Source organism: Rosa chinensis, chromosome 2 (genome assembly GCF_002994745.2).
Source record: "Rosa chinensis cultivar Old Blush chromosome 2, RchiOBHm-V2, whole genome shotgun sequence".
In the NCBI taxonomy this organism is placed as follows: domain Eukaryota; kingdom Viridiplantae; phylum Streptophyta; class Magnoliopsida; order Rosales; family Rosaceae; genus Rosa; species Rosa chinensis.
The window spans coordinates 61,254,190-61,310,951 of NC_037089.1; the positions used below are offsets into that span (position 1 = coordinate 61,254,190).

General features: G+C 38.2%; 6 protein-coding genes and 1 long non-coding RNA gene across 17 annotated transcripts; 2 read left to right on the top strand and 5 right to left on the bottom strand.

The window, feature by feature from the left end:
- Positions 1–6,847: 6,847 nt before the first annotated feature.
- LOC112189540 (transcription elongation factor SPT6) lies at positions 6,848–8,817 on the bottom strand. The gene is made up of 2 exons (XM_024328885.2): positions 8,276–8,817; positions 6,848–7,566 (listed from the first exon to the last, which is right to left on the bottom strand). Exons 1-2 carry the CDS (start codon positions 8,709–8,711, stop codon positions 7,043–7,045), a joined length of 960 nt encoding a protein of 319 aa, XP_024184653.1. The 5' UTR covers positions 8,712–8,817; the 3' UTR covers positions 6,848–7,042.
- Positions 8,818–11,568: 2,751 nt separating this feature from the next.
- LOC112185962 (protein MAIN-LIKE 2) lies at positions 11,569–14,960 on the top strand. 3 transcript variants are annotated; one of them, XM_040513761.1, is made up of 6 exons: positions 11,569–11,816; positions 12,745–12,842; positions 12,947–13,585; positions 13,696–13,863; positions 13,959–14,372; positions 14,452–14,960. In XM_040513761.1, exons 2-6 carry the CDS (start codon positions 12,753–12,755, stop codon positions 14,635–14,637), a joined length of 1,497 nt encoding a protein of 498 aa, XP_040369695.1. In that variant the 5' UTR covers positions 11,569–11,816; positions 12,745–12,752; the 3' UTR covers positions 14,638–14,960. The 3 variants fall into 3 exon arrangements, with proteins under 3 accessions (XP_040369695.1, XP_024180070.1, XP_024180069.1); XM_024324302.2 differs by having other exon boundaries at positions 11,570–11,816; positions 12,690–12,842; XM_024324301.2 differs by having other exon boundaries at positions 11,570–11,816; positions 12,730–12,842.
- Positions 14,961–15,125: 165 nt separating this feature from the next.
- Positions 15,126–20,452, bottom strand: LOC112185961 (serine/threonine-protein phosphatase 7). 2 transcript variants are annotated; one of them, XM_024324299.2, is made up of 11 exons: positions 20,358–20,452; positions 20,064–20,272; positions 19,832–19,990; positions 18,950–19,726; positions 18,130–18,591; positions 17,452–17,592; positions 17,251–17,355; positions 16,834–16,893; positions 16,081–16,266; positions 15,941–16,012; positions 15,126–15,873 (listed from the first exon to the last, which is right to left on the bottom strand). In XM_024324299.2, the coding sequence occupies exons 1-11, from the start codon at positions 20,368–20,370 to the stop codon at positions 15,820–15,822; spliced, it is 2,238 nt and encodes a 745-aa protein (XP_024180067.1). In that variant the 5' UTR covers positions 20,371–20,452; the 3' UTR covers positions 15,126–15,819. The 2 variants fall into 2 exon arrangements, with proteins under 2 accessions (XP_024180067.1, XP_024180068.1); XM_024324300.2 differs by lacking the exon at positions 16,081–16,266.
- A 12,237-nt stretch (positions 20,453–32,689) lies between these two features.
- On the top strand, positions 32,690–36,831 carry LOC112190676 (5'-nucleotidase SurE). The gene is made up of 10 exons (XM_024330148.2): positions 32,690–33,219; positions 33,442–33,536; positions 33,741–33,808; positions 33,894–33,937; positions 34,145–34,222; positions 34,314–34,467; positions 34,997–35,146; positions 35,257–35,364; positions 35,832–35,897; positions 36,409–36,831. Exons 1-10 carry the CDS (start codon positions 32,960–32,962, stop codon positions 36,502–36,504), a joined length of 1,119 nt encoding a protein of 372 aa, XP_024185916.1. The 5' UTR covers positions 32,690–32,959; the 3' UTR covers positions 36,505–36,831.
- Positions 36,832–37,449: 618 nt separating this feature from the next.
- Positions 37,450–39,286, bottom strand: LOC112183649 (F-box/kelch-repeat protein At3g06240). Its single transcript, XM_024322012.2, has 2 exons — positions 39,155–39,286; positions 37,450–38,823 (listed from the first exon to the last, which is right to left on the bottom strand). Exon 2 carries the CDS (start codon positions 38,820–38,822, stop codon positions 37,653–37,655), a length of 1,170 nt encoding a protein of 389 aa, XP_024177780.1. The 5' UTR covers position 38,823; positions 39,155–39,286; the 3' UTR covers positions 37,450–37,652.
- A 4,178-nt stretch (positions 39,287–43,464) lies between these two features.
- On the bottom strand, positions 43,465–47,546 carry LOC121051795. 7 transcript variants are annotated; one of them, XR_005806998.1, is made up of 7 exons: positions 47,343–47,546; positions 46,698–47,234; positions 46,203–46,306; positions 45,975–46,117; positions 45,557–45,672; positions 44,299–44,504; positions 43,465–43,573 (listed from the first exon to the last, which is right to left on the bottom strand). It is a non-coding gene; the product is annotated as an uncharacterized LOC121051795 (long non-coding RNA). The 7 variants fall into 7 exon arrangements; XR_005806994.1 differs by lacking the exon at positions 45,975–46,117 and having other exon boundaries at positions 47,343–47,545; XR_005806995.1 differs by lacking the exon at positions 45,975–46,117 and having other exon boundaries at positions 46,203–46,284; positions 47,343–47,544.
- A 7,275-nt stretch (positions 47,547–54,821) lies between these two features.
- On the bottom strand, positions 54,822–56,439 carry LOC112188995 (F-box/kelch-repeat protein At3g06240). Of its 2 annotated transcripts, XM_040514045.1 has the most exons (3): positions 56,296–56,439; positions 55,569–56,209; positions 54,822–55,430 (listed from the first exon to the last, which is right to left on the bottom strand). In XM_040514045.1, exons 2-3 carry the CDS (start codon positions 56,206–56,208, stop codon positions 54,949–54,951), a joined length of 1,122 nt encoding a protein of 373 aa, XP_040369979.1. In that variant the 5' UTR covers position 56,209; positions 56,296–56,439; the 3' UTR covers positions 54,822–54,948. The 2 variants fall into 2 exon arrangements, with proteins under 2 accessions (XP_040369979.1, XP_024184018.1); XM_024328250.2 differs by lacking the exon at positions 56,296–56,439 and having other exon boundaries at positions 55,569–56,223.
- Between the last annotated feature and the right edge of the window lie 323 nt (positions 56,440–56,762).

Below are 56,762 nucleotides of genomic sequence, written 5' to 3' on the forward strand. Positions count from 1 at the left end.
TCGACCGTTAGATGGTCGTATAATTTTGTGAGATGATTCTAAAGGCGATCTGGGACAATCCAACTGTTGGATCTTCATATAATTTTGAGAGGATGATTCTAAGGGCGATCCGTGAGGATCCGACCCACAAATCCGACAGTTGGATCTTTGTATAATTGTGAAAAGATGATTCAAAAGGTGATCCGTGAGGATCCGACCGTTGGATCGTCATATGATTTTTTGAGGATGATTCTAAGGGCAATCCGGGATGATCCAACCGTTGGATCTTCACATAATTTTGAGAGGATGAACCTAAGGGCAATCCGTGAGGATCTGACTGTTGGATCATGGTATAAATCGGTAAAGATGATCCTCTAGGTGATCCGTGAGGATCTGACCGTTGGATCTTCGTATAATTTTGAAAGGATGAACTTAAGGGCGATCCGTGAGGATCCGACCGTTGGATCATCGTATAAATCCGTAAAGATGATCCTCTAGGTGATCTGTGAGGATCCTACCGTTGGATTGTCGTATAATTGTGATTTGTGAATTATTTTTTGTCAAAAAAAGAAAGGAAAAAAAATTTAAAAAAATAGAAAATAAAAAAATTTTAAATAGAAAACCAAAAAAGTTCATATAGAGAAAATGACAAATGCGGGGGCGGGGCGGGGAATCCCCCAGATGGGGAACAGGGGCGCGGGGGAAACTTGAGGCGGGGGCGGGGGCGGGGGAATCCCCCGTTTGCTCATTCTTAAATAGGAGTTGTGTTGAGGCTCTTCTCCAACCAATATGTATATCAGTGTGGTCATGGATGGCAATGGGTTCATGCGGCTTAGTTATGGCGAACAGTACTGACAGCTCTTAGCTGTGTGGTTTTGTGGCTGCTTAATAGGTTTTTTGGTTCTTTCGCAAACTATAAATTTAGTTTCCTTTGCCATGGCATGGGGAATGGGTTGCAGGAACAAAAGTTTGTTCTAAGTTTCCGACTCAATTTAGTGGTCTGTTGGCCAACTTGGTAGTCAGTTAATGCCGGCATATGGTGATATGTGGAGTGGTGATAAAAAAACAGACAATTCGTTGAGGCGGCGTATTGGATGGTCTTGGGTCTTGGTCCAAATCCTGTATTTTTTTATGGGTCAAGCCTAACTCTGTTGTTGGTCAAGTGTTTGAGTTGGGACTAAATTTGTGTGACACCGGATTATTCGTATTTGTTTCACATAATAATGTACGCATGATCAGTGGAAAGGTATATTTTTAAATTGATTTGTTTTGTTTTTCATCTTTCTTGGATGTAAATCTAAATATAATTTAGCATATATGATTTTCTTCATCCGTTATTAATCAAGTGAAAACCACTGTTGTTTCTTGCCGCAAGCTTAACCAAGGTCTATTTTCAAAATTAAAAACTTGTCGTTTTGTATCCTCCAACTTTCATACATGCAGTTCAAATAGCTTTCCCAATTCCTAGTGAGAGAAAGACCCCATTTTCTCTAGAAAACTCATCGAAACACATCCTCCTCTTCCCGCCTCTCTCGCCAAATCTCGATCATTTTTTATGTGGATCTTCGGCCTGAGAGTCAGGGGAGCCTTTGATTTTAGTTTTAACTCCGTTTGAAGCTTTATGTATCTATTATCGTTTTTCTCCTTTCCGTTTTCTCCCTACCCACCGTTTTGGCCAGTTTTGTCTAGAGTTCCTCTCCGATCTGGCCTTATTTGGTTCTTCTTCTTCTTGATTTCTCTTTTTTCAAATCATTCTGTCTTCATCCTCCCTACTAGGTTGTTCAACTACTCTGTCATGTTTGGCTTCTATCTCCTCGAAGCCTCGTTCAAAGTGGGATTTGCCCACTATTGCACTTTTTGCCCCGTTTAGTTGGCAAGAGTGTCAAAATAGAGAAAGGACTTATTTCCTTTCCAAACCAATATGGAATGGAATAGGTTTTGGTATTTTCATGTGGGTGTTTGGAACATTACTAAAAAATTAAATTCTGAAATTAGTTTTCCATTCCTAATTTTTTTAATTTTTTTTAAGGTAACAAAATCAGGTTCCATTAATAATAATGACCTCACTCGCTCAAGCTAGAGGGATTCAAAAATCCCTCATATTACATCTCAAAATACAAATCGGCCTGCATAGCGCCGAGCAACCAAACTAACAAAAAGAAAATGCAGAAAGTAAAAACCTACAACTATCCAATCCTAAATCAAAGCAACCAACATGACAAGCAAAGACGCCTAAGACCTACAATGGTGTACATCATTACTCATCAGTCAGTACACAACAGCTATCCAAAGCAGAATAGAGTAACGGCCGACCCCAGCTCAGTTATTCAAAACTAAAACAAAATTAGAGAACTATCACTCCCCCAAAAGCCCACAAACAGGCCCAATCCAACCAAGGAAAGAAGAAAGATAGTGGGCTAGCCCAGCCAAGCCACAAGTGGCAGCCCAAGCAGACGAAGGCCCATAGCCATAGCCCATCTACTTCCCCTCTCCTCCCCATACCCGCCTGCAGTAACCTGTCGAGCGACCAACCTCTGATCACCAGTCTGGTGGCCAGCTACGGTCCTCTACCATTGTCGAATTTAGAGAGGAATCTCCTAGACCTCTACAGAACCAAGAAACGACCGCCCCAACGCACGGAACACCTCCGCCGCCACTGTCGCAAAAGACCTCTGACTACTCAAAGTCAGATACGAGAAGGATCTCTCCGCCCCCCCCAGTCTGCACCCTCAATTGCTGCAACACAAATCGAACGCCTTAGCGTCTCAAACTTTCCATCGAAAAACCAATCTGAAAACAACTCCGCCGACGTATCCAGAGGATTGCATTGCCGCTCCGTGCCCTCGCTGTCCCACTACCTGGTCTAGGGACTATGAGATCACCGCCGCCAGCCATCGAAACTCTAGGTTTCACTATCGAGGTCGCTCCGAATTCCCTGAAGGCCTCCGTTTTTAGTTGTGTGATCTTATTTTCCATTCTTAATTGATAAGTCATAAGAATGAAATATAAAATTATAATTTTAAATAACACCCTTTTACTAATTAAAGTACAAATATGGCCTCAACTTATAAGTAATATTGGCGGGGGAATAAAAAAAATTTAGAGGGATAATTAAAGTAATTTTTCCTTTGACTATGGAAAATAGAATTAGAATATCATCTCATTTTTTATTTCCTTTTTAATCTCTAATTAGAACCAAACGGCATCTCTAAATGGAAAATGAAATTAATTCTTATTCCATATGATGATTTCCTGCCATCCAAACGGAGCCTTGGTGATGCAACAAGATAATGTGTTTCCTGTCAGTGCCTCTCTTTGGTCCTTTGCTGGATCTCACAAGTTCTTTTCAACTTGCCTCCTCAGAGGCAGTTGTTCTCTTAGTCTCGTTGGTTCTCTTTTTACAGACTCCCAAACTTCTCCATGTTAAAATAGTCCACAACATACATTTTAAAAATAATGTTAAATCAAGTCATTTTTATATATTTGTCAAAATTTTCATTCCAATTTTACCCTTTTTCAAATCAATCCCTCTTTTTTTTTTCGTGGCTTCTTATCCCGCAACCAAAACCACCTATACTCTCCTTCACCTTCGCCACAGCCCAACCATGTCCACCGTCATCACTCTCAAATCCATTCCTTACCTCCAATCAAGAAAACGAATCCATGCCCAAGTCTTTCTCTTCGAGTTCCATCACGGAATCCATGCCCAAACACTTGCCTTGTTTCATTCGATCATAGAATGAAAGCTTTGCTTTCTTTATTGAAGTTGACATATGGGGCTTCGAAAAGTGACATGGTCAACGATATTCTGTGACATGACATACATGTACTATGACATGAACTGTGACATGTACTATATGACATGAACTGTGAATTCATATTGTGTAATTTGAAGTGACAGTTGATGTCATAGTGCATGTCACAGTACATGTCATAGTTAAAGTCATTGACTTTGAAAGCTAAGGGAAGACAAACTCAGTTCGAAAGAAGAGAAAAGACAATCACATGCTGAACTAGAGAGAAATGAGGAAGCCCTTGGAGAATTAAGAGAAGATAAAATGAATTTGTGACTGTATGAACTATCAATCTATGAAGCTAGATCATAGACTCAAACCCATCTCATAGATCCAAAATTCAACATTCCTTTACCAAGAGAAAGAAGAGAGAGACTGATACTAAAAGGAATCAGAGACAAGGACAAATGGCTGGCAAAAGAAATCTTCAGCATTCAACACCACGCCTTCTACATGCATCTGAGCTTTGGTACTCCCATTTCCTAATCTTATTTCTATTAGATTCATACAATTCACAATCTCCGAAACCTAATTCGATATCATTTTTTTATCAAGATTCGAACAATCTCATAGACGCTCTCTAATACTCGGCTCAAATGCTCTTCGACCTCCAAACCTCAAGGCTTTCGCCTCACAAATAATACGAACTCTGTAATGTCTCGTAGCAGGGTAGAACACCTACAAGGTCAGGGGCAGTGAGATCAGGTAGAACACCCACATCTTTAAAGCGCTCGCTCCAAGACGACGCCAGAGGAAAATAAGTTAAGCGGATCCGGCGACCCGATCACTGCTAATGGGAGGAGGTATGGCGAGCAACCTAGGTTTGGTTCTAGTGATGCTTCTGCATCTGATTGAGTTGATCCACTCCTCCTTCTCCTTCTCGGTATCGGTGATGAAGGACATGGTGTCGAGCGAGGTGGTCTTAAAGAGAGAGAGATTTTGGTGTCAAATTGGAGAGAAACAATGGCATAATGTAATATCTGTTATTTTTTATGTCATGTTGCTAAGAGATGGACTGAATTAACATAAATTATAGGGGAAATGATCATTTACACAATTTTATGATAAAAATTGCCCACTTACCCAAACACTCTAAGAGATTGCTCATTTACCCAAACACTCTAAGAGTGTGTTTGGATGAGGGAAAAAATGATGGAATTTAATTGAAAGTGAGGATTTCATAATTCCTAAAAGTCAATTCTCTCATTTGGCATTATCAGATTGGAAATTTTAAATTTCTTTGTGGAAAAAAATGAAAGAATTCGTTATTTAAATTTCTCACTTCAATTTCCACCAAAATAGGTGTCATTTACAAATTCATTTGCAGTATTCAATTTTTATTTCCAAAACAAGAATTTTTTCTGTTTTATCTTTTTATTTGTTTTAAACTTTCTTAATTTATTACACATTTCAAATCCTAAATTCCTACAACCAAATAATAGAAATTGCAATTAATGGAATTTTAAATTGATGGAGTTAAAATTCCATCATTTATAAATTCCTACGGATTTTATAATTTTCTCATCCAAACGCACCGTAAGAGATCATTTCCCTAATACCCAATTAATTAATTATTTTTATTCCTTTTTATTTATTTTTGGGACATTTATGCCCTCTCCTTCTTTGTCACTTACAGAGAAGTCATCGGAGACCTTGAGGTACTCCAGGGACCAGTGACCGACCGCCGACTCCGGCGACCGGTGACCAGACTCCGGCGATCGGTGACCGGAAACCGGCAACCAGTCACCGAATTCCGAATTCAACCACCGGACTTGTAACCGGATTCCGGCATCTGATTTTATTGCCCCCTAATAATGCCCAGTAATCATATTATTGCCCCCCAATAAACATATTATTGCCCCCCAATAAACATAATAACATATTATTGCCCCCAGTAACAAGTTTATTAGGGATCAATATTAATGAAAAATGAAAATGTTTATAATTTTGAAAGTTTTTATAGGTTTATCCAAATAAATAATCTTATTATTGCGCCGTAATAATCTTATTATTGCCCCCCAATAATCATATTATTATCCCGCAATAATGATATTATTGACCCACAATAGACATGTATAACTCCTCATTTGAAACTTTTTTCATTCTTCTTTCTTCTTTCCTTATAAGCCTTCTGCCAAATTTACCCAAAAAAATGACGCAGCTTCATGAAGCCACGCCACTGGCCGCCGCAGCTTCGACCTAGAGCTTCTGCCCCTCAAGAGCTCTGGGTTATACAAGGACCTCCTCCCTTCCTCCTCCTTCGCTGTCGTCCATCCCGACGCCCAACTCCGCTACCAACTCCGGCTACAAGATCACCATCCCCAATCGCCTAGTCAATCGTCGTCCGGCGGAGATGGTAGTGAACTCGGGATCTGGAGTCCATGATCAGAATCCCTTGGCTGCGGTCCAAAACCTCGATCGACTCCAAGGATTCGAGGATGGTTTCGTTCACCGAAGCCTTGTCCCAGATCTGGGACTTGATGGTTCGAAGACTAGATCGACGATGGAGTAGGCGGCGGTGATGGCGGAGAAACGCCCATTGGTAGCCTGCAGTGATAGAAGCTACGAGGCCTAGGGCTCGACGACAATGGGCCTGGGTGAGGAGGCGGACATGTGAGGAGGCGGGGAGAGAGAGAAAGAGAGAGAGAGAGAGAGAGAGAGAGAAGGTAATTTATTAATTGAAATAAGGTTAAAATTGTCAGTAAATGTTAGATTGGGTAAATGAGACTAAAAATCTCTTAGTGGAGCAAGTAGACAATTTTTAAGTTCAAATTGGGTAAGTAGTCACGGCCTCTAAATTCTATTGTTTGACCTAAGTATAGCTACTAACCTTGATATTAAGGGTTTTGCTTAATACTTAGCCCAAAAAAGATATTGCTTAATACAACACTAACTATGTTGTTTGACCTGAGTTTAGCTACTAACCTTGATATTAAGGGTTTTGCTTAACACTTCGCCAAAAAAAGATTTTGCTTAATACAACACTAACTAGTCTCCGCTTAACATAGTGTGCGACACTAACCCAACAGAACACAAATAAAATAAAAGTTAACAGCTAGAAAACATAAGGTACATGATGCTATATTTTCATATTTTGACTACAGAAAGCAAAAGCAGATTTACTGTACTACACAGACACAGCTACTAATTACAAGAAGTTGGAAGTTAAAATAAGTTTTCACCAAAAAGTGTCAGCAGCTACACATCTTATGCAACATTCAGAAATCAAAACTGTTTTGCTGCATGCATCAATCATCTACTTCATTCATTCATTCATCATCATCATCATCTTCTTCTTCTTCTTCTTCTTCAACAAATTCCTCCTCTTCTTCATATTCATCAGTTCCTTCAGGGTCTTCTTCTTCCAAGTCGTCCTCGCCGACAATGAAGCCTCCAAGTGTTTCATCATCTTCGTCTTCATCTTTGTCATCGTCTTTTATGCCCTCTTCATCCACAGCAGCCGTCTTCTTTTGATCAGAATGTTTACTACCTTTTGCTTTTTTCTGAGGTTCACTATGGGCCTTCGATCTTGTAGAATATTTAGGCTTATTTACCTTTCTAAGTTTTGCAACAAGCTCTTCATCAGCTTCACTATCCCCTGTCCACTCTTCATTATCGTTTTCTTCACCTTTTTTCCTCTTTCTCCTCCGACCCCTCCTTTCCTTTCCCTCATATTCATCATCGTCGCTTTCTTTTCTAGGTTCCTCAAGAAACCAGTTCCAGTTCTTTACATCGCAAATCATTTGCTTGGGATACCGATCAAACTCATTCCCCATTACAACGAAACCAAACTCTGCATCCCTTAAAGCATACGATATCGTCATAAGCATAATTGGGAATTCTCAATATCATGAGCAATAAAGAAGAAAAGCACAACAACTGAAATCCAAGTCTTAGCTACAATCAATTTATCAAGGAAAAAACAAACAGCTAAAGTACTCATTATAGTCTACAGCAGTCTGTAGAAGTGTGGATCTTTGTCACAGTGACATTAACAAAGATAGTACAGGAGATTGAAAACCTTAATCCAGGCTTCATTTCCTAGACAATAATGCACATTTCATGTCTCCAAAAGCTAAACTGAACACAATTCTTCAATACTTGATAAACTAACTAAGTAAGCGCTTCCAAATGCCAGAGTGCTCAAAATAAATGCATGAAATTATGCAAGAATTCTGTTCCGTAATCCATCAGATTTCATTACAAATCAGCAGTGCCTTACTGCTTCATAACTAATTAAACACAGAACAACAAGAATCTTGTAGAGATATATATAAACACCAAAAGTTCCCAAAACAGTGACAGTTCACAAATTCAAGATTTCATCTTTCCACCAGTCTCCCACCTAAAACAGTCCCTCAAAGTAATTGCACATTTGCACAATTCTTTAATCATTATATAAACAAAGAATCCAAAGAAACAAAGCTATCTAAAACATTCATCTGATTCATTATATCATTTCTCTCAAACAAGCAAGACCATGAAGCAATTTAGAGCCAAACCTTTAACAGGGTCAATGCCTGAAACATCAACACCTCCCCATTCAGACCCATTTAGCAAACCCTCAGCCATTTCACTCTCACTCTCCAAAACCCTCTTAACTTCCGCTTCAACCCCAACATTTCTCACTTTAAACCAAATGGGTCTCTTCCCAGACACGCAGAGCCAATCACCGGCCGCCAGCTCACCCTTCTCCGACCTTCTGAAAACCCTGACTTCCCCATCTTTCTGGCTCCGGACCCAGACGGGGTTCCTCCCCAGAACCTCGAATGAGATTCTGGGCTCTGTTTGGGTCGCGTTTTTGTGCTCGAGTTCGAACAAAACATGACGGCGAGAGACTGTTCGGTCTGTGGTGTTGAACCCATTTCCTCTTCCAAACACGGCCTTTTGACCTTTCTCCACTACAAGTTTTGAGCGGTCTTCAACTTCGATTTCCATAGCCTAGCTAGGCTCTCAGAGTGGGAAATTGAAATTCCAAGGCAACTTCGAGGCTTTGAGCTTTGCCTTGCCTGTTTAGTTCCAACCCACGTGTTAGGCATGTGGCACCAAACCACCCTACTTCAATTTTGTATTCAAAATCACCGCTCTTTTTTTTTTAATAAGGACAGGTGCGGTTGTGCTTAGACCTGAAGTCTTGATTAATGAAATCGTAGAATACATGAAAGGAGGAGAGGGGGGACGAATTGAAAAACAAACATATATGCCTTACAATCTTCTAGAACTTGACCAACTTAAGAGAGATCCTCAAATCTTTTATTAAGGACAGCAAGTAACAGGATAGAGTCATTTTTAATTTTAATTTCCGACCAACCTTGATGTCATTTTTAATTTTAATTTCCGACCAACCTTGATGCATTAGTCACCCCTTATCTCCAAACTTGATGACACTTCTTCTTTCTAGTTTTTTAATTCGAGATATCTCAAGAAATTTCAATAGATATGGTTTTGTTTAGTTTGTTTTTGAAATTTTGAAAGGACAAGAGGAGATCCAACAGAGAAAAAAAATCTATATTATTGCATATTTCAAGCAGCCATTTTCCTCCTTTCTGGTCACAGTTGTAAGAAAAACTTTTGCGACTTATCATGAATTTTTTAATCCTTCCATTCCATTTGTGTTTGTGCTGATGACTAATCACATGTTTTTTTTTATTTCAAAGGTAAAATCATGTTTATAGAATAAATCAACCACGAATCAAATTGACTGCGGTAGCATTTTAATGATATTATCACAAAAGATATGTATTATTTAAAGATGATTTGCCCCATTAGAAAATGCACAAAAGATACGCAGTAGAAAGAATCAGTTAAAGAATTTTTGAAACTTTTTAACAACGAAAAAATTCAGCGTTATACATAATTCCATCTTCAAAACATCCATTAGAAAATGCATTTCTTTGGGTAGGTCAAACCAGGAATCCTCAGCAGCAAAAGTCCTATATGTCAAACCTAATTCTTACCCCAGTGTACGTGGAACAAGCACAGGTACAGAACACCTCTATGCCAAACCTAATGCTTACACCAATGTACGTGAAACAGGCACAGCTACAGCATTTCTAATTAGCTAGAGGACATGACTTTTAAACCTCAACAATGATAAAACTATGAAGAATTTCTAACCATTCAGTCACAACTAAATTTAGCTTTTATAATTTCACATATTAATTTACTTCAATATCTTCATAACAAAATAGTGCGTATGTATTAGTGTGATGACAATCAACTGTAACCATAAGGAACTATAATGATGCCTAATACCTACATACAAAATCTCGATACAGAACTGTCATTTACATCTATATATGTCTTGGATGACCTTACTTAAATTACAAAGTCATGAAATACTCTCAAAAGAAATGTCATGCGAAATATATAATGGTCAGCATCATGCTAACTTTGAGCATCAACTTCATTCATATACCATTTAACAGTTTTTTTTTTCCAATGCTATACACATCATATAAGTGTAGACGATGGATAATAACTTCTTCAAATTTATGAAACGTCAACTCTAGATCCATCCTATATATGTAGTCTAAAATACAAAATAACGCCCCACATAAAAGACTTGCTAACACGTATTGCCACCCTAAAATGAAATGTGGATGTGTGTGCTTACCATCATAAATATTTATTTCCTATGTTGTTTGCCCATGGTTATGGCAAAAAATTTAGCTCATATTGCAAATTCTTAACTAGTTTGTTTCGAATACCAAACCCCCCTGGGATGTGCATGCACTTCCAGTCTGCTTCCAATTGGCATCCTCATATTCCGAAAGGATGTAAATTACGTTCAATTAATCTGGCTCTCGTCACAATTTGTAATCCTAATCCATTGGATATATAATTATTGCCGTAGGCCTTTATGAATGTCTCTTTCTCTGCAACGATGTACGCCAAGAGCCGATTTTAGGGAGAGTTTCAAAAGCATTTCTGGTTCTTTGTCTCTGTGATGGAGCACGAGAAGTTATCTATTGCCGTTTCCGGGAAAACAAGCCTCTTTTATCTTTTATAAAAAAAGGTTATCCCTAATTTCTATTTGTGTTTATTAAGAATTCATGATATGTTGTATTAGTCTATTGGATAGTTCAGTAGATGAATTATATTTTGTTGAACCATGTCTAAAGTCTAAACCACATCATATGAGAACTGATGTACCTGTCATATATGGTTAAATAGTGATGTATGATTTGCTCTTTTCACCATTTCAATGTCAAACTAGCACATAAAATGCTACGTCAAGTGGTTTTAGTGGCTTCAATATGGTACACCCAATGTGGTGCACTTTTTCTCTCCACCACATAGTCGAATCATCAAAGAAATTGAAAAACTTAATTAATTACTTTGATTTGAACTCGTTTAACTACTTGTTCCTTTTGTGTTAATAAAAACCACGAAAGTCAAACATAAAAGTCATTTCTTTTATATTTGTACGTGTAAATACCTAAATGGTGATTGAGGTTATTAATTACCCTCAGTTTTAGAGCTCAAATTCAATTTTCAACAAGGTGCAAAATGCTATTGGTGTGTTTTGCTTACCTTCAGGGGAAAATGTTTGTTTGTTTTTTTTTGGAAACATGTTTATTTTCTCTTTTACTGTTCAAAAGTAATTCCTAAAATTTTCTCAATGAAAAGTTGCAAAATATAACTATCACCGCCTATAAACTTACTTTTACTAATAAGGTAAATTCAACTTAATTAGTCCCATAAATTTCTCATTCATATAAAATAAAAATAAAAAAAAACCGGAATTTCAGTTGTCGTTTATTATAACCTAACATAAATGACACACACGACTCCTTAATTATCGCCGTCGGATGGTTTTGAGCAGACTACGACACCCATCGCCGTGAAGCCTCACAAACATTACGAAAACGACTCTACTCTGGTCGATACGATACATCCCCCCATCTCCAAGCTTCTTTGAACCTGGACGACACCTTCACCGTCGTCGTTTTCTGGGTTTCTTCATCTTCTTCTTCTTCTTCTTCCTATGATTTCTGTTCCTATCACAAAACCCTAATTTCGCCACACAATCAATCTCAGGTCAGGAAATTTTCGCTCTAATTTCTGTTTACAATTTCCCACTGTTTCTGTTTATTTCCTGAAGTTTTCATTTTTATTATTTTTTCATGAAGAGCAAGAAGTTCTCTCTATTTTGGCTGAAAAAAATTCTGGGTTTGTAGAATTTAGAGTGACTGATAACATGGGTTCATGTTTATGTTGATGATGGCTTAAGCTTTCAATTTTCCAATTTTTTATTTTTTATTTTTAAATTTTAGAATTCTCTAAAGTCATGAGCTTTGGAGTTTGAAAGTAATTGCCCTGCACTATTTGTTTGAAGAGAAAAGACTTATTCTTTTCATTTTGCAATAAAAAAAAATCACATTGGTGTCCCCAAGCAACAATATTTATCAAAAAGCTTTTGTTCCCAGTAATTATAGTTTAAACAGAAGAAAAGGAGAGTGAAGGCTTTCAATATCAATGAACCTTCAACTTTTGGTGACATTATCCATTTTGATCAATCTTTTCCCTTTGTTGACATAGTACTTTTGTTTTTGTCGTTTTGTGTCCAAATAGCCTTATTTATGATATAGTTGAATCTTACAATTGGCTCCACTTGAGTCAGATGATGCAAGCAGCCACTTTTTTCCTTGTTTTTTGGCAAGCAGCCTCTCATTTTATGTAAGCAGCAGCCCTTTCAAAAGGCTTTGCCCAGCAATTTTAAGTAGTAGAGTATAAAGTTTGAAATGGAGAACAGAGGGCTAAAGAACCCTAGGCAAATGACCTGAGTTCAAGGCTTCAAGCCACAAAGCCAGACTTTGAACTCATTTGTAGTAATTTAGTTGCAACCCTTTCCATTGCAATTGTATTTTCTACATCCCACAAAATTTATTGCTGTTAAACACTTGTTTATTGGTACAATTTAAGGGACTATAGTCTGAAATCCTGAATTTAGGGTTGTTTGTAGTAGTGACCCAAATGGAGTCACATGTGGATCCTGGACCAATTGATAAGTCTTTACTTTACGATCAAGACAATCACATCAGTTCAGCAATTTGGGATGGACAGGTTAGATGAGTACTTCTGTCATTGATGTTTCTGAAACTTGTCTTTTTTTCTTGGGTACTTGTATGATCATCATGTATGCTGATAAATCAATTGAAACTTTATAGGAGCGTGGTGTGCTTAGATGTCATGAACACACTTCAATGCTTGAGCACTGGAAACTCACGCCTAAACAAATTGAGTTGGTGGAGAAGGCTGGATTTGGGTACTTCAGATCAATTCCGACAATTATTCTTGACAATTCACTTATCTCGGCCCTTGTTGAGAGGTGGAGGAGGGAAACAAATACGTTTCATTTACCTGTTGGAGAAATGAGTATAACACTTGAAGATGTTGCACTTATATTGGGGCTACCAGTTGACGGAAACCCTGTTATAGGCCCTACAGTGAGGACACCCAGCATAGTGTGTGAACAGTTACTGGGGAAAGTACCAAAGGACCTAAATGGGGGAATGTTGAAGCTAAATTGGTTGAGAGAATTCTTTTCCAAATGTCCTGACGATGCATCAGTTGAAGAGACGGCGCGCCATACACGGGCTTACCTCCTATATCTTGTGGGATGTACAATATTTTCCACAACTACTGGGAATAAAGTCTCTGTTTCATTTCTCACACTATTTGAGAATTTTGATGAAGCTGGAAGATTTGCATGGGGTGCAGCAGCATTGGCGTTCCTCTATAGAGCTCTTGGTAACGCCTCCCTTAAATCTCAAGGCACAATCAGTGGCTCTTTGACACTACTGCAGGTAACATATATAAAATGCTTTTTTCTCCTAGGGAGATATGGACAGCTCTCTCTGCCACAATGACTTTCAGATAAAGTATTGGATCAACTGATTACAAATTTCCATTGCAGTGTTGGAGTTATTATCATCTGAATGTTGGCCAACCAAAGTTCAATGAAGAGCCAAACCAGGGTTGTTTTCCATTTGCTCTTAGGTGGAAAGAACGATCTAGTGGAACAAGATCGAAAACTAACATAATTGCCTACCGCAAGGCCTTGGATTCCCTTCAACATTATGATGTAAGTCCATATACATGTTTGTCTGTTGTACTTTTGTAGGAAGTATTATTTTCTTGGATAGTGATGATGGAAACTGATATGATGTTGACATACAGGTTAAGTGGTATCCATACAAAGATTTGGATTCTACAGTTATACCCGAAGATATAAACAGTAATCTAATTTTACGGACATCAAAAACTATGTTGATATGCTTTGGTAAGGCAGAAAGGCACCTCCCTGATCGTTGCCTTAGGCAGTTTGGCATGCTTCAACCTATCCCAGAGCATCCTCAGAAATGGGAGAGGAAGATTCCTGCTCTTGATCAGGGATTAGACTTTTCAAAGGAGATGGAGGTGGAACTGAAAGGGAAAATACGATCAGAAATTAGGGAATGGTTAGAGCGTGGTTTCTATATTCTGGAAGACGAGGAAGGTGTGGATGAAAGCGAGTACATGGAGTGGTATGAGAATATTACTCGTAAATATGTTGGAAGGCCTGAATCTTTAGAATCCGAGTTTCAGAGAATGGTAAGCGTAGTGTTCTTATCCAATAATGTTTAATAATCATTAAAATCATACTCATGTTTCACCATTAATTATTTTACAGGTTAGTGCTATGAGAGACATAGAAAATATAGCTGATTCATTGCCAATGGCAGAGATGGTTTCCCAAGATAGGAAGTTGCTTGGTGAAGTCAAAAGCACATTGCAAACATGTTTTAATGATGTCGTTGGAAATTCAAAAAAGGGTAGGTGTAAGAATGCTGTAAAGCGTAAGAGGGAGGGAGGATAATCTAACCTGAGTGGGCGGCCAAAGTAAGTGACAAAACATGTAGCAGCTTTGGCAATCAGATGAAACATGCTCTTCGGGATCTCTGGCAAATGCATTTGGTTGCAAGGAAGTGCTCTCATTAATGTTAGATAGATGGACTATAACGGTATTGATTTGGTTGTCATTAGGTTTTCTCAAGTTATATCTATGTTCATATTCATATTCATATGAGTAGATCTTTGAACATTGTGATTGGTAAATTTTGGGTGTTGCTAGAGAATTATTGATGGATGTTAGAACTGTTGAATGCTAAATGTTTTTTGGAAGAAGGAAAATATTGAACATATTGAACACAGATCAAAGGTCTAACCGATGGGGTTACTTCCAGTTTTCTTTGATTTTGCCTTCTCTTTTTTTTCAGTGCATTTAGTTGTGAAGTTCAATGATCCTGGGAACATTGACCAAAACATTGAGAGAAAAAAATTGGAGAGAGAGAGAGAGAGAACGGATTCAAGAAACTGCGTGATGACATTTTGAGACTGAATTTAACTTTAAACAATCACAATTGTTCGCATCAATCTGGTAAGCAATTGTTTGGATAAGCACATTTGACCATGCCAAGAAAGGTAGTCAACCTGTATTCAACATCTTACATCCTCCAAGAGGAACCAAGTTAACTTAGATTTGAAGAGTTTAAAACGAGTTCCGTTTTGTTGTTGCAGGAGACTTCAATAGGCGTGGAAGATTTCCAATTCGATGAGATCTTCACGAACAATGGTGGGTGCAACTGCTTGGATACCAATACCATATGACACCAGTGCACCAGTAAAGGCAAACTTCAATCCCTCGACCTGCCTCACAACGTCTAGTAGCTTCTTGATTCACCCACTAGAAGATGGTGAACCTTTGAACCAGCATGGCTTGCTTGATCTCTCATCCATAATTGCACTTTTAGTAACTGTAACTGGTAGCCAGAACCTGCTTAAGGACCTCTTTTTTAAAGCTAGGAAATCTAAATACAATTCCCAAGTGTCAGCAGCCAATATGTTAATCATATCTCCTTACTGTGCACTTCTCTTTCTGAAATAATATTGGATATGATATATACAAGCTCTTGTTCATAGTGACTGTTCTCTTTAGTCATTCATCGCATGTCATGTCTACTTCCTGGCTTCAAGTTGACCTCAACCCGTTACATCCCCTCTAGATGTCGAGCTCACTTTTGCATGGCTCATTCATGGGCCGGGTCTGAACCTCCTGCTTGATAAAATAATGTCAGTTTCTAAGTGAAAGAAGCACAAAGGGTGAATTGCAGCTTACTCACCCTTGTTGAAACCATATGCTTCAGGCCAGCAATAAGCTCCAAGAAGTACTTGTACGCAGCCTTGTGAGGCTCCTGCGTGAGAACCATTAATTTAGACCTCTGCTAATAAAGGAAGAATCGCAACCTGAAACATCCACCACCTGCAACTCCGAAGGCAGAGGCAATCCTTCTACCACAGGAGCCTTCGGAACTTGGACAAGTTCAGTGCCGCCTGCACCATCCCCCATCATAACACTTGAAGAAGGGGGGTTAGAAATGCCTAACGTCTTGAAGTCAACCTCAGAACTAACAGAAGCTAGAGACAAAGAAGCGGCACCAGTTGCAGGCTGCCGATGCAATACAATAAAAACCAAATAGACATTGTATATGTTAGACGTTATTTTGAGCTATGAAACCTATTAATGGCTATCAAAATCTCACTCGAGCACATGAACATAGCTGATATTTATAGAAGTGCTTAATCAGATGAACCAGGAGAGGGACGCACACAATGTTTTATTGAAGGGCCTTTCTAAGGTCTTGGTCAATTTGAAACTGACTATTACAACCAGGGGCACAAAAAACCTTTACTTCTAGGTGGATTCTCCACTGAAAATATGTTCTGGACAAAGTAACACGGTGGATATTTCTATGTTATAAGATGCATATCACTAAAACTGTTCTCTATATCAGTTGATATGCTCTAGAAAAGATAAAAGAAGGAATGAGAATGTAAGATAGTATTTGACCGTACACATCCCTTCATTGTCTATTTCTACCAATAACAAGTGCAATTGAAATAAGATTATTTGAACACGCAGCAGCAAACTCATAGTGATCACAATGACATATTAATGTGGAAAAAGAAAAAGAAAGAAAAATTTCCACTAGCTATAAATTTATAAACAACTTACCGCTGTTACTGAGCCTGGTTTATCAACAATGACCAGATCGCTATCGCCATCAGCATCAGCCTGAGAACAAATTCCACCAAATCAATTGTAGAAGAGATATAAATGAAAGTAATAAACATTTTTGGGTTTTAGAAAAACTTATTGGTCCTCACCCAGGCCTGTGCCCAATGAACATGTTCTAAGCAAGCTAGGTCAAGCACTTGTAAACAGCTCAAGTAGCCTCTTAAATCCTAAGTGACACAAATGTCCTAGTATGATATAGCACTTCACTTCTAAGATCCCATGTTTTATGATGTGTCACTGAAAACCAGAGTTATATAGTATTTACTGTTCTCTAATATTAATCTCTTCTCCCTCCTTTTCTCTCTCAGAAAACAAAGAAAACTAATAAATATTAAAAAATAGTCTAACCCATACCTGTGGCCTTCCTACATCCTTGAATGAGTGGAATGAAGGACTTTCAAAATTAGGAGGTTTCAATACAGCATAGACTCCTTTGTTGTTATATCTCTTTTCACCACACTGCATATTAGAAAATTTAATGACTTAGGTCCACAACTTCTTAAGCTTATTAGAGAAGAGAAGAAAATTAATAGTCTAACGGCAAGGAACCGTAACCTGTGGGTAATCTGGAGCACTAAACAAAGTGTATAGCTTCCCTGAATCTCCTACATGATCCACACTATAACCACTTAGCATGTCACCAAAGTCATCTTGATCTTCCCTTACATCTGGACCTTCATGTGATCGTATGATCAACTGTAGCAACAAAGCCAGAATATCAAATCTTAGAATGAAGACCTTATATTCATCTTTAAACCTTCTGAAAGTAGCAAGTGATCCTTTTCCCAAAATGAAGCGAAGATAGTAAAAAATAAAAAATAAAAAATTTGCCTACATGCAGGCGTTATCCCCGAAAATAAACAAAAAGATATATTAAAAGGTGCTAATTCAAGTAAAATATTGACTTACTTCCATATTAATAATGTATGCATAGTACTAGCTGATAATTGATCTATAAGTGCATATAAGTTACAAAAGTACAACTAACTGATCATAATAACCAGAAAATAAGCATGGCAAAAGAATGTCTTAATCGTAGAGGATGGCATTCGGTTATGATACTTTGTATCATGATATATCATTAAGTTTCCAATTCTGAATCTGCAGTATTAATTGGTGAATAGATAACATCTAGTATGAAACAATGATGACAAAATGAGAAATGCCAATTGCAGACTGGCAAGTAACAAAATAAGTAGGCTGAACTCACAAGCAAGTAAATGAAAATATTACCTTCAAGTTGGATTGTTTTAGAAAAGCCTCAGTGCAGTCAGGACCCCACCAAAGACCTCGTTCTCGAAATGTCTTTTCAACTAGACCATCTTCCTTTGATGGATCTGACCATAGTAAGTCAGTGAGTAATACATTCGGACCTACATCAGGCGCATCTATAAGAGATCTTTTAACTTTAGATAAATCTTCTAGAGAACCCAGTTCAAGGCTTTCCTCCCTCTTTCTTTTTGACTTTCTTGAAGAGGTACTACTCCGGAAAAGACCTCCATGTGTGGTATATACAGAATTGGCTATGACTGAAGCCAGAGGAAGCTCTTTAAAGCAGTCGAGGCATTTATTATAGACATATTCACCATGATCACCGAATTTAGTCTTGACCTCCTCCTCAAAACCATACAGTAATGTACAATATCTAGATTCATGGTTTCCACGGAGTAGATATACTCTACTGGGCATCAAGACCTAATATAAAACAAAAGAAAATGAGTCATTTGAACATAAACTCAACTATGCTATTAAAGTCATGCTCCTGATATTCATAAGAAACCAATCTTTTGCGTAACTGTTTTCCAAGAGTAAGTGCAGTAAGATGCTTCAAAAATCTCAAATAAAGATCGCATGCAACTCTCTCAAGATCACCATATAGCAAAGAAAAAGTAAAAGAAATGAAAATACAATGAAACTAAGCCATCATAGCAGGCCCATGAGCATATGACAAGTCATACATGAATTCTTCTAAATCGAAGATTAACTAACAGCATCCTTTAAAAGTATGATAAAAGAAACCAATAAGTTACAAATATCACTATCTTCATATTACCTTCCAAGCCAGCAAGACGAGAAAGACATCCAAGCCCCGTGCTCCTCTGTCAACATAATTTCCATTAAAAACATACAACTGGTTGTCAGAGGGCAACCCGGCATGTTCAAAGAGATGCAGTAAATCATGGAACTGTCCATAAATGTCGCCAACTACAACAACTCTTGAATCCTCTCCTTGGCAATCAACTTGCACACAATTTGGCTCCTTGCAAAGGATACTTGTAGCTGTGTCGATTAATTTATCCACCAAAGAAACTGGAATTAAATCACAAAATCTCATTGGTGACTCACCACCATACGAAGACTGCTCAATATTAAACATCATGTGCTGCACCCACTCTAAGTTTATCACGTCATCTGAAGGCCATGGAATAGGGATCTGAGGGGTTTCCCGTGACCAAGATTTTTGCACCTCACTTTTGACATCTTGAGTTTCAAACTCCGATACCACCACAAGGCAGTCATCTTCAAACATCAACCCTTCTACCCTCCTACTCTGCTCCTGATGGCCAGCATCCCTCATCCCCTCAACCACACTTCCCCGCCCCACATTCCAAGCATCTTCATCTCTCGAAACCACTTCATGATAATCCTCCACCATCTTCCTCTCTTCTCCCGCCCCTTCAATAATCGGTACATACCCATTCCACGTGTGTGTCTCCCCATCCACAACGCCCTGCCGCACCTCATTCTGATCATCTTCACTCCTCGACTCAAGTTCCACTCCCCCACTGTACATATCCTTCTCACTTCCAAATTCATCGCCTCCATCAGCCTGCGAAACTCATCAAATAAGCAACCAAACAACAACAACAACCACGAAAACCAACAAATTCCAAATGCGAAACTCACATTATAGCTCAATGGCATACACTCATACCTGTTGTTCACCACCCAAGGCGGCCACGGCCGTGGATCGTTTCAACACAATCCCCATTGCAATCTCCTTCATCCTCACGAGCTTCTGAAACTCCTCCTCGCCTAATCCCTCACACGAAATCCTGCCCAATATGTTCACCACATCCCTACACGACTCCACCTGCACCACACTTGCAATTCAACACAAATCACTTCAAATCCTAAGAACAACTCTCGAAATCAAAAGCACTCACCATCTTCTCAATGCTGGAAGACAGAGCCTTCTTGACGTCGCTGTTGGAGACCTTCCCGAGTCGATTCTCCACAACTCCGCGCGCGATTTCCCTCATCATCACGAGCGAGTGCACCTGCTCGTCGTTTAGGTTTTCGAAGCACATTGCGTTTATGCTGTCCATGATCTTCTTGCAGTCGCTCTTCATTCTCTCTTTGCGGTGGTCCATGTCTGCAACCCCCCGAGTTGGCTTCGCAAATCAGATTGGAGAAAGCTGAGACTGATTTTGTTCAAGTAATAAAGCGGAAGCACTAACCTTCGCCGGGCATATTCAGGCTGACAATTCCGAGCTCCGCTTGGGATTTTGGGCTCCGAGTTTGAATCCGGGAAATCGAAATGCAGATATCAAACGACTTTGCCCTAAAATCGTTTCGATTAGAAAGATAAAAATACGACGCGATCCTTCAGGTTGGGCTTTGGGCCTAATTCAATTGGTTTTCTCAACTCTGAGGCCCAAGTTTACTTTGGGTCCTAAGGCCCGTCGTCCGAGTTTATGCGACTCTTTTAAGTAATGCCTAATTGCCTATGAGGACGATGTTTTGAGGGTCTTGCTCTTCATGCAAGATTGCAAGTCCAATTATGATGTCTCTAAATTGTGCTACTTTCGTACCATAGGTGGCGTTACAAGTTTTCATGCGGATTTTGTGGCTGCCTCGACAAAACTATTATTGAGAAGCAAGCGTGGTTGCAACGAGTTTTATTTGAAACAGTGGCGGATTTATGTAGCGGGCTGAATTTGGTCAAAAAAAATTATGTAAAGTACAGAACCTATTACTATATTACTCACCACATTAAAAAATATATTAAGCATCTAAACTGTGGGTATATCTTTGAGTCTTTGACAACTTCAAACATATAAAAGAAAAATATTTTTCAGTAGCTCAATTTTTGCTTCTCCCACCTTCAATCTAACTCTCGTTGACCTTCCATTTCTCTATATCAATCCCTATTTTTCTCATTCCCCAAATGGCTTACAACTTAATTATCGAAAGATTTTAACAAAAAATAATTTAACTTATCCCATATTTTGATTGTAAATCCGTCCCTCACTTGAATAATAATTAATAATTGCTTGCTAGATTTTTTAGGCATCCGATTCTATCATATTACTCGTTGTACCATGGTTTATATTATTATTATTGATGAAATTGTCATATTTCTAATAATATATATATGAGGGCCTTTCCTTTTTTTGTCATTTCAAATGATCATTTATGGACTCACTTTTAGATCACATATCCACATTTCGACTGTTCACTTCTTAGAACTCCATGAATAGGTCACTTCTATAAATTTTTAGCAAATTAGTGATTGTTAAGGTATCAAACTAGATTAAATCAATTAATGAACTAAATCTGTCAAACATGAACCGTTATATAAATATATATATATATATACACACACACACACACACACACACAGATTATATACATAGTGAGGCCTCACTCTGAAATTAAAGTGTGAGGTTGGAGTTTAAGGTCACTTTTCGGTCTTATATCCACATCTCAACCGTTCAGTTTTTAAGTACTAATTTATAGATCATCTCAGCAAAATTTTTGCCAAATTGATGGTCGTTAAAGTATTGATAACTGTCTTAAAGTTAGTATGGTTCAGGGTAGACAAATTTAATTCGTCAATTGGTTTAAGCGAGTTAGATACCTTAAAAATCATCAATTTGGCTGAAACTTTGCAGAGATAAGATATACATTAAATCATTAATTAGTATTTAAAAACTGAATAGTCGAGATGTGGATATGAGACCGAAAAGTGACCTTAAACTCCAACCTCACACGTTAATTTCAGAGTGAGACCTCATTCTAGATAAGATCTGTATATATATATATATATATATATATATATTAGAGTGAAAAATTAAAAATAGAACATCACATGTATCTACTATTGACACAATTAAAACGTTTAGTACGTGTATAGGTGCAGCATGCCAAGAACGTAAATACAATATTGGCCGTGCCTTCACCAGTAGAACTTATAGCTTGTTATGATAGACCCATAAAGAACTGTCAATGCATTTCTTATCGATAATGAATTCAGCTTGACACCAAAACTTATGTTAGTTAGTACTTATTCTGCAATTTAAATGTTCAACTAATTTAGCAAATGTAGTTGACATCTCAATATTCTATACTGAATATGAATCTCAAATTCAAATAATGTAGCAACTGCGCGAAATGAGTACTATTTTTCTTCTATTGGAAATCATCTCAATGAGTTTTACTAGTGGACCGGACATGCCATTTTCATGAAGAACAATCATATAAGATCGAATATGCAAATTAAACAAGACATTAATAGCAATTGAAAATAAACAAATATACGAACATCAATATCCGTCGGACCACATGATGCTTGCATTTTACAAGTCTATAATGTTCTGTCACCAAAAGGGGTATTCGATGCGATCATTTCCCGGGAGCTATGTATGCTTTGGTTTATAAGGTGAATATTGGGGACAATGGGATTGCGACTCTTTGCAACGTGACAGGCGCACACCTTTTAGTCTGTCCATCTGTGTTCATGAATTATGCAAAGGAATATTCAATCTGGTGTAGAAGATATATCTTAAAAAAAAAAAACCCGCAATTAATGGATTTTCCTTTTCAATCATTGTGATGATCGAGTTGGGTAAAATGAAACCTAGAACGCCAATCTATGCTTTTCCAGTCAAGAAGACGTTGTCACCAACAAGGCAACAAATTAATAAAAGATTCCATGGCCACATCTTTAAACTTCGAGGATGGAGTGTCAATCATAGACTACCGTTTCCTGATTTCGTTCTGTATCTTTGGGATTCTTGATCTCTCTCACTTGTATGTGCCTTCTCATAGTCAAAATCGTTTATAATCTAGGTTGCGATTCAATGTGAGAATTGGTTGTCTGACACGTAGGCATAACAATACTCATATGCAAGAGGATTATGTGTTGGACTGAAAAAAGTATCGCATAAGAAAAGTGGTTGTTCAACACATAATCCTCTTGCATATAAGTATTGTTATGCGTGGCATGGACAACCAATTCTCACATTGAATCACAACTTAGATTATAAGTATTGTTTGCACACCGGTACTATATTTACAGTGAACAACCACATTTTTTATGCGCGTAACCAGTTTACAGTGAGTCAAACCAAGGTTTCAAATATCGGTATCTTTGTATATATCGGTACTTTGAAAAAATGAGATATCTAAAATATCGGGGATACAAGGTAACAAAATGTCGTTTTTGAAAAAAGTCAATTTATTAGAAATTTAGAACTACATATAAATACATATGAATGTCAGCTTCATTTACATCCAAAAAGAGACTCTAGGAGGTTGAAAAGTCACTCGCTGGTCTACGAAAATGTAATAATTAGACCAAAACATATGACCCATATAGTGCGAATTGTAGTGATGAACATGATAGTTATAGATCTCTTTAGAGCTGCCGACTGTTTCCCCTATAAGGGGATAATAAGGATGAACCCAACTGCATGACTGATCATATACTTCTCCATATTGATTATATCCATAAGCATCATAACCAAATTGATTGCTGCCTTCATGAGATTCATTTGAGATCACACTGCGCTCTATGCCTAAACTGATAGAGTCAAAACTTAAGGCAATTCAAGAAACATCAGATGGGGTACTTTGATCATCAGTTGCACCTCTAGTCCTCCTCCCATATCGGGTCTTCTCTTGAGCACCATGACCAGCTGTTCTCACTCCGCGGTCTTCATCTTGGGTGGTATGATCAAAATTACCTTCACAGGTAAATTGAAATCCTCCATCCACAAAAGATTGTCCATAGTCATATCTTTCACCTCCACTAACTGTTCCGCTTCCACCCTCTCCACTATCATCAGAACTATTTGGAGTTGTCGTACCATCTCACGCATCATCACTATCTGAATTATCTTCTAGGTTTTTAACAACTTCTTCATATAAAACTCTCTCTACATTGATTCCAGCATTAGTTGCAGTTTCTACAACTTGTGGAAGAGGTCTTCCAGCTTCATCATCGAGGTGTGCAGGCATAATTCAATCATGAAGTGGATCAATGCCATTATCAAGCGGCTCGCTTGCAACATGAAGTAGATCTATATAGTTGTGTTCATTGACCACATTATTCTTTGCCTGTTTATCTTGCAGCCGCAGCTTCATGTTGTAGTAGCAGTATACAAGCTTTTCCAACTTCTGATATGACAAACGGTTCCTTTGCTTGGTATGAATAATAGCAAATGTACTCCAATTTCTCTCACATGCAAAAGAAGAAGCCGTTTGTGCCAAAATACGCATTGTAATTTTCTGCATTTTTGGTGCAGAATACCCACATTGTGCCAATCAGCTGTAAAGCTACTACAATGAGTTATTGCTATAGTAGATCAACATTTTCTATTAAAGAAATTATATGTGTGTGTGTGTGTGTGTCTGTGTTTTAATGTATACATGTTACGTCCCGAACCAAGAATTTGCAATTTACTTTCGTGTCGGATGGAAATTGTTAAATATTTTCAATTTTGAACCTTTTTGGATGTTTTAGTGGCCCTAAAAGTTGACTTTTTGTTCGGGTCAAAATTTGAGAAAATGTTCTTCACGAAAGTTGTAGGGGACGTTAAACCGAGCGCGTGCATATGTGGTTCGTAAAAATCAGACTTCGTATGCAAGAGTTATGACCGAAATAGTAAAGTTACTGTTCACGATAATTTTTGATTAAAATAGAAAGTTACCTAGGGTAGGTTTCCATTTCCGGAAACCCACCCTTCCCCTTTTCTCTCTCCTCCCCCCCCCCCCTCGAGCTCTCTCTTCTCCGGTTCGGCGATTTTCCTTCCTCCTCCGACTGCCGGCGATTCCGGCCACCCCAAGGCGTGCCACCGGTCATCCCAGGATCGCCTCCTCCCTCCGAGCACCCCTGCATCCTTGGTTTTCCACGATTTGGCCGGAAAACCACGGATCGAAGCCAAAACCACTCCGGATGCAGTTTGAGGATTTTGACGATTTCCGGCGATTCCGGCCACCTCCGGTCCCCATCTTTCTGTCGAAGGTTTGGTTTTCATCACTGATTATTTCCCCTATGGTCTTGTAACACGATTTGAAGTGTAGAGGCCGGATCGAATTAGGGTTCTTGAATTTTCTGGGTTTGTGTTCTTGGTTTGATTTCGACTGTTTCTAGTTGTTATTTGTAAATGTTGTAGTTATGAAGTGGAATCAGTGTGTTGAGTAGGTGTTGTAGCTGGAATTTGGTGGCCGGAGGTGGAGGTTGGCCACCGGCGCGTGAAACAGGGTTTTGGCCGGAAATTGTGACTGTTGAACATGTATTCGATCCATTTTACATCTAGTTAATTAATCGAAGCTTGGAAATCGATTTGGAAGTGATTTGAATATAATTTTGATGGTTGATCAAGAAAATTGGTGAAATTGTAAATCGAATTACGAGGAATCCATCGATCGGATTTCCTCGGTTTGGCCTTTGAGCCTATTTATTAAGGAGATAATATTTTTGAAGAAGATTGGGAGAAATTGGGCAATGAAAGTTGATATTAGGGTTGATTTTAATTAATTCAATTTAATTTTCCCAACCCGAAATTAAAGTTACGAACGTTCTATTGTACAGGACGTGAGGAGGATTTCCTCGAGGAGGGTTTGGATCGACGGCAAGCTTAGCCGTACTTTGTGAGTGGACTTTTGTTTTCAAACAAGTGATGCATGCGTTTATTTATTAAAGCTTGTTTTATTTTATTAACGTATTTTCCGAGCATATAAAGATAATTATGATTTATCTTATGGAATTACTTCTAAATATTATTTTCCATGAAGTATTTATGATTTATATCGGTTGAGAATTTGGTTATAAAGTTGTTATGCTCGGATTCGAAATTATATTTGAGACTTTATTTTTAAATGGAGTTGGTTGAAATAAATCTCCATGATTATTTACTGATTACGATTTTAGGCATTGAGAATGCCTCGTTAATTTATACGGCTTTTTACGAAAATCATTGTACGGTTGGGAATCGTACCCGTATTGTTCCTTATACATGGGACTTGGGGAAGCTTTAAGGATTTAACGGTTTTTAAACCGCCATACCTAGGGTCGTTATTTGTATATTATATTACTGGCTAGCCTATTAGTACTCCTCCCTACTTACTATGTGTTTGTGGGTGAGTAAGAGCAGAGCATTGGATGCTCCAGAGTGTGGGACACTCCGACCCGAGCCTAAGAGGCTCCCTTATTTAGTATGGTGAAATTTCTTCCCCATCTTTTATCGTTATTTGACTAGCCTCGCTAGTCCGATGTATTTTCCCAGCGGGGCTGATATGGTTTGCGAGTTTTGAATTTAAAGAAATATGTTTTATAAACGTTGCATGCATCGAGACTTTATATTGTAAACTTGTGGGAAAGTATAAATTTATCTTCATTATACTTATTTATTTTGTCCACTCACTCTAACGTTTTTATGTACTTTCCCCCTGGGCCCTTTGGTTTAAATTGCCCAGATCACAGTGTTGCGGACCGGCATAGGAGCGGAGGCTAGTACCACCTTTATCATCCATTCTCAGTAGGATATTGATTAACCTACTTATTGTATTATATTCCGAGTCTATTCCTTAGATTGCTCTGAATACTTGTTGAGAGTGGATTTATACTTTTGTATAATTATGTGTATAAGAGTGGTTTATTTTGGGAGATTGTTGAACGATTGAGTTGCTGGGTTGTATTTGTTTAAGATGTTAAGACTGTGGAGTTTGATGTTTATACTTGGAAAATTATGGAATGTTGCTAGGAAGCAGGGTGGCTTCAAGCATAGCATTTAGAGTATTTGAGGAGTGTTTTCAGCAGGTTTAGGGTTGCCCATTTTTAGGGGAGGTTCTGTAGAATTTTCTCGAAAAGTGGGTCCCGCAGGTCCACCTAGGAGTTAGGAGGGTAATTCCGGGGTGGGTCCTGACAATACATATACCACAAACCTGTTTTTCTGGTTTCTCTTGTTTTTCTTGCTATGGTTGAGCCAAATGATTCCTTTGCATCTCTAAAGCATACAATATGCATTAACCATTTGAAAATTGGTCATTTATAATCCCAAACTTTTTTAAGGTTGTCATCAATAAGAAGTTACCTCATCCACAAACGTATTCGCAATTTCTCCATTTATGTTAAATTGTTCGACAATTGTTGCCAGAGAGTTTGTCAAACGTGTGCTATGACCAACATCAGGTCGATAATGAAAATTTGGGTTTGAAAAATGTGCTACAAACAAGAAACCAAAAAGTTATATAGTATAGATCTTCATCTAACTAAGTAATTATCAAGATACAAACGTATTTCGAGATAGAGAAATAATACCTGCTGCATGCAATGGTTGACTTAATGTGTTATCCCATCGATTATTGATGATTTTAAGCACCCATTTCTTTCCTCTCATATGTAATATTTGTTGTTTCACTCTTTCAAACATATCATATAATATGGGCATGGTTGGCTGAATTTCTGTGTCAACAATTCGAAGAATCTCATACAATGGCTTATAAATTTTAATAATTGAACCTTTATGGCTTTATCTTCTTTCTATTATTCAACTATAAAGTTACAAACTACATACAAAGTTACAGACATAGTCACAGACTGCACAATACCAAATCTCTCCTCACACAGATTTGCATTTAGACTTTTAGAGAATTACTTCTCACCCAAAATCTCCTTGAGGGTATTTCTCCAATTCTCCTCACCTAGATTCGCCTTGAGGAGATTTTTTTCCTCACTTAGATTCGCCTTGAGGGGATTTTCTACTCACCTAGATTTACCTTGAGGGGATTTCTCCTCACTCAGATTTGCCTTTAGGAGATCTCTCTTCACACAGATTTTCATTTATTAGATAATTACTGAGTTTTTTTTTTTATCTCAAATTTTACAGATATTTCTTCACTTTATCGAGGATATATTGCAAATATCTAATATATCGGTGATATTTGATGATGTCAGAGAAATTTAGCAGAAATGGTAAAAGATAAGATATTTACCCATAGATATATCGGTCCTTCGAAAAAAGGAGATATCAGATATATCGCAGATATTTAAAACCTTACGTCAAACTAGCGCGATTCTTGACACTGTACTCTAGCACTAGCTACCACACAACACGAGCATATATATATATATCCACCACAACGGAAAACTGCCGGGAGGAAAAGGTAGGGACTAGGGAGGCAAACTGGGGTTTCAGACAACTAGCTAGCTAGGGTTAAATCTACGGTTTGAAGACTGCTGAGATAGATAGAGGGAACAGATCGAGTTTATGATTGTTACGGAGGCTAGAGTACTTTCCATTAGGGTTTCTCCAAGTCCCAATTGCGAGTACGTACTGCTAATGAGAACTAAACTATTGTACATAATGCTTGCATTCTAATTCTTGGTATTTTCTTATTTTGAGGTGGTTAATTTCTAGGGTTTGCTCCACAAAGTGTAAGGGAAGAATTTCTCTAGCTAGGGTTAATAAGGAGCTAGCAGCCAATGAAGCTTTTCATGTGAGAGAAATTAAGATTGGCAACATATATCAGATCATAAACAACGAACCATGTATGAAGATCTTGGCCCTAATATATAAATATTTAATCTAAATGATCGATCCACAAATTTCAAAGACACGTACATACAGCTCATAGAATATGTGATAGATACATATAGTATAGCTTAATTGTTGGGCAAAACAAAACCTGTTGAACAAGACAGAATATTCAAATATGATCAGACAAGTTTGATAACATCGTTAGAGACACGAGCACGATGAGCAAAGCTAGGGATACCCTATACGACATGCTCAGCACTCGTCAGTCCGCTCTTGAAATAGTTTGAATAGATATATTCGTTTGAATCGTTTCAATTTTCTTTGTTTAATTGCAACTATTTATGAGGTATGTATTCTTTTATATTTTCTTATTTATATGCAATCGATTAAAATAATACATATTATGAATCAATGATCATTACAACGTTAGAATTATAACTTATTAACATGTCACAACTCATCGACATGATAAACATTCTTTTTCTATTAATTACTTATTCAACCACTCATGCTCATGGTATTAAGCTTTCTTAACTCCTCCTTCTTTTCAGAATAAGATTATCTAGAAGGAAATCTATAATACAACCACGTATTAGTGAATAAACTCCATCATTACATAAATGAACGTCATAATAGTCCTCAAGTATGAAACAATCGAACTCGCCGCGCACTTCAAATACAAAAAGCAGTGCACAATCGCTAGTATATATCTTGACGAGCAACAAAGCATGACTTTTCTTTTGTGCTTGATGAAGAGTGAAACCTTAAATTAGATTTCAGAAAAACTTTTAAAATTAACTGTTTTTGTATAATTATCACTAATAATTATCATTGATTATTCCACTCCAACTGGGCCATCATAACTGTTTTTTTCCCCTTCTATTACATGTATGAGTCGCTTACTAGTTATGGTTAATCTTACTTAATCTTATTCTTATGGTTTCAAAACTTATAACATGATCTACGTATCTTGAAAATAAGTAAGGTTAGGCGAACCACAGTTGTGAGTTATTTTACTTTATGTAAAGATTTAAATTTCGATTTCGGTACTTCAAATTTAAGGAAATTTGGGAGATAATTTTCGATTTCATTGGAAATTTCCGTTAAAAATGAAGAAATCACGTTAATTGTATTTATAAAATTATATTTTTGAATAAAACTTTTACATAAACTAAACTAACCTATAATAAACCTACTTACAATATAACCTTTCTAAAATTGTACATGCATAATAGAATTATGATATGTTGAGCCAAGACTCGAAGAACAAAAAGCAGATTCGAAGAACAGAGAACATTTAAAAAGAAATTTTATTAATGTAACCTATAATAAACCTATTAGAGGTTACATTAACATATAACAAAGAACATATCGCAAAGAACAAAGGTTAACTTTATTGTAGGAACTCAACATAACCTCGTCTTTTTTGCTATTAATTAACAAAAAATATATTTATGCAATTAACAAAAGAAAAGAAAAAAAAAGATCTCATTGTCGGTAACATACAAAATTTCATGAAAATTTTGTGAAAATTTCTAACAAATTTTCGGTGTGAATTTTTAAATATATTTTTTGTATGTAAATATTTCAAAAATTAAGAATTTTGCCGAAATAAATGAAAAATTTTGGAACATTTCAGGTAACTTTTGATGGAAATGATATAGCACATGAATTTCGTTTCGGTACTTCAAAATTACAAAAGTTTCGACGGAAATTTTGGCACTTTCAGAAAAATTTCAATCCTCAACGTTATATGACAGCTAATGTAATACAAAATTCAACAAATCAGAAAAATTTATTATATGACGTGACTGTGTCACTTCAATTATCAAATAAAGTGAAATACAGGTAATACCAAAAACATGGTTTACCTAGCATTATTCTTTAAAATTAGTTAATCTTAGTCCAAATTACACAAATTCCTTATTTTTTTTACACGAATGAATTCACATATATTATCACCAACAATGCCAATAACTTTAAGTATCTCATTAATTTCACTTTGGCCAATGATAGTTCAATATTTTGGAAACAAATAATGAAGAATTTGTGGATCAAGAGACTAATTTTCAAACCATAATTAAATATTTTTATACCACACAAGCAACACTAAATATCACCAATATTGCCCCAATACTATTTGGTTTAGGACATAAGTACTCTCTTATTCATAAGTGCGTGGTCGTGTATTCGACTCATGAAAAACTAGTTATTGTAATCTTAGTTGTTGATGTAATGGAAAAAAAAAATTCACTAATGGAAAATTAATAACTTCTACCAAAATTTTAATTTATAATCATTTAAAGAACCAAATAACACTATGGAAATGCTCTAAAAGATCTAAGAGCATTTCAATGCACTTTCTAAGGAGCTTCTAAGTTCAAATTTATGAAAACATAAAAATGCTTTCTTTGACTCTCGCAAGAGAGAACTTGCGGCAGCGGCAAATCTCGGAAGGCGGCGGCGCTGTACCTTGGACCTGGAAGGGTGTTTCATCTCTCTCTCGTTTATACATCGGAGATGACGGCGGTTTTGATCGTCGGGATCTCTTAGTTTTGGACCAGAAGCTTTTGGATGGTAGCCAGGCTGTGAAAGGCGGAGTGACGGCCTAGGTGACAGTGTTAGGCTCTCAGGCTTGGAAATTCGAAGGGGTCTCAATCGATGAAGCGGTAGAGGCGACAGAGTAAGGCTTCTCGCTTTCCTTCTTGCCAGCTTCGGGTGGGACTAAGCAAGGCGAAAGCTTCACCTTCAACTTTGCTATCGCGTAGCTTGTCAGCGTTACCAGAGTTGAGGCTGTGGGCTTGACTCGTTTTGATAAAGTAGGTACAGGCGGAGGCAAGCCTATTGATGACCTTGATCTGGAGGCTGAGGTGGATGTCAGCGGAGGTAAGGATGATGTCGACAGAGGCAAGATTGCTGTCGGCGGTGGATGCAGCAAGAAGGTTGACGACGGCTATGCTATGTTGGTTCTGCTAGGGTTTCTCCCATTTGGGCTTTCAAATGGGTTGCTGTGGATGTGGGCCTCTCTTTTGGTTTTTGGATTGGTCTGTTTCGAATCCAAAAGACCAATAGGGCTTTTTTGGTAGGCAGAGATGCTGAAACTGATCAGATGGAGGAGTTACCAAAAGACGGTAGAGCTATGGGAGATGCAGGACCATCTTCCTCTACTAGCAATATTTAAATTTCATTTCGGTCGCAAAATCTAGTTGCTCGGTTGTTATATTTATTTAAACTGCTTTTGAGGTTTTTAGGTTTTGTTAGAATAAAGGTGTGTGAACTTCCTTAAAAGGTACCCGTACCCGAGAGTGCGAGGTTTTGTTATTTCTAAAATAAGTCATTTGTATGTCCTAAATGATGACTCTTTATGTCGGCCCCTCAGGAGTGTATTGTTTCTGGTACTGCTTACTGAATATTATAAAATTGGATGACTTATTTCGATTCAAAAAGATCAAATTTATGAAAAAGTCCCATATATATGCTCTGCATAGCAAAACTTCTATATGTTGGATGATAATTGCCAAATGTACCAAGTAGTTGGTCCAAATCTATCTTTAATAATTTAACATACCACACCAAACAAAGTTATTGGGTATGAGATTCTCATAAAAAAAAAGTTATTGGTATGAGTATTTTTATTTATTTTTGGTTACAATTGGGTATGGGTATGATAATTTTGGTCCATGTATTCAGGATATCCTTCATAGAATTTCTCCATATAACTTATTACAAAATTTCCTTAGATGTAGCTCATGTAGTAGGTTGCCAACCTTTCCCCTATTAGGTTATAGATTCCCACCAAATTAAATTGAAAGCCTTTGCTTACAAATCAAATTCTACCTTCCTTAATCTTTTTCTTGTTTTTGGTTATGTAATAATCTTGTCCTTGCCACTGAAAGAAGTAAATCAAAAGTAGAAAAAATTTGAAAAATAATAGCTTAAATGTAAAAAAGCAGTTACCAATTCTTATCCAAGAAAAACCAAAAACCAAAAACTAAAAACCAAAAAACCCAGTCCCATTTACACCATCACTGTTCTTCTTCTTCTCCCTCTCTTAAATTCTTGTGGGAATCAATACCAGTAACAAGTAAAGTCTCTCTCTCCCTCTAAAAATAACTCCGTTTGAACCGGTCCATCTATATCATCTATCTCTCTCTTTCTCTCTCAATCAACCTCTTTATTATTACCCTCCTTTTGCTTCCTCTCTCTCTCTCTAGGGTTTTGATTCTGATTTCTGTAGCACAGACCCAGAATCATCATCATCCTCATCTATCCAAAGTTCCCATCTTTTTTGTGTAATGAGTTCAACATCTGTGAAACCCAACATGCTGCCTGCGGGCCTGGTCTCCAATCTCCAAGACGTGTTGAGCAAAAGAGGTGGAGGTGACCAACCCACTGAGCCTTCAACTTCTGAAGCTGCAGAGGACCCTGTTGATAGTTCCAAGCCCATCGTTTTGGTCACCAATGGTGATGGGATTGACTCCCCTGGTCTTACTTACCTTGTTGAAGCTCTCGTCCGCCAAGGCCTTTACAATGTCCATGTCTGCGCTCCTCAATCGTGGGTTCTCTGTAAATTTTGCTTCTTTTGCTTTGGTTTCTCTGTGTTCTAATTTGGGCATGTGGGGGGTTCTTAAGTTTCCTCATTTGGGTGGGTGGGTTCTGTTTGGTTATTGGTTGCTTTTGCGTTTTGTTCATCTGGGTATGTGGTATTCTTTCAATGTAGTATTGGGATTGTGCCTGTGTGATTCTGTAGTTTCTGAAAGTTGGTTGCTTGCTTTAGGGACAAATCAGTATCCGGTCATTCCGTGACTCTCCGAGAAACGGTTTCTGTTAATTCTGCTGAGATAAATGGTGCCACAGCTTATGAAGTTGCAGGTACAGCTATATTTTTATTTACAAGTCGTTGCAAATCGGATTTCAAGATTAGGATTGATATTCATGCCTTTTTTTTTTTCCGGTGAATTGAGAAGATCATTTCTTGTGTGTGTGTGTGTGTTACTGCAGTCATATGCCCCGCAGGGCTGTGTATTGATCTTGTCATTTGATAGTAATATGCTTTGCAATGATTCTTTTACTCAGGTACTCCCGTAGATTGTGTCTCATTAGCGTTATCTGGCGCACTGTTTTCTTGGTCAAAACCTCTGCTGGTTAGCATGAACATGATGTCTTTTTTAGTTCATATCTAGATTTTGTGGTTCAGCATACTGAGTGTTGAGAATAATATGGTTTCAGGTAATCAGTGGAATCAACCGGGGATCAAACTGTGGCCATCACATGTAAGTTGTAATTTATAAGCCTCTGTAATGTTCGTAATGTCTTCAATTTTGCTTATACTCAGTATTTAAAGTTTCTATTAATAGACACTTGTAATGATATCCAGTAAACGTGAGTAATGGCTCTGTTTTTTTTTTTGGTTACCTTGCTAGCAATGAATAGCCTGTATTTGGAGGCTAATGTTTGCTTTGTATGTTAATTTTTACCAGGTTGTACTCGGGTGTTGTTGCTGGAGCTAGGGAGGCACTAATAAGTGGAGTGCCCTCTTTATCAATATCACTAAATTGGTGAGTTTTCAATCCCTTGCAATTTGATGCTCAGTTGCTCTTTGCATATAAATATTGATAAGTTAATCTTTGGTGTTATAATCTAATTTAGGAGGAAGGATGAAAGTCAAGAAAATGATTTCAAAGATGCAGTTGCTGTTTGTTTACCTCTAATAAATGCAGCAATCGGGGATATTGAGAAGGGGGAATTCCCCAAGAGTTGCTTTCTGAATATAGAGATTCCTTCATCTCCTTTATCAAACAAGGTTTGTGTTTCTGAACAATTGTTGAATTGTCTGGCCTGGAATAACGTTATTGATTTGCATATGACCTGGTTCTGGTTCTGTTTTTTTATTTTTTTATTTAGTTTTGTTTCTTTACTTACCTTCTTGATGACTTGAAGATTTAAGTAATTTCAGTTTGAATCCCAGTCCCTTGGATCTTTCATCTTTCAACTTGTATGGAGTGAAAAGTGCTGATCTTTGACTAGTGTGTGCTGTATTTTTAGCAGTTAATAGTTACTTGTATTATATTCATGTGTTAAATTTTAACTACTACAACTGTAAAACATCATAAGACAAATCACCAAACTCGAAGGAGAAGGCACATTATTATCCTACATTACCATGGTAGTTTTAGCAATGCAGTTGAATTATTTGACATTGCCTAAGAAGAGAGGCAATTTTGCAGTATATAATTTGTTGCTCAATGTGTTTACATAAGTTTTAGTTGTGAAAGAGTTCTTTTCGTGTATCTTGTCTTCTACTTATTGAAGGTAATTCCTTTTCTCAATAGGGTTTTAAAATAACCAAGCAAAGCACATGGAGATCTACTCCCAGCTGGCAAGCTGTTTCAGCTAATCGTTATCCTCCTGGACATTTCATGAACAGTCAACAAAGCCTTGGGATTCAGCTTGCACAACTTGGCCGAGATGCATCTGCTGCCGTAAGTTGCTTTCGCTAAAAAGATGGCTTTTTTGTTCAGTTGAAATGAAAGATGGCCCTACCTCATTTGGTTTTCATTCTTGGATTGTTATATATTTTCTCTTTTCTTAGGGTGCAGCTCGTCGTGTGACAACACAGAAGAAGAATGTGGAGATTGAATCAATTGGAGCTGCAGGAAAATCTGATTTTGAACGGGTGAAAAAGTACTTCCGACTAGAGGTAAAGGCATGTGAGGTTACATCTGGAAGCAACCATATGGACAGGTTTAATTTGTAGTTTGGATGATACATGATGGACAATAAGAGTGAGGAAATGCAAATGTGAAATTATAGCTCATTATCAGGCTATTCTAAATTTCAACCACCAAAGTGGTCTTCTTAGATTAGTTAAACCTCTGTGGAAGCAGGTGGTGCTTGATTACTGTAGAACTTCTTCAAAATTGAAGTCCTGTACAGTTCTAATCTACAAACAAATACTAAAGGCCTTTTTTAGGATAGCATATATTTCCATGAGTTGCTTCTAGCAATTACATTATTCTACTTTTCAGCACAGATAAAGTTTTCATTACTTTTAAGTTCCACTTCTCATTTTGTATGCTTTATATTTTTCTCTCAGTTTTTTGTTCTGCTTTTTAGTATTTTTCTTGTTGTAAATACTAACCCATGAGTATATATTGATGTGGACAGTTTGTGGATAAAGAGCAGGAAAATACGGATGAGGATCTGGATTTCAGAGCACTCGAAAGCGGATTTGTAAGTTGAAAGTTTCATATCCCCTCTCTATGTCTAATTTTAAAGGTTTTGACTGTTGAATGGTTAAGGACGGTTTCTGACAAATTTCATCTTTGATTTATACTTCTCTGATTCACTTAGACATAAGATGATCCTGTTGGTGATTGTTTGAGCAATAATAGAATTAGTTGTAGGAGGAGGATTGTGCCAATAAATAGGTTCATCTTGGTTTGGTTAACATTTCCTAGTAGGATCCACATCATTTTATAGGGTCCCGACTTTGAACTAATTACAGATAAGCTCTTAAATGATCAACTTAATATGTTTTGCGCACGTAACTTTTAAATGCTTATTGATTTTCTGTAAGTTGGCACTCACCTCTCTTCAGAGCGTATTCATAGAGATCATGAATAGATAAGTTTACATCAACTTCTTTTAGATGGTAGGTGTATTGGGTGAATTTCTTATGTCTAGGTTGGTCTTAGAAACATTTATGATTGATCACAAGAGTGGTTGATTCTCTCTCTAACAGGTATCGGTAACTCCTCTTTCCCTTTCACCACATCTCGAGTCCGATACTCAAACAGCTGCCTCCAATTGGATCTCGTCTGCACTTCAAGAGCAATAAGGCATTCCAACTTGACTTTGTGTTCATCTGGAGTTCCGATATTATTTTTTGGGGGTCTGCAGTTTATTTATTACCAATTTAACAGTCGATCACGATTTTTAGTGTCCATTTCTATAATTTATTTTCTGTAGTTTCCACTTTAGTTGTTTTGGTTTATTTGGTCATGGAGCAAATGCTTCTGGTAATCCTATGGCATGTTTTAGAAATGCCAGTTTGTTGTTTCTTTTTCATTTTTCTTTACCAGCATAACATTGCCGGTTGTATTGTAATTGGATGTGGTTATATTCTCATTGTTATGTTACAGGATGACTACTTTGTTTGTGGAAATTATAGTAGTTTCAGTTCCAAATCTCACCCTTGTGTCATTGCATTTTTTAAAGGAGTTATTGCTTTGCGCCGCAGAAGAAATTCCCGCTTACATGATATATGATAACGTAATTCAAGTTTCCTTTACTTATCCAAACTTCAAAGTAACAAATCCAGATTGTTACTCAACAAGTTCTTCTAACAGTTCCATTGCAACAAGCAAAGTAGTGATTCATTATACCCTTTACATTTAGATTGAGCATCTAGAGGATACATTCTTCAAGTATCACGTTGCCCGAATGGAAAGACAAGTACATACTGCGTATGCATGATAAATATGTATGTATGTATCTTCCATGAAAAAGTTGAAGAAGTTTTTCGATCCTTAAGGGCTATCCAGTCTCCAAGCACTGTTCTGAAATTGATCTTCCGGTATCATCCAACCAATAAACCGTGCTCTTAATATAGATTACCCAAAATGCGAAGGATGAATACAGGGATGCAACTTTTTCCACGACTATTATTATAAATTTTTCTCCATGCCTGCTCCTCACTCGTAAACGTGATTATCAAAACATTTCTATATAACTGGCCATGATAGTTACCGTACTTGAAAGTTAACTATTGAAAACAGATATCTGAAACAACTAATGGTTAGAAAAGCTGGGAAGTTTGTTATATTCCACAAGGAGATAAACTTATTTGAAATTGAAAGCTAATCAAAACAGTAAAGGAGTTCATTATTGATTGAGCATTGGTACATTTCTAAATGCAACTGGTCATGAATACACATACTAAAGGAGATCAGCTATACATAGTAGCTTTAAACTCTTTCAAGTTCTCTAACGATCGAGTAGAACCAAACTTTCAATGTAAGTACCTGCTGAAGTTTTGTAATGACTATCCTGCGCCAAGCTAATCCCTGTTTTCTTTATCAGCTTCATTTTGAGATCATATAGAACCATCTGGCCCGTATCTCCTTCATCACCTTTAGTATGCTTTTTGTCCTTCGCAATGAGTTCGTTCTGGATACTAAACCCCAATGGCAAATAGTCTCTTCCGGGCAGTAAAACTGCAGTGTGCAACTTGGTAAAAGACTGTTCTTTCAGAACCCATATGTCCATATATTTTTGTGGTTTCTGGCAATCAGGACCTTCAAGATAGGAATAAAAAAGGCAAACCAAGCCATTGTAGACTCCAACATATGTGAAGCCCTTGGTGGAAATAGTATCTGGAACCATTAATTCTTCAAATTCTTCACTATCCGTATCAAATGACACAAACCTAAACTTTTTTGACTTTGTAAAAAGCCAGTATGCCACTCCATTGAAAAATGCGCATCCTCGACACCAGTCTGGATTGAACTTTAACCAAGGAGGAATTACTTCAATCATCTTCCAAGAGCCAGTACTAAGACTATAGACCTGCACCTTTATGATAGATCGAACATACCAACCCATTGTTACCACTCTGTAGTCATTAAGCTCCGGGTGGAATCCAAATGAGAGAGAGATATCATAACTGGAATAATGTGGTTTGAATATTGATTGTGGAAGAGTCCTAAATTTCCTAATACATGGATTCCATATGCATATAGGACTACTCGGCCGCAGTACTTGATCCGAAATACAAACCAGCCCATTACTTGAACCATATATCCTAAACTGTTCCTCAGTCCACAAGGGATGTCTCAACTTCAAACACTCCTCAAATGTTTCAGTAGAAAATAGCGAGTGGCAAAGTGCTGGCTTATCTCTCAAGCGCTGGAGGGCAATTAGATAGGTATGCGAAAGTTTTGTAACATTCCTGTTAAGATGTTTACTAACAAAACTTGGGCTGCCAATCAAACCACGCCATGACTGGGATACACACCTAAACCGAAGGAGCGACTTTGCAGGTAATCTTGCTAGGATGTTGATCAAGATTTCTTCAGGGATATAACTAACACTACTAATAGTACTACTACTACTACTACTACTACTACTACTCTTCTTGCATTTGTTTCTTCTCATCCTGAATAAAAAAAGAAGTCACAAAAAAGGATACTAGTTTCAGTTTTGCTAAAGATTCAATTGTCTGTGCTCACAATAAACCAATAATTCTTTGTACAACCCAACCAACTATTGAGCTATATAACAGAAAGGAATCAGATTTGAATCAAAATGGCTTATGGGTGGGTGCTTCAAATTGAAATTCCGTTTTTACGTTAACACAGAAGTAACAAGTAGAAATCATAGTTATGTGAACCAGCAGAAAACCATGAGATCTTACTATGTTAAGAAGTAAATTGGATATAACATATACATGAATAAAGAAAGTAAAGACCGGCCATAAAAGCTCGTACCTGATCGAGAATTGAGATGCTCCGAGATTTTGCGGCGACAGAGAAGTCAGAGGAGTGAGAGAGGGACTTCGTCTTTGGTTAAGTCCTTGTTAAACGACATCGGGCTTGGAGGTGTTATGGGTCTGAAACGCAATATGCTAAAAGCAGCTTTAGTAATTTCTTAATCAAATTTTAATTCTAACTCACCATTTTTAAAATAAGTCTATATCAGTTTTTCTTTATTTTAACTAATTTTTAAATTTATATATTTTTTTGAATAAACAAGAAATAGTTTAAATTTCTGACATCATAGATTTAAATTTGAAGCTTACTAGCTTCAACACGAAGAATGTGAAGGGGTGGTTAAGAAGGGTTGGAGTACTAATACCGGTACACCTATGTATTGTGTAATAAAGAAGATCGCGTTTACACGCATAAGGTTGGATAATTGGCAGAAGCAAGCTTTCAGGGGGTGCCAACTGCAAATGTTAGGGGTGCGCGCTCGTTTGGAAGATTTGATGGATGTTGCCATATCTAAGGAGGTGCAAAATGAGAAGAAACTGCTGATGGAGCGATTGCAACGCTTACTGTCCCAAGAGGAGTTATTCTGGAAATAGCGGTCTAGGGTAACTTGGTTGAAGGAGGGAGATAGAAATACAGGCTTCTTCCAGAGGAAGGCATCAAATGGGAGGAGAAAGAATACTCTGAATGGTTTGTATGATGACATAGGACTCTGGTGTGATGATGATTCAGGAATGGAAAGAGTAGTATCATCTTATTTTTCTAAGATGTTTGCGGCCTCAGAGCTGGATTATGAAGCCATGGAACTTACTTTAGATGATATACAACCCTCGGTGACTCCGGATATGATTGATATTTTGGGGGCACAATATACTAAAGAGGAAGTAAAAGATGCTCTTTTTCAAATGTACCCTACCAAGTCGCCTGGACCAGATGGGATGCCTCCCATTTTTTCCCAACATTATTGGGAGACGATTGGTTTTGATGTTCCATCTGCAGTTCTTAGCTTCTTACATTCAGGTTAGTTGCTTCGTCAGATTAATTTTACACATGTATGTCTTATCCCCATGCCAAGGTTGATAATCCTGAACATATGTCGGATTTTAGACCTATTGCTCTCTGTAATATCATTTACAAGATTTGCTCCAAAGTCATAGCTAATAGGAGTTGGTGCTGCTGGATTTGATTTCTCCATTCCAGAGTACTTTTGTCCCTAGACGTTTGATTACGGACAATTTACTAGTGGCTAACGAGGTTGCACACTTTGTGCATAATAAACGTGACGGAGGTGAGAGATGTATGGCTCTGAAACTTGATCTTAGCAAGGCCTATGACCGGATGGAATAGTCTTTTCTTCGCAAGGTAATGGTTCAATTAGGGTTCGCTCATGATCGGATTGAGATGGTGATGCAGTGTGTAACCACAGTCAGATATTCTTTTTTGGTCAAGGGTAAACCAAGAGATTTGGTGATTCCAAGTAGGGGATTGAGGCAAGGTGATCCATCATCTCCCTATTTGTTTTTGATTGGAGCAGGAGGTTTTTCAGCATTATTACAACAGAAGCAGGAGTTGGGTCTGTTGCCTAACATTGGGGTATGTACAAATGCACCTTCTGTGAATCACTTGCAAATGCAGATGATAATATGATATGTGCACATACTTCTTTAGATGCATGTTATGAGTTACAGGATGTGATTGAGACTTATGGTAAAGCATCTGGTTAGTTGGTCAATTTTGACAAAAGCTCTGTGGTTTTTAGTAAGAATGTATCGAGTGAACTGCAAGGGGAAATCTCGAGTTTATTGGGAGTGAGGATTGTAGCCTCTCATGAAAGGTAGTTGGGGCTTCCAGCTTATGTAGGCAAGAAGAAGACTGCTACATTTTAGTATATTAATGAGAACATGGCTAAAAAAATTTCTCATTGGCAAGGTAAATTCCTTAGTGGAACTGGAAAGGACATTCTGATTAGAGTGGTCGCTCAGGCTCTTCCAACTTATGCCATGAGTGTTTTTCAGCTAACTAATGGGTTTTGTGAAGACTTGGAATAAATGTGTGCGAGATTTTGGTGGGGAAGCACAACGAATAAGACGAAAATTCATTGGAAGACATGGAAAGCTTTATGTACGTAATTCGAAGAAAGATGGAGGGCTAGGGTTTCACAGGTTGTCTACTTTCAACTCCACCATGTTAGCAAAACAGGCTTGGTGAGTAGTTTCTAATCCTACATCTCTTGTGGCTTGGATTTATAAAGCAAAATATTACCCAGAGAATAATTTTTGATCAGCTCCCACTCATGCTACACCATCGTATTCATGGTGAAGTATTATATCTACTAGAGAAAATTTGAAGGCTAACTCCTACTGGCAGATTGGAGATGGCTCCAGAGTGAATGTGTTTTCGGATTGTTGGGTACATGAACTCCCTCTTGGAAAGCCTATTGGAAGGCCTAATTCGGTAGGGGAAGTACAATTGGTCAAGGAATTGATCACAGAAAATGGTTATTGGGATAGTCCTCTTCTTCAGGCCTTATTTACTCAAGAGGAGGTGGAGCCTATCTCAAGGATTCCTTTAAGTCAACGAGTTGTGGAGGATAGGTTGGTTTGGAAGTTGGCCAAGGATGGCAAGTTTTCAGTCAAAACTATTTATAGTAGTTCGGTGAAAACTTTACCTAATATTGTCCCGTTTGATCTTCCCGTGAATGGTAGTTTTTGGCAAAAGCTTTGGAAAATGAATATTCCAAACTCAGAAAAGATACATATATGGAAGGTATGTCACGATATTTTTCCTTCTATGGAACGACTAGATTCAAAGAGAGTCCAATTGGAGTCCCAACTTTGTGTTTTATGTGAGCAAAGCCGTGAAACAACCCTGCTTCTTTGCAAAGAGTGTTCTTATTCTAAACTCATTTTGCAATCTCATGGAGTGTTGAGTCAGCTTTGCTACAGCCCTCAAGTTGAGGGATTTGATCTCATTAGTTGGATTCAGTTTTGTGTCCAATCTCTCTCGGTGCCAATATGGGAATCTTAGTTTGTTTACTCTGGGAGATTTGGAAGGAAAGAAATCACAGAGTGTGGGAACACAAGAGAAGTGCATCTTGTGACGTTGTCTTGAAGGCCCTGACGAGACTACAAGAGTTCAGTTTTCACAACTTAAAGGTTGTGAGTTCAGCTACTCGGAGCTCATAAGGGGTGAAATAGTCAGCCCCACCATTTGGTGTTTTCAAAGTGAATGTGGGCGGGGCGTTTCATCATATCACCAGGAAGGGAGGGGTTGGCTTTGTTGTTTGGAACTCGGCAGGGCACATGGTAGCTGGAAGTGGTCGACCGTTTTTCGAACTAGTTTCTGCAGAACATGCCAAGTTATTGGCATGTATAATGGCAGTTGATTTCCTACTGCAGCAGGGCTTTATGCCGGTGATACTGGAAACTGATGAGCTGATGGTGCAAAGCCAATTGACTTCTCAAGCGAGGATTAACACATCGATTCTTAGTCGATTGCATAAAGATTTGGCAGTGGTTTTGGCTGCAAACACAGACCTTTTAGTCACCTATAAGGGTAGGAACACTACTACACAAAAGGCTTCACACGACAGTTTAAAACTGTCGTCTCACGTTTTGCATTTCCGTGGTCTATCGAGGCGTCGTCTGATGAAACGCTGTCAGACGACGGTTTTCAACCGTCCTATACCGATCATTGGGTCGACGGTTTGCAGCTGACTTCGTCGTCTGATGGACCGGCAGATCTGCCGACATGCTGTCGACAGAAATATGTCGTGGTGTGACTTCTACTCATACCACTGTTTTAGGATTCCAGCGTGGTGTGACTTCCACTCATACCACGATTTTAGGATTCCAGCGTGGTGTGACTTCTACTCAGACCACGCTTTTTAGGAAAATGTGGTGTGATGACTTAAAAATTCAGTGCATGTGTGCTTTCACACGACACATATAACTCAAACTGTTGTACCATGACATTTGAGACCATGATATCAATACAAACCGTCGTCTGAATTGTAGAAATTTTGTTTGATTGTACCCTAAAAACCTCATCAGATGACATATTTTCCTACTATTGTTGTAATGGAAAAATTCAGATTCTGGAAGCAAAAATGACCAAAAGAATGGTAATTTAACCATAATAGAAAGCTGTTATAATCCCATAGCATTCTAAATGGATCCGATGTATCCACAAAATAAGGGATCACAAAATAAGGCGAACTGCAATTAAGGCCAACCCAAAAAAGACCAACTTCTAGCCTCAGTACAACTTCTACCTAAACAAATTTCTCTCTATCACTTCAAAAGCTTTTGTCACTGCTCCATCTTCCACATGATTGTCCGGTGCATTCTTCAAGTTTCTTCCCCACAGCCTCTAAGTCTTCCCTGACATCTGGCTTGTACTCAAGATTCAAATCCAACTCTGAAATTTTCAAAAAATTCAATATCAAAGCAAAAAATGCACACACAAATTTGAAACAACCACTACACAATAAAATTCCATTGATAGCAACCCGAAGTCTGTAAAATACTAACAGAATTTAAATGCCATGTAAACAACGATCTAATATTGGTCTACTATAGATTAGAAATTAATTTCTTTTGTGAGACTGACTTTGAATGGTTTTGAGCTGAGCGGATGAGCAGTTCTTTATATTGAGCTTGCAGTTTCGCCAAGTTCCATCAGGATCCGCAACACTTAGTACCAAAATGTTCATATATAAACAAAGTGACCTTAGGAATTAGACAAAGTGAGAGAGGGATGTATACTAAGGTAAAATGTGCAAGTATACAAAAGGGGTAAAGCTCTCTTGCTAGACTTTAAATCAAGATCACGCAATCAAACATAATTCTACCTAATCAACAGTTCTCACTCACACTTTAGTATGATTGATGCTACTGTTAACACGAAAATAACAGGAAAACATAATCAATTTCAATCATCCTTCTGTCACTGAAAAGCCCAAAGAATTAAACATTCACCTACATAAAGACCCTAAAATATCATCATAAGTTTTCTACACTTGTTTCCATTTCCAGGCAAAATCTCACATACAGCAAAAAGGTACTTACTTCCCTGTATAGAATTTGTTTTCAACAGGTTACAATTCTTAAAAGTGTTAGATGTGTGGTGGTGCTATTAGCTACCTCAGCATTTGATGAAACTCTTTCAGCAAATGCAGCACAAACAGAACTTTTCATCATTTTTACTTCCTGCATAAATTGCAATAATAAACTGCAAGTTTTGGCCAAAGGAAACAACAAATTGCAGACAACTTTCAAGTAAACTTACTGGCATCTCATTATTTGGTCATTCAATAGATAGTCACAATCTGATCAACCATTGTTGCTCCCTGCAATCCAAAACGCAAGTTCTTTTTTTCAATATCTATAGCCAAACAGAAGAAGATGCATGCTCATTGAAAATTACTCCCAAACAAAAATCAAAATCCGTTAAAAGTATACATTGAACTACTTTGAATTGATTGAATACCACTACAAAATTATAAACTAAGGGTATGAGACCAAGCAGTACATTACCATAACTGGAATTCATCTAAAACAAAAGTCAAAGAAATACATGCAGGTTCCAGTTAGCATAGAGGAACAATTAGTACAGTTTATAAAAAGACATCTAATAAAAAGCTATTTCTGTGGTATGTCAATTGCCGTTAGAATTTTTCTTTATGTAGAGTTCACATACATTGAGCAATTTCATGAATGATGAATACCATATACTGTATTTTTTTGTTGCAGTAGAGTCCTTGAGTTTTTTTTTTCTAGCTTGCTAAACATGAATAAAGAAATTGCAAAGAAAAACGTAGTGCATGGACCAAATTTAGAAACTACTTTCTGAGAATTGAGAAAAACATCATGATTTAATTAAACAAATATTAGTGGTTAGTTGACAGTACGGAAATCAAACAGAATTGAGTACCGTTAATCCAGTGGCCGGGAGGTCGAAAGTGAAACCCAGTTCTGTGGACTTGCTTGACTCAAACTCTTGGTAATCCTCGTGGGAAGCTTTGACTCCATTTGGGTTCAATATTAGATACAGCTACCCTCAGTTCATGCCCATTTCAGAAATAGATTCCAACGTTTTAAACTTCAAAAAAAAAAAAAATGAAATTTGATGGAAGATTTTAAAGGAATTGAAGGCGACAATTACATGTTCGTCAAATTACTTTATGAAAGCATAGATCCTAGTACGGAGAAGTGTACATTTGAGTGAAATTTGGAGAAGTGTACATTTGAGTGATTAATTACTTCATTAAAGCATAGATCCTAGGTTGGCAAATTTACTGTCAACCAAATCAAACAATATCGGTGTGCACACTACACACCAATCCACATAAAAAAAAAAAAACTTAAAGTGAAATTTAAACTACACATGAGTTTTTCATACCCTGCAAATCTCCAAAAAAATGTTGCTAAAAGCTCTGCCTCTCATCCTCCTTTCCCAACTGTGCACTTCAGAACCTATGCTCCAACTTCACCTTTTCCTTGTAGTTCTGGACATACCTGCATAAATTCAAGATTCAATGAACAAAGTTGCAAATTTAGAACTTGATAAACAATGAACAAGAATTACACACATAAGAAATAAGATACAGAACAAAAAAACCTTTACTTAGTTTCATAGCTTTCAGTCATTTCATTATAGTTTCAATTCATATATACTCTATGCTTTTTAGTTCCTACTGTCTTACGGTATTGATATGCCCTGTTTTACTTCTAAGCTTCATTGTCCTGTGCCCAGGAAGGATCCAAAAGATAAACCCTTAGAGGAATAGGCCACATAATCAACTAAAGTTGGGATATACCTGTTTACAATGATCCTATTGTACTAGATATAATCTCCAGCAAAGCAAATCAAATAGATAGAATAGCAAAGTAGCACAGAACCGTTACAGCAAAAACCAACAAAGTTTTAAATGACCACCAATTAGAGCCAAAACAAGAGTCCCTGTAACATAATAGATTGAAATCATGGCTGAGCATTCTGTCTTTTAGTCTAAGCAGAGAGATCATGGATATTGCACATATGATACCTTGTAGAGCTTCCATAGCTGTGAAAGCACACTTTGGATCCACAAACTCCACAAAGCATAAAACCATTGCCTTATCTCCACTCTGCTACCCAAACACAGGGAAACTATGGAAGCAATTTAGAAGCAAGACACAAATGGCAACAAAAAACCATTTTCCCCAAGCAAAAAGTTTTTGCTAGTTGACACGGACAAAACCATAGCCTTATGTCAACTCTGCATCACTAAAAGGCAATGACAAGTGCAGTTGCTTTCCTCTATTAGTGATTGGTGGACTCTCAGTGTTAAACCTTTATGATGTCTATCAAAATTACTTGATAGAGCTAGGCAAATGAGTGCACTTATGTGTCTAGGCTCCTTGTGAACTACTTTGATTTCTTTAAAGTCAATGAATGGACGAAATAGATCTTCATAATAAGTTAAGGTTTGAAATGACTAGAACAAAGGAATGAAATAGCTAGCAGGAAGAATGAAAGGAAGCCATTTTCTTTGTCTTACCTCGGAGGACACGAACACCAAATTATTGTTGTGGTCAAGTATCCTTCAAAATCAAGTCAATGGGGAGCAAGTTCATGTGTTCAATTGTGAGAAAGCTTGGCGGTGGAGATATAATCAAGACCTGTCATATAAAAAACAGATTCAGTGCTATAATTAAAAGCATGATTGTTAGACATGTCAAAAGGATGCTCCAGCTTTGCTTTATATGATAACTAAATGATAAAGAACATAAGCCTCTATCCAGGTGCTTTGAAGAATGACCAAAATATATATAACTGAGTATGATTGTCAAATTGCTACGAGTTTGTGTTCAATTCAAGTCAAACAACAAAGGACAGAAGCTGGGTGCTTCTATCTTAATCAAAAAAAAAAATTATGCAAACTCAGAGTACCTCAATGTTAAATGTATGGCTTGAATTGATGGAATAGAAGGGAACCAAGCGGACTTCGTCGTCCATCTTTATCTCCAAGCCCAGTAATTAAATCACTTGCTTTTGAATTATTCATGCTCTATATTCCAATTCGTAAATTCAAGCTCTGAGGTCGTCGGTAATTAAACCAATCAAAATAAGGATGCAACCCAACCAAGAAAACCAGAAACCCAATTCAAATTACACAGAATCTGAAAGATATATGATAACTGACCTGCTATTGAGTCCAAACAGACTCTCTGAATCGAGGTCCCGAATCTGTGTTCTCTCCACCACCTCAAACAATCCCTCTCCGAATCCATCTCCGACGCTCCCTCTTCTCTCCGCCTCTCCCGACGACTCCCTTGCCTCCCTCGGTATCACCTTAATTCGGTGACCTTATCTTCTACACCCTCGACCCCTCCTCCTAAACCCTACAATCCCCAATTCCTCAGGGTTCAGTTTCCCCAATTCCCAAAACCAATTAGCCAAGGGGCTTCCACGAGTGAGGCAATGACCGAAGATCTGAGGTCAGGTTCGGAAAACCCTAATTTGCTTCTCCAGCCTTCGGATCCTCACTCCGTCTTGTGCCCACATACCTGTCTCCCATACCGGACATCTATCTTCTGATGAGATCTGGAGTGAGTGAGAGAGGCAGATCTTAGGTGTAATAGAGATGAGGAGATTTGGATATTGAAAAACTAAGAGAGAGAAATCTTAGGTGCAATAGAGATGAGGAGATTGAAAGAGTTTGTTTTAGGAGAGTTGTCGAGAGAGTGAAAGAGGCTGTGTCGAAGAGAGTATTCACTCTGTGTCGGAGTTGTGGTGGAGTAAATGATATTATGTGGTGGGTCTAGGGCCTTATTTTTTTTCAAGTGTACTAATTGGTCTGAATGGTGGCTCATTGGCACACATATTATTTGATGCATGTGCAAGCCATCAGATAATGGTTTTTACATAACTGTTGTGTGAATGCTACTTTTAAATTTTCAATTTGCCTCCTATTGTTGCCTGGGTGGAGGGAAATGGGTTGGGGGGAGAGGATGGGAGGAAATAATTGGGGGGAAATGTTGGTGGGTATGTTTCTCTCTTGCAAACCTATGGAGTCAGACCACAGTTTTAAGTTAACCGTGGTATCACCACTACATGCTGGTGAAATTTAAGTGGTGCCAAATGGTGGGAAACTTGCTGCCCTATAACTATTTTAACCTCACACCACGCTTCTATTTATAAACGTCTTCTGAAGCAATTCATAATTCCAATATGAAAAACACCCGTTGGTTGAATTCATATTAGAAGACGGAAATTTTACAACCGTCGTCTCAATAATGAGAAATGATTCACACCACGGAAAACATTGTGGCGTTGTGTGAGAGGTGTCGTTTGATTCATTTTCTGTAGTAGTGGAATGCTAATATGGCAGCTCACATCCTTGCTACCCATGCGTGCAATGAACCTCAAGAGTTCTTCTTTTTTTCTACACCATCTTTTCTTCAAGCTACTATTGCAGCTGATGTTTGCTTGTTGTAATTTATCTTTGTTATTAGAACGTGTGCTTTCCATACCGGAGACTTCATGTTGAGGATGGCCTACACTTTGTCGGGGTTGGCCTTTATGCCTCATTCGCTGACGATGTAACCCAGAAATTTGCTAGCGGTGACGCCAAAAAAATATTTTTCTGTGTTGAGGCTCATACCATTGGCCAAGAAATTGAATGGCGAATATGATGCGGAGGTTTGCCACGTGTCCACTGGCCTTGATGCTCTTGACCAACATGTCATCCACATAGACCTACATTATTTTGCCCAGGTGTTCCGCGAATATGGCGTTCATCAACCGCTGGTATGTTGCCCCAGCATTCTTCAATCCGAACGGCATGACATTGTAGCAGTATAGGCCCTTGTTGGTTGTGAAGGTAGTACACTCTTGGTCGCTGGGGTGCATCTTGATTTGATTGTATCCTGAGAAGGCGTCCATCATGCTGAGCAACTCATGTCCTGCCGTTGCATCAACCAGTTGGTCAATGAGAGGTAGTGGGAAACTATCTTTGGGGCATGCCTTGTTGAGACCCTTGAAGTTGATAGGAGCATTTTAATGTGATATTTTAATAGTTAATTCCTCACATTTTGCTTAGTTAATTTCTTAACTGAATCGATTTTTAATTCAATTTCTATTTTTAGGTACATTGGAGTAGATGAAGGTGAAATGAGCGTTAGGTCCATAATTACCTGGAAATGATGGAGAAAAATGGAAATGTACTAAAATATCAATTTTACACATATTCCTACTCCGGCTAGGAGAAACCAAGCCAAGCAAAGAAGAAGGAGCGGCCGCCTGACCAAATGAACTTCAAATGAGCTGAAACCTTCCAGATCCATTCTAGACACCCAAAGGATCATTTCTTATGAAGAGTGCCAGAGCAAAATATGAGTGGAAGGCCTTCAAACAATCAGCCCAATTTTCTACAGAAGCAAAACCGGAAAACTGGACCTGTAAGAGGTCCAGCAGCATTTCCGGCCCAACCACATGGATTGAAGCTCTAAAAATTTGTCAGGATGATTTACACTCATAGAGGAACATTTGATATGAAGAAATCGGAGGCCCAATATGAAGTTTTGATGGAGAAATAATTGAAGGAATAAAGGGGCAGAAACTGACCTAAAACCAGCTCAATATTCACATGTTCATGTTTCTTACCCACATGAAGAAAGCTAGATGCTTTTCTCTTTTTCCTTGGATATATTTTTCTTCTATAATCTCTTTAATAGATCATCATCACTTCCATGTTGCTGCACCTTCATGCTTTGCTTTCATTTCATCATTTCTCTATCTTTTCCATATTTTACAAGTGAACTTAGATCTACTTTCATTATTTTTCTTCCACTCATCATTTCACTCTTCTTTTTCTTCCCTATATAAACACCTTCTCGTCTCATCCTAAACATCTTCTTTCATCCATCTCATCTTCTTTGTCTCTCCATTTCCTTTCCATTTTCTCTCCATCCTCTAGTGCATTCAACGTTTCAAGCAAGGGAGAAGAAGAAGAAGAAGGAGCCGTGAGCATCATCATCCATCCTCCACCTTGAAGCTTGCTTTCGAGATTCAAGAATCCATAACGTTTCATCCTTCATCCCCATCTCCATCTTACGGTGTAATTCAACCTCTTTCTTTGTAATCTTGCTTAGTTTCGTGAGAATTGTTTTTAGTTGACATTTATGTTTGAACAAGGTTTATATTCTGAAATTTTATGATTGAATAAAGAATTTCGATTCTTATGTTGTGATTCCAAAGTTGCTTATGTGTGATTGTTCGATTGAATTTGCTTTATAGATATCTTTTGTATTTTAATCTTATGTGGTTCGAAACACTTAGGGTTTTGATATGAATGGTGCTAGGTTTAAGAACATGAAATCGACTTTTCGTTTTGTGTAAACTTGAATCAAAGTAGTAAAGGTTTTGGACAAAAATCGAATTCAATTGACGAGGATTGCAATTAGGTGAACTTATTCATACTAAGTTGTACACTTGAGTTGATAGCCTTTCTATGTGTTTCATGCGTTGAACATGTCATGATTGACTAGCTTTCTAGGGCTTGATTACATGTTTGATAGGATTAGTCTATGTGCTTTCACTTAGATTAATTAGCATTGAAAAGTAAAATATGGGAAATCGTTTGCTTTCGAATGTTTCACATGATCAACTCCTTTCATATGACTTGGAAGAACAATGTAGGGTTAATTCGAATTTAATGATAAACTAGGGTTTAATCTTTGTTTCTTATGTTTCATTCTTGTACATGTGTTTTTATATTTTCTTTATTTTAATTTTCAATTCTTTAATTCTTAAACCCCCTCCCCCCTTATTTTTGTTCACTTGTATATATTTATTCTTTATTTTATTTTTGTAAATAATACTTTTCTTTATTTGTTTCACAATTACAAGTGTACCCTCAATCCCCGGATAGAACGATCCCTACTTACTTATATTACTAACGACATTTCAGGGTTAAATTATGCGCTTGCTTCAAGCGCATCAGAAGTCTACACACATCCGCCACTTTCTGCTAGGTTTCTTAACCATGACCAAGTTGGAAATCCACTGGGGATAATTAAATTGGTGGATGAATCCGATGCCCTAAAGCTTGGAGACTTCTTCCCGTATTGCACGATATCTTTCTTCGTCAAAGGCTCTTCGCCTTTGCTTGACCGGATAGAAAGATGATTTGATGCTCAACTTGTGCGTGATGATTTCAGGGCAGATACCCGACATATCAACATGGGACCACGCAAAGAAGCCGGCGTTGTCTCGTAGAAACTGTGTAAGTTCCGCCGCTATCTAGGGAGCGAGCTGAGCGCAGATCCTTACTATCAACTTAGGGTGCTCATGATCTGAGAGACTGATGGTCTGTAGGGATGTTTTCTGGTTGACAGGTTCCTTTTTTACATATTTATCCTCTTTGTCCCTAGGATCTTCAATTTCATCTGTCAACAGCATATGGTTGCCCACTGTTAGGATCTCATGGCAGCGCATCAACCATGCCAACTGTTGACTTCCCTTTACGCAGCCCGTTCCGTTAGGTGTGGGAAACTTCATGAGAAGCATATACTCGGTGATGATGCACTTTAGCTTATTGAGTGCTGGTCGACCGATGATGGCATTATATGAGCTGAAGCAGTCGACAACGATGAACTCTGTATGTATCTCGCTAGCGCAGATGACTAGGTGTATGTAGTTAGAACTTAGTAATTGTGTGACGTCATCGAAGAAGCTGAGCAAGGGCTTGTGGTCTTGGAGTAATTTCTGTTCCGCTGAAGTTGGTTGTAGCATCCATTGAAGATGACATTGACGGCAGATCCGCTGTCAACGAGGACCCTTCCCACTGACCATTTATTGAGCATGGCGTCGATCAAGAATGGGTTATCATGGGGGAGATGTACTTAGCGCTCTTCTTCCTCGGAGAAGGTAATGGGCTCCCATCCAGAATTTGGTAGTTTAGCGGATCTCTCATAGTGGATGTTGCACATTTCTTTGGGGTGGTTAGCGCGTGCATAACGCTTTCTTGCTCTATGAGACATGTTGGTGATCGAAGCACCGCCGTCGATGGTGTTGATGCAGTGCATGGGCTCGATGTTGGCGACCACTGGAGGTGGCTGTCGCACCTTGAACTGGTCCAACTTTTTGTCACGATACAAAGTCTCAATTGCCGTTTTGAGAGCTTTGCAGTTGTTGGTGTTGTGACCTCTGTCCTCGTGGTATTTGCATCACTTGCATGTGTTTCTTAATTTTTCCACTCTTGAGGTACTTTCTTGGGGGTGGCGGTGGGACCTGGTCCTTGCAGTGGTCATATATATACTCCGTCTGTTTGTTATGGTTATCCCCATGGGATGAGCGGTTGCCCTTATGGTAATGCTGTTCCTTTTACCACTTGCTCTGGTAGTTATCTTGTTGTCACTCTCTCTTCTTATCAGTTGGCGGCGTAGTAGGGATTTTGTTAGCGGTCTCTTGCTGGCTAAAGGAGGGTTGAGTGGACTTTGCTAGCATTGGCGGTGGTGGTGGGGTTTCTCCGTATGTGATGAACTCCGCCTGTGCGTGGATGACGACCTCGCTCATGACGTGGTCATATGAGACGTTTGGATGATTGTAATTGAGATGATAGAGAAATGGTCCCTTTAGGAGTCCTTGCTTAAAGGCTGCCATTGTTTTATCAAGATCGCGACACTAAGATACCGTCGCTCTCCACCTGGCTGTGACAAATGCCTTCAATGTTTCTTATGTACCCTATTTGACTTTGAACAACTGACTTGTGTTGTGATGTCCGACGGCCAATAGAATGAACCGCGACAGGAAAACGTTTGATAGTGCGTGGAATGGGTCGATGGATCCTGGCGGGCATTCAAAGAACCAACTCATCACCTCACTATCTAACGTTTCGCTGAACAGGTGGCAGGGGGTGGCATCATCTAATCCCTTGTTGTTAGTGACTTTCTTGAAGGTTTCCATATGGACGAAAGGGTCAGTCATGCCGCTGTATTGTGGCATCTTTGGCCTTTTTGCATGTGCTGGTCAGACGGCCTGCATGATCCTAACGGTGAATGGCCCTGGCTTGGACGTAAAGAGCGAATTTGGAATTGGCGCTGGGGCGCCTGCTTCTGGCTGAATTAGCCTTTGTTCTAATTGTTGTATTCTTTCTAGGATTAGGGAGGTTGTGTCTCCAGCTAGCCCTGCCTGGAGGTTTTGCTACACCTACGCCCACTTGGGGGCAAGTGCATTACCTTCAGTTCTGGCCTTAGCTACGGAGCCGTTGGTGTGTGGTTGTGACTCCACTTCCTGCTCTATCATTAGTTGGGGCGGGGGAGGTGGGTCCATTCCCAATAGCTCGGATGGGTTCAGCGGTACATGTATCTGTATGATTGGTGCGGGTACCAATCTGCCAGCATTGGGTTGACTACACTTGGTGCTCTGTGATTGTTCACTTTGCGCTGGGTTGGTGTTTACCCCCAGCACCTTCTTTAGTTCGTTGAATCTTGACATCATCGTGGCCACTTGCTTTTGAGTCTCGGCCTTTCCTTGTGCTCCTGCTTGTGCTCCCTGTTTGTCTTGTGGAGGTCTGCTAATGCCAGCTCATACATAGCGGTGAGGTCCTGGCCTGGTGGGTGACTGCTGCCAGGTCGGGCCTCCGCTGCGCTGCAGTTTGAGTCAGCAGGACCTGGGGAGTATCTTGGGGTTCCACTATAGGGTTGACCGGAGTGTTGAATAATGCGCTGTTAACGTTAGTAGCGGGGTTTGTGGGATGGGGGTTGATGGATTGGTCGGTCTGCTCTTCAACATTTCCCCCGCTACCGTTAGTCATGGTGATGGTTGTGGTGGGATGGCCTTTTGCTCGAGAATTCCCACAGACGGCGCCAATGTTAATGCTTAAGATTTGACGGTGGCCAAATCTTGGTTAACCCTGATCCGATGGGCAGACCGCTACTTATGATACTCTTGTGGCTTCCGCTATCTGTCAAATGAAATACAAAGGGCGCCAGAGGGAGACTGCGCGGTTGGCGGTCTTCTCTTCTCCGATGGCTAAGTTAGTCAATGTATTTATGTTGACAGAATAACAGTAGGTAAGTAGTAAATGCGTAATTAATGAGGAGAGAGGAGTGAATCTTTTATAGGTGGGGAAGAGGCTGACCTCTTCCTTGTTTTCGATGTGGGACTGATATGCTTAAGTTCCCAGCTTCTGATGCTTCAGCGAGGCGATCTTGGCTCGGCGCGTCAGAGGTGATCTGCAGGTGAGCCGGGGCTCTGGTGATACCTTGTTTGGCTGTGTTTCCGTAGATCACGCTGTTGATGGTTGTTGATACCGCTGGCGGTAGTATGAGCGTGGTCCATTATAACTAATTATACTTGGTAATTTTATTTATGTATTTTTTAAAAATCCTACAATAGCTTTCATAAAATAAAATAAAAATTAACAAAAGTTTTCGGAAATTTTTTACTTCTAAATTTACAAGGACACCCCGTATTTGAATCCTGGATCCACCATGCCCACTACATTAAATCTGAGCATTGCATGGTTGTTTTGCAAGGTCACGCTTTCAGTTCGTAGATGGATCAAACAAACATTTGTTTGAACATGCAAATTTCTTCCGATCCACCACATGACAAAGCAGAAAAAAATGAAGAACAATAGTGTAAATCAAAACATAATATTATGATACCTAGAATCTGGAAGGAAAAATATATTCTTCATTTCATGTACAATGCATTTGTATCTCATAAATTATCTAAAACACTCATCACATTCTATATACTCACTGGTCAGTCGTGCCAGAATACATGTCTTTAACAATTAATTAATTCGGTAATACCAAACTTTCTGCGTACGTAAATACATAGAAATGTTCGTTATAGCCAACTCTCGTGATGGCCAACTTAATTCCTGTTTCACGAACTTCCCTGGTTTCGTAGTTCACCAAAAACAAATCTGCTACACCATTACAGTAGTCTCTTGACTCCATTACCACTTCATTATCTATACTAACCCCGATCGTATGATAACAATGCGAAGGATAGTAAAAAGGGTGCATACGTTTCCAACGTTTGTCTTGAAAAACAAAGAACTCACCTCTATCAAAGCCCTCCTCATCAGAAATATACCAGTGAAAAATCAAGCAAGGCTTTTCCTCGAAAGGGTAGATATGTAAATTATGTGAACTGATGACGGACTCTGGTAGTATGAATTCTTTGAATTCTTCACTGCCCGAATCGAAGGACATGAGGCTATACATAAAACCTTTCTCAAGAATTCGGTAGGCTACTCCATTTATGAACGTACCTTCATGATGGATGATGGAGAATTGGGTTAGCATTAGGATAGGTTAAGGGGTCGGTTTTTAGCAATGCAAAAAACAAAGACATACATCCCTTAAAAAAAAAAAAACAAAAAAAAAAAAACAAAGACATATATACATACCTTCAAGATATTTAAAATTGCATTTTAACCATGGAGGAATTTCTTCGATCATCTTCCAAGAGTTGGTGCTAAGAGAAAAAACTTCTACTGCGAAGGCATCCTTGTTGATCCGCATCATTCTTACTACCTTGTAGTCATTAACCCCGGGATGGAACCCAAATTGGAGGGACATATAGCGAAATTTATTGTTTGTGGTCGATGGAAGCGTCTTAAATTTCTTAATGGACGGGTTCCATATGATTATAGGACTCCTGCTATTCAAAACTTCGTCCGGATTCGAAATGCAAACTAATCCATTGCTTGAGCCATACATCACATAATGTTCTGTGCTCCCTGAGGGATGGCTTAACCCCAAGCCCTGCTCAAATGTTTCATAGTGAAAGAAAGACCATTGAAGAGCTTGTTTAACATATGGATCCTCCAAATCGACCACCCGTTTAAAATCCGGGTGGTGGAGGCAGAGTAGATGCATATTTCTGCGTTTTGTGATATTTGTGTTAAGATTTGTAGAGACAAAATCTGGGCTGCTAATCAAATCACTCCATGCTTTGCATGCACATAAAAACCGCATTAGGGTTTTTGCAGGTAGTCTTACTAGGATGTCCATCAAGATTTCTTTCTTACAAATTGTGGACGTCATCCTGAAGGAAATCATAATGAGAATACGTTAGAATTTAATGAAAGTACTGAAGACCACAAGAAAACAAATTTACTCAAGAAAAAATACTTTGATTTTTGCAGAAAATATAATGATCGATTCGCTTCAGGTGTTGGGTCACTTAGTTTCCAAGAAAAAGAAATATTTTGTGGGTATCAAACTTCCAAATATAGAGGTGTGTAAATGACTCATGGGAAATCATAACCCTCCATAAAGGGAAAAGAGAAAGAATTGCAAATCACGGCAGGTTCTTAGGAGTCAAAAGTGACAGAAATTCTGGTAAGTTTGAATGAACGTATAGTGACCACGAGAAAGTAATTGGCATCCTAAAATAAAGCAATACCACATTACAAAATTAAAGCAAATACTCAAACAAAATACTAGCTCAAAAATAAACAATCTTCATTAGTGATCCCAATACACTATGTAGCAGTCAACTAATGGAAACCAAAAAAAAAGAAAAAAGGTTTGCATATTATAGATTTCATATGTCAAACACCACTCAGCTTTGTGTGACATTGAAAAAATTATTGGTT

What these genes read in the sequence shown, in the direction of transcription:
- LOC112189540 (XM_024328885.2), bottom strand. Translation starts at nt 8,711, where the DNA reads ATGGAAATCGAAGTTGAAGACCGCTCAAAACTTGTAGTGGAGAAAGGT. An exon ending in AGGCATTGACCCTGTTAAAG is followed by an intron (nt 7,567 to 8,275) that starts GTTTGGCTCTAA and finishes TAAGGGATGCAG; the next exon opens with AGTTTGGTTTCGTTGTAATG.
- LOC112185962 (XM_040513761.1), top strand. Translation starts at nt 12,753, where the DNA reads ATGGAGTCACATGTGGATCCTGGACCAATTGATAAGTCTTTACTTTAC. An exon ending in CAGCAATTTGGGATGGACAG is followed by an intron (nt 12,843 to 12,946) that starts GTTAGATGAGTA and finishes GAAACTTTATAG; the next exon opens with GAGCGTGGTGTGCTTAGATG. An exon ending in ATTCCCTTCAACATTATGAT is followed by an intron (nt 13,864 to 13,958) that starts GTAAGTCCATAT and finishes GTTGACATACAG; the next exon opens with GTTAAGTGGTATCCATACAA.
- LOC112185961 (XM_024324299.2), bottom strand. An exon ending in CCTTGGGTGGTGAACAACAG is followed by an intron (nt 19,727 to 19,831) that starts GTATGAGTGTAT and finishes TGAGTTTCGCAG; the next exon opens with GCTGATGGAGGCGATGAATT. An exon ending in CTCTGCCTTCGGAGTTGCAG is followed by an intron (nt 16,013 to 16,080) that starts GTGGTGGATGTT and finishes GTTCTCACGCAG; the next exon opens with GAGCCTCACAAGGCTGCGTA.
- LOC112190676 (XM_024330148.2), top strand. Translation starts at nt 32,960, where the DNA reads ATGAGTTCAACATCTGTGAAACCCAACATGCTGCCTGCGGGCCTGGTC. An exon ending in TTATCAATATCACTAAATTG is followed by an intron (nt 34,223 to 34,313) that starts GTGAGTTTTCAA and finishes AATCTAATTTAG; the next exon opens with GAGGAAGGATGAAAGTCAAG. An exon ending in CATCTCCTTTATCAAACAAG is followed by an intron (nt 34,468 to 34,996) that starts GTTTGTGTTTCT and finishes TTTTCTCAATAG; the next exon opens with GGTTTTAAAATAACCAAGCA.
- LOC112183649 (XM_024322012.2), bottom strand. Translation starts at nt 38,822, where the DNA reads ATGAGAAGAAACAAATGCAAGAAGAGTAGTAGTAGTAGTAGTAGTAGT.
- LOC112188995 (XM_024328250.2), bottom strand. Translation starts at nt 56,223, where the DNA reads ATGATTTCCTTCAGGATGACGTCCACAATTTGTAAGAAAGAAATCTTG. An exon ending in CAATTTTAAATATCTTGAAG is followed by an intron (nt 55,431 to 55,568) that starts GTATGTATATAT and finishes TCCATCATGAAG; the next exon opens with GTACGTTCATAAATGGAGTA.